Source organism: Lathyrus oleraceus, chromosome 3, assembly GCF_024323335.1.
Source record: "Lathyrus oleraceus cultivar Zhongwan6 chromosome 3, CAAS_Psat_ZW6_1.0, whole genome shotgun sequence".
Taxonomy (NCBI): domain Eukaryota; kingdom Viridiplantae; phylum Streptophyta; class Magnoliopsida; order Fabales; family Fabaceae; genus Lathyrus; species Lathyrus oleraceus.
Genome location: NC_066581.1, coordinates 12402348 through 12474436, shown reverse-complemented (window position 1 = coordinate 12474436; position 72089 = coordinate 12402348). Strand labels below are relative to the sequence as shown.

General features: G+C 36.8%; 1 protein-coding gene, 1 long non-coding RNA gene and 1 other non-coding gene across 3 annotated transcripts; 2 read left to right on the top strand and 1 right to left on the bottom strand.

The window, feature by feature from the left end:
* Positions 1 to 9563: 9563 nt before the first annotated feature.
* Positions 9564 to 9670, bottom strand: LOC127134060 (small nucleolar RNA R71). The gene has a single exon (XR_007807840.1). It is a non-coding gene; the product is annotated as a small nucleolar RNA R71 (small nucleolar RNA).
* A 38605-nt stretch (positions 9671 to 48275) lies between these two features.
* Positions 48276 to 50260, top strand: LOC127132134 (uncharacterized). Its single transcript, XR_007806621.1, has 2 exons — positions 48276 to 48564; positions 50033 to 50260. It is a non-coding gene; the product is annotated as an uncharacterized LOC127132134 (long non-coding RNA).
* A 4974-nt stretch (positions 50261 to 55234) lies between these two features.
* LOC127132133 (hydroquinone glucosyltransferase) lies at positions 55235 to 57094 on the top strand. Its single transcript, XM_051061004.1, has one exon. It carries the CDS (start codon positions 55481 to 55483, stop codon positions 56972 to 56974), a length of 1494 nt encoding a protein of 497 aa, XP_050916961.1. The 5' UTR covers positions 55235 to 55480; the 3' UTR covers positions 56975 to 57094.
* Positions 57095 to 72089: the final 14995 nt, after the last annotated feature.

The following is a 72089-nucleotide window of genomic DNA, read 5'->3' as shown; positions in this document are numbered from 1 at the left end:
AACGTACGACCCATTTGGACCTTCAAATCCTCAGATGCTGCCTAGCGTACGGTACATTCTGGGGTGTAGTCTAGCGTACGACTACTTTCTTCTTCAGATACAGCCTAACGTACGGCTCATTCTGCAACTCCAATACGGTCTAACGTACGACCCATTTGGACCTTCAGCTCAGATACGATCTAACGTACGATCCATTCTGACTTTCAACAACTCCAATACGGTCTAACGTACGACCCATTTGGACCTTCAAATCCTCAGATGCTGCCTAGCGTACGGTACATTCCGGGGTGTAGTCTAGCGTACAACTACTTTCTTCTTCAGATACAGCCTAACGTACGGCTCATTCTGCAACTCCAATACGGTCTAACGTACGACCCATTTGGACCTTCAGCTCAGATACGATCTAACGTACGATCCATTCTGACTTTCAACAACTCCAATACGGTCTAACGTACGACCCATTTGGACCTTCAAATCCTCAGATGCTGCCTAGCGTACGGTACATTCCGGGGTGTAGTCTAGCGTACGACTACTTTCTTCTTCAGATACAGCCTAACGTACGGTTCATTCTGCAACTCCAATACGGTCTAACGTACGACCCATTTGGACTTTCAACTCAGATGCGATCTAGCGTACGATCCATCCTGATTCCACCTTCGTCAGATACAGCCTAGTGTACGGTTCATTCTGCAACTCAGATACGATCTAGCGTACGATCCATTCTGATCTTTCATCCCCAGCAAAGTCATCCGCCTAATGAACAACTCACCCGGGTATTCAGACACGGTCTAACGTACGATCCATTATGATCCCTTATCCCCAGCAGTATATAACGCACTCTGACTCCCCAGCGAAGTCGACAGCATAATGGATGACTCACTATACGGTCTAGCGTATGACCCGGTATGACACCCATGTCTCCAGATATCGTCTAACGTACGACACAATCTGGAGCCCTCATCATCAAGCTACCTGGATGGCATCTTTAAGCCCATCTCCATCAAGACTAATTGACAAGCGCAAATTTTTGGGGCATTCTAGTGTTCAATAATGTTTCACCTCCAGACCACGAACGGCATACTCGCCATCCTAACTCTCTCGGTTCAAGAATATTGAACAGGGGCAGCTGTCATACCCCAAAATTTGCCCGTTGATATTACAAAGCAATTTTCAAAGACCCTCCGACTTGTTTTGCAAGGCACTGACTCTAAAGGGACAAAAGCCCAGCTCACAACAGGCCCAATCCAAAAATGGCCCAAACTAGCCTGCTCGCTAGGCGAGCAATTCCTTCGCCTAGCGAAGCTTGCGATCACCAGAATGGTTGGGCTTCATTCTGAGCCCATTAGGTCATAAACTGCATACTCGCTAGGCGAGCAAATCCTTCGCCTAGCGAACCTTCGCTACAGGTTCGCCTAGCGAAGCTTGCGAATATTATAATTTTCGGGCTTCAGTCTGAGCCCATTAGGTCACAACTACTACTATAAATACCAGCTCCTTTGCCACGAAAATGGACACACAAACGGAGAAACACAGAGGAAGACGAACGGGAACCCTGGCACAGAAACCCTGGAGCTCAACTTAGAGAATTCCGAGCCAAGAAACCCTGAAGGCTGCTCTTCCGCACCCGCTGCACCAAGGTTACCGCCGCCCGACTCCATCCGATACCAAGTTACAAACAGGTTTGCAGGTCACTAATGCTTTATGCTTTTAACCGATAATCCGTACACATGCAAGGCATCATGATTAAGTTTTCGGATATGTAATTTGATTTCATTTAAGTATGCATGAATATCCTGAATACTAGTCCCTGCTGTTCATATAATTTAATGCCATGAAGTCCAGGGTTGCAGAAGCCCTGCTGTTGTCAAACTCAAAAATCTGTCGCCGCTCGCTAGCACATCGCTAAGCGAGCCTGGAGCGAGCCCTCGCTAAGCCTTCGCTAGGCGAAGCAGGGGCGAATGGGGCAGTGTCTGTTTCATTTTTTTGCTTTTCTATCTTATGTTCATCTAACAATGATTTATTATAGTTCTGCATCATTTGGCCTGAGTTCATGACTGTTATGTTTATTTTCTTATGGTGCAATTGTCAAATCATACTTTATCTCAATGCTCTAACCCGTGTGTTGAATGGTGTAAAGGCTTCCATATCCTCAAAGAAACGGCCGGCTAGGTATTCCACTTTACGTGTGGGAGACCTTCATGGAGATGGATTCTAAATTACTTTACTTTAATGTGAAGATTCATATTGATTGCCTAATTAATTTTAATGTATTAATTTTTAATGTATTGATTTTAATGTATTGATTTTAATGCGGAGTCATCCTAATCACCTAATTAACTTTAAAATATGGACTTTAATCGGACCTCTCTTTTGTGACCCCACGATTACGGTATTACGGTCATGTCCCGCGAATGTAGGGATACACTTAGCAAAGACCCTTCGGTTAAATCATCATAAAATAAATCATGGTCCCTCGGACGTTGCCTTCGAAAATACGATTTTGTCCCTCGATGACCCTTCGGTGTAGCCTACGATTAAATGATGATAGTCCCTTCGAATGCTAAGGTATCCTCACAACTGTTGCCTTCAATGACCAATCGATGACCCTACGATGACCCTTTTACATCCAAAGGATAAAACTACTTACTTCTCAATAGTAAGGACAGTTCTACCCTCATAAGGATAGGAAATGCCCGGAAAGACCTCGGATAGGTATAACCCTTAATTGCTCATTCATAACCTAAAAAATATTATTCACACCTCACACATTTCAAACATCCTTTTTGGAAAATCACCACTTAGCATACATCCGTACTAGGATCATTGCCGAGTTATATTTTTCTAAACTATTTTCAAAATTAAACGAGATAATCACTTTGTATACATTCATGCAAGAATCATTACAAAGTTAAATTCTCCTTTTCAAAACATTTCCTACACATTTCTCAAACTCTTTTCCAAACTAGAAAAACATAAATGATTGAGCAATTAAGAGCCCATGGATAACCATGGATACAAAGGGTGCTAACACCTTCCCTTTGTATAATGTACCTCCCGAACCTAAGAATCTAAATTAAGGTCTTTCCTGTTCTTTTCCACCTTTCCTTATTGGATAAAAGAAAAGTCGGTGGCGACTCTTGCTAACCGCGACATTGCGATTAAAAACACACAAAAAAAAGTCAGTTCACCGTATGACACATAACCTTATGTATCAATACATAATTCTGTTTTGTCTACTAACAGCTTCTGTCTTTTACATATAAGAAGTATTTTGACAGCTTAAGAAAAAAGCACGAATTCACAAGTGAAAAATAGTTGTAACACCAATCAAAGGAGTGTGTAGCAGCAATTGTTTGAGCAGTTAGAAACCTGAAAGAGACTTCATCTTCTTCATCTTCTCAATAATTTTTCTTCAAGAACATCAACACATAATCATTCTTGTTCTTTGGATTAAAGGATCAACGAGATAACGTTCAGTGGAACGATCAAGGATCTAGCTGAGGTGTTCAGTGGAACGATCGAGGATCTAGCTGAGTTGAAGGTTGAAGGGGGTTTCGAGGAAAAACCAGACGGTTTTTCCTTCAAGAACTGGAGTGTTCTTGCGGGTTTGTTAGTCACGTTTGCAGAACAGATTCAGCCGCAACGTAGGGTTTGGAAATTGGTTAATTTCGCAAACAGGTCGTGAAACCGGTGAATTGTTTGCAATTTCTTGCAGGAAATTCTTGATCGAGCTCAGATCAAGTGGAGGTTTTATACAAGAAGAAGATCTTGGGATTTAGAATTCTGTCTGTGTATTGAAACCTTGTATCAACGAATTCGGCATCATTGATAATTACAGTTCTCAATTTCATTTGAAATTGAGAGGGAGACGTACCCACACGCGAGGACGACGTGGGGAACTTCCTTACCAAATCTCTGCGTATCGTATTCTTTCCTTATCTCTCTTTACGTTTTCAATAGTTTTGTGATTTCAGTTGGTGTATTGTGGCTGTATTTTTAGTGATACAACAGTGGCAAGAAAACTTCTTTATCTAAACGCCACCACTGTTCATCATTGATCACATACACACCAAATGTTTGACAAAACTGTTAGCTGAGTTTTATTCATTGGAATCAGAATTTAATGATAAGTGCATTTGATTAGATAATATTCTGGTGTTAATAATCTCTATCGTTCTTATTCAAATCCAGCAATAAATTCGCGTGTCCGGTTTTCTAGTAGCGGTTCAGAATAGACGGAAGTCAATTCGGGACTGTAATTTTCCGCTAAGTTTCAATAACTCTGATAAGATTTTTAAATCCGTTTATTTTAAAAAGAGGTGATCTATTCACCCCCCCCCCCCTCTCGATCACTAGCCACACCGTCTAACAATTTTACTTATTTATAATTTATGCTTTATTATTTCTTTCTCGGACGAATTGAGACTGATCTGTGGTTAATATTTAGGCTGGACCGTCATTGATAATGCTTAATTATGAGTAATTCATAGTAGATATCACCTAGGCCTAGGGATACCCTGTGAAAATCGGAATATTCTTGATTAAAATAATGTTTAATTTCATCTGTAATTCACTATGGACATAGGGATTAAATTGAATGATTAAAGATTTTCTCACTAAGGACTTAGGAGTAAACATCCATAAGAACCAATAGTCAATGTTATTTAATTAAGTTGTTGTAAGGTTAAGTTACTGTTGTTGATGAATCCAATCATACACCCTTCCTAGCATGTTCTCTCATAATATCTTTTAAACTATTCAAATTCTTTCTTTACCTTCTATTGCATTTTATTTTCAATTATTAAAACACCAATTCAAAAACCCATAAGTCTTTTGTTTAACTAAATTAAAACACAGACTCTGTATCATCAAACAGTCCTTTAGATCGATACTTGGGATTTCCATTTAGTACTACATTGGCAGATTAATACACTTGTTAATTTACCGATCAGTGGTGCAGAAGAAAAGGTATATGATAGGCGAAAAATAAGTTGTAGTTCAAGAGGAAACTTAAAAGTTCAAAAGTATTAGTTTCGTTCAACAATTATATACTTAAAATCCATGAAAAATGTTGCAATTATAAGAAAAATAAACAAAAAATGAAAGATGTACACAAACTACAAATACATGAACAAAGTGTGTCCCTAAAGATCCTTATACAATGCCAAACATATGTATGTTTATATATAGGACATCAATCTATAAGACTATAGGCTTCTTTGATGCCTATTCAAACTAAAACCATATTAAAAAAAGGAATTTCATGCAGGATGGGTCAAACTAAAACCATTCTCTTTAGGATTAAGAATGAAAAAGCCACTTATCGAAGATAAATGGACAAGGTCTTTGTGAAACATATCAAAAGTTACATTGAGATATACATGAATGACACAATGATCTTAATGCTCTCACAGATGTCACCAACCCCAACCGCTTCATCTACGACCTTAATGCTCCCGAAGCCACAGAGTCTACACACGCAAACCCGCCTCCAGACGAGTTTGAAGAAATGGAGCAAGGTGATCAGGTTCCTGCACAACAATCAGTCTCGCTCAACCCTTCCGATAACGCAGCTGGTCCATCCTCACGACGTCGTCGACGAAGAAGGCCAGCCACCAACGACGACATCATGGATGCTATTGATGGTATGCAAGCGCAGAATCTCGAAGTGATGCAAATGATGCGCCAGATGCAACAACAACAGGAAGCGAGAAACGCCATAACCGACCAGCGGTTCACTGAGTTGCTCAGCAGGTTTGACGACTTAGAAGTACGTCAACGATCACCAGGTCCAAGAACAGGAGGCGGCAGGCAGCATTGACTTTAGTTTCTTTTTTTCTATTTCTTTTGTTTTCTTTGAAACATTGGGGACAATGTTTCATTTAAGTGTGTGTGTGTGGGGGGGGGGGGGGGGGGGGGAAACCTTGTTCTTTCAACCTTCCCTTTTCAAGTATGTTATTTTCCCTTTCATTGTTATTTCCCTTCCTTATAAAATTAAAAAAAAAATTTATTATAATATATATTTATTTTAAGTTAAGTCCCTAGTGTGAAAAATTTCTATTATCCATTCCCCTCAATTTTCTTGAGCCATAACAAAAAATTCAACACACTCAGTAAATATAAAGGTTGCTTATTTTATCAGACTTGAGTAAAATTAAGACAAAAATTATTACCGCCCCAACGCTCTAAACAAACCTCAACATGTTAGATCAGGAAAAGTACCTATTATACCAATCCCTTGAACTTTTAGTTTTATAGTAACCCCAAGTAGTTTATACAAGAAGTCAGCACCATCTTAATAGCAAACTACGTGGAGAGCCGATGAATATAAGTGAATGATTCCCAAAACACAAAATATATATATATATATATATATATATATATATATATATATATATATATATATATATATATATATATATATATATATATTATAATATATATATATATATATATATATATATATATATATATATATATATATATATATATATATATATATATATAATATATATATATATATATATATATATATATATATATATATATATATATTATATATATATATATATATATATATATATATATATATATATATATATATATATATATATATATATATATATATATATATATATATATATATATATATATATATCAGGAAATGCACTAATTAAGTTGGGTGATCCTTACCAGATCATTTAATCTAAAGGTTGCAGATCATACAAAAGCATGATACGAAAGATCCATTATGAGTTGGTTCGGCAGGTATCTGGTGCTGAACTTGGTAGGGCGGACTACGGTCTGATCCCCCGCAATTTGCAATGGACTAAATAACGAAGTTATCCAACTTATGTACCAGAACTTCAAGCTAAAAAGGGGATCAAAATCACTAACCGGTCACTCCACTATGTGCGCGAAACGATAAAGGGCTTAATGTGATTTCGCTAGAATGAAAACGGGTGAAATAAGAGTAAAGGAACTAGGCTAGTTATAATAGCATGACTCGAACTGGTTGGCATAAAGTGAGGTTATCTGAGGTTGTAACGGTAGTTGTTGATGTCAAGATTAAACTCAGGTTACTTCTAAACAAGGTTTACTTGCAACCTAGTAGGAATTGATGTGTGTTTTGAAATTTCATCTGGCTAAATTTTTAAACGATTTCTATATTGTATCTTGCTTGAGGACAAGCAAAGGTCTAAGTATGGGGGAGTTTGATAACATGGAATAATATCACATTTTTGGACTCGATTTAATTAAATTATATTATTATTTGTTTCGATTTATTTCATTTTATTCGATATTACTGAGTATTTTTCCTTCTATTTGTCTCAGGTAACTTATTTGAAGCATAAGTGAAAAAGGAAGAAAAGGGGGTGCAAAAAGATAATGAGAAGCACATTCCACTAAAGCCCAGCCCACAATCACAAGCCAGGAGCGCTGAAGCTGTGACGACCGCCACACAAGGTGTGACGAGCGTCACGCCCTACTACCTTGTGTTACGAGCGTAACACATGGTGTGACGAACGTCACACCCCTCTCCTATATTTTTGGCTTTTAACGCGCAACAGAGGCACGTTGAAGCCTATTCCTCCACTTGACTCTTGGAACGTGAAGACTACTTACGGAAGGCATTTTTGGAAACCGTTACAAAAAGTGGATTAATATAAATAGTTGCTTTTATCCAACCCTGAGGACAATTCCCTTTTCCGCCGTGCAAGCATATTTTACAGCATTACTTTTATTAGCAATTTTTATTTCTTTCTTTTCTAGTCAATCCTTCAAGCACTTAATTAATTTTTCACACAATAGTTTCTACACCGGAAACTATTGTGTATCTTTTACTGGATCTAACCTTACGTTAGATCATAGTATTTTATTCCTTCGCTTTTATTTTCCTGTTCGATTAAAGAGTTCAAGAACAAATCCAACCGGTTTGTGGTGGAGTGTTCAAGATTTCTATTAATTATTCAGGTTCTTTAATTTATAGTTTTAATTTATATATACTCTGCATTGCTGTTTATTTATATTGTTTGCCTGAGATGGTTTCATTTAAGCATGATGATTGTTTAGACCCGTTTAGCATGTCCGGCTAAGTATTTTAGATATCGGTATGTAAAGTAAGCGGAATGAAGGAATCAAAACTAAGTTGGTTTAATTTCATTTAAAAATAAAGTCACTCTTTTTATGGTCTCAATTTACAGGGTTAACCCCAAAGTTTTTGTACGAGAGTAAAAGACATAAAGAAGTTAAAATCAATAGAACGAAAGTTTGAGTTTTTAACTGGACAGTGTAAATTGGACATTAATTCTAAATCAGGGCGAAAGCAATTTTTAGAGTTAATTAAATTCTAATCTTTTTCAAAAAGTATTTTTAAAGGTTAAATGTGAGGACGAGAGTTAAGCATTTAAGTTTAATTATATAATCTAAGTCAATAGAGCGAGAGTTTGAGACAAGGGTGTTTAAATGGTTAGTATTTTCTTAAAAAGAGTTTCTATAAATTCTATTGTTTTCAAAAAGTGATTTTGGACTTAACTAATAAGTGACAGCTACGTTAATATAAAGTCATGGTCTATTCAACAGAGCGAGAGTTTGAGAAAAGGCTTTTAATCAATAGTGTCTACTGAAAAGATTTATTTTAAAACTAAGAAACCAACGAAGATTTGATTCCCTAATTACGACGAACTACATACCGATATCCGCTTAATTGATATTTAATTTAGATCTAATTTTAGTTTTACTTTTCCCCCAAACAATCAAAGTATCATCCGCCTTAGCTTTACGAAGTAACCTTAGAAAACGGTATATCGATTCATAAGTCCCTGTGGGATCGATATCTTTTAAAACTACGCGATAGAACTGTGCACTTGCAGTTAGTACCCCAAATCGACTCATAAAGTCGCGATCAAGTTTTTGGCGCCGTTGCCGGGGACTTTTATTTAGTCGATATCGTAACTCTTCTGTTACGCTGTAGAGACTAAGGCAATTTTTATTTTCCTTTTTTTCTTTCGTTGATTTGTATGCCACACACTCGCTCACAAGGCGAGCCGTTTTACTTACGAATCAACGACGTTGAACTATATCTCCGAGTCTTACGATGAATTCGGGAATATCGTGCTGCAAACAATCTCCCTCCTATCGAAGTGCCCGACCTCAAAAATCATCTTCCTTCGCCGATACCCGAGATGGCAGAACCAGCTCGTGCTCTTCGAGATTACGCCGCTCCATCGCAAGATGAGCCGCATTCGAGTATTGCTCCACCCGCAATCGAAGCAAACAACTTCGAACTTAAACCTTCGCTGCTACAAGCAGTGCAACAGAATCAATTCTCTGGAAATCCTACCGAGGATCCAAACCTTCATTTATCCGTATTTGTCCAATACGCTGATACTATTAAAGCTAATGGTGTCACTTCAGAGGCAATTCGACTTCGTCTCTTTCCTTTCTCGTTAAGAGATAAAGCTAGAAGATGACTTCAGTCTCTTCCTTCCAACTCAGTCACCACATGGAACGAGTTGAAGAAAGTCTTTCTTGCCCGATATTTTCCTCCAAGCAAAACAGCTATGTTAAGAGCCCAGATAAATGGATTTAAATAGAAAGATAACGAGTCTCTTTTCGAAGCATGGGAAAGATACAAAGACATGATGAGACTTTGTTCACACCATGGTTTAGAGGACTGGTTAGTAATTCATACCTTCTATAATGGTCTCTTGTACAACACAAGGTTAACAATAGACGCCGCCGCAGGTGGTGCGCTTATGGATAAACCTTACGCCGATGCTTATCAACTTATCGAAAGCATGGCCCAAAATCATTATCAGTGGGGAAGCGATCGAACAATGGTAGAGAAACCTCAAACGAAAAGTGGCATGTACGAGATAAGTAGCCTTGATCATGTTAATGCAAAAGTGGATGCTCTGGCCCAGAAAATTGAAAGTTTAAATGTATCACCTCCAGCCACCGTGGCTGCCGCAACTCAAAATTGCGAAGTCTGTGGAATCCAAGGTCACACTCCTATAGATTGTCAACTCCTAACAGGAATCCAAGTAGAACAGGTGAATTATGCTCAAGGAAATCCCTACTCGCATACCTATAACTCAAACTGGAAGAACCATCCTAATTTTTCATATAAAAGTAATAATGCTTTATACGCACCAGGACAAGCTCCAAATCAAGCCCCAGCTATACCTCTGGGATATCAAAAGCCGACCCCATCTACACCTAACAATAACGTTCCTAGGAAATCCAACTTGGAAATCATGATGGAGAACTTCATAGTTTCTCAACAGCAAACCAATAAGGACTTCTTAAACTAGAATGTACACACTAGCGAACAAATTAAACAACTAGCAAGTAAAGTAGATGCCCTGGCTACCCATAACAAAATGCTGGAAACACAAATCTCACAAGTAGCTCAACAACAAGCGCCTACTGCTGCCCCAACTAGTACATTTCCTGGACAGCCCCAACCTAACCCGAAAAGCCACGCTCATGCAATCATATTAAGAAGTGGAACGGAAGTAGAAGGACCGTCTGATCCAAGGATGGAAAACCAAAACTCTAAAAAGTCAACTGAGGAAGAAAGTAAACCTAAGGAAAAGGAAGAGAGTAATAAGGAAACCGTAGAGAAGAAAGAACCTTATGTGCCTCCACCACCATATAAACCACCTATCCCTTACCCTTAAAGGCTTATTAAAACCAAAGATGCGGGCCAATTTAAAAAATTTGTTGATCTACTGAAACAATTAAACGTCACAATTCCATTTACAGAAGCTATTACGCAGATGCCCTCATATGCTAAGTTCTTAAAAGAAATTATTTCTAATAAAAGGAAACTTGAAGATAGCGAAACCGTTACACTCACTGCTGAATGTAGCGCCATAATCCAGAATATGCCTCAAAAACTTAAGGATCCTGGCAGTTTCTCTATACCCTGTCACATAGGAAAATTTGTCACAGATAAAGCCTTATGCGATTTAGGAGCCGGTATCAGTGTTATGCCTTTATCCATATGCAAGAAACTGGAAATGGGAGAATTGAGACCAACTAAAATGTTTGTACAACTAGCAGATCTTTCTGTTAGATATCCTGTAGGAATTCTTGAAAACGTTCCCATGCGCATAGGACAATTCTACATTCTAATCGATTTTATAATTATGGACATTAGAGAAGATGAAGTTACACCCATTATATTGGGAAGACCATTCTTAGGAACCGCCGGTGCGATCATAGACGTAAAACGAGGACGACTCACTTTCGAAGTAGGAGAAGAGAAAATTGAGTTCATTCTTTCCAAATTTTTGAAAGCACCTGCAATAGAAAACACATGTTACTTCATGGATATCATCGATGAATGCATAAAAGAAACAGAGCTAGAGAATGACAAATTGTCTGACTATCATGTAGAAGACAAACTTAACCAATGTTTAGCAATAACACCGGACCCTACGCAATGCCTTAAGAAACCAACCCTCGACCTGAAAACACTTCCCAAAAATCTGAGATATGAATTCCTAGACTTAGAACTTGAACGACCAGTGATAGTTAATGCAGACCTAGGAAAACTCGAAACCGAAAAACTCCTACATATCTTAAGAAAATATCCAACCGCACTAGGATACAACATCACCGATCTTAAAGGAATAAGTCCTTCTATTTGTATGCACCGCATCATGCTAGAAGAAGACTGTAAAACCTCTAGGGAACATCAGAGGAGACTAAACCCGATCCTGAGTGAGGTAGTGAAGAAGGAAGTAACAAAGTTATTAGAGGCAGGTATCATATATCCTATATCTGATAGCAAATGGGTTAGTCCTGTACACGTAGTACCAAAGAAAGGAGGTATAACAGTTATTGAAAATGAAAAAGGAGAAACTATAACCAAACGAATCGAATCGGGATGGAGAATGTGCATTGACTATAGGAAACTAAATAAAGCAACCCGAAAAGATCATTTCCCTTTACCATTCATAGACCAGATGTTAGAACGATTAGCAAAACATTCTCATTTCTGCTATCTAGACGGTTACTCAGGCTTCTTTCAAATACCAATTCATCCTGATGACCAAGAAAAGACAACATTCACATGTCCTTTTGGTACCTTCGCTTATCGACGAATGCCGTTTGGCTTGTGCAATGCTCCCGCAACCTTCCAAAGGTGCATGATGGCAATATTCGCCGATTTTCTCGAAAATATCATGGAAGTATTTATGGATGATTTTTCCGTATGCGGACAAAGCTTTGAAGAATGTCTTGAAAACCTAGAAAGAGTTCTAGAGCGATGTGTAAAAGTAAACTTAGTACTTAATTGGGAAAAATGTCACTTTATGGTACAAGAAGGAATTGTCTTAGGACACATCATATCAAATAGAGGAATTGAAGTAGACAAAGCCAAAATAGAAGTAATCGAAAACCTTCAACCTCCGAAAACTGTGAGAGAAGTACGAAGCTTCTTAGGACACGCCGGTTTTTACCGACGATTCATTAAAGATTTCTCTAAAATAACTAAACCTTTGACCGGATTATTAATGAAAGATGCTGAATTCATCTTTGACAATAAATGTTTAGAAGCATTTCAAACGCTTAAACAAGCATTGATCTCCGCACCCATAATGCAGACCCCGGATTGGAATGAACCATTCGAAATAATGTGTGACGCAAGTGACTACGCCGTAGGCGCTGTTTTAGGACAACGAAAGGATAAAAAGCTTCACGTCATATATTACGCAAGTAGAACTCTAGATGAAGCACAAATGAATTACGCCACGACCGAGAAAGAACTTTTAGCAGTAGTATTTGCACTAGATAAATTTCGTTCTTACTTGGTCGAAGCTAAAATAATCGTTTACACTGACCACGCCGCCATTAAGTACCTCTTAACAAAAAAGGACGCTAAACCTAGACTCCTAAGGTGGATCCTGTTGCTACAAGAATTTGATTTGGAAATCAAAGATAAGAAAGGAACTGAAAACGTAGTAGCAGATCACCTCTCTAGACTCGAAAACCTGGAACCTGAAAGAACTTCGATCAACGATGATTTCTCGTACGATAAACTTATAGCTACTTTGGAAGAAAATAAAGCTGATAAACAGGTAGAGCCCACCTTAGCTATATGTGTTACACCATGGTACGCCGATCTCGTCAATTATTTAGCTGCCGGAATAGTTCCACCTAATTTATCTTACCAACAAAAGAAACGATTCTTCCATGACATAAAACATTATTACTGGGATGACCCTTTACTTTTCAAAAGAGGCCCCGATGGTATTTTCCGTCGGTGCATACCTGAAGAAGAGATAGAAGATATAATCCAACACTGTCACTCCGCTCCTTATGGTGGACATGCAAGTACATCCAAGACCTGCTCCAAAATCTTACAAGCCGGTCTTTATTGGCCAAACATATGGAAGGATGTGCATGCGGCTATCAAGAAATGTGATAGATGTCAACGCACAGGAAACATATCTAGACGTGACGAGATGCCACAAAAGGGCATTTTGGAAGTAGAGATTTTCGACGTGTGGGGAATAGATTTCATGGGACCTTTTCCACCTTCTTTCGGTAACAAGTACATACTCGTAGCGGTTGACTACGTATCAAAATGGATTGAAGCTATAGCTTCTCCAACAAACGACACACGAGTAGTAACTAGACTCTTTAAGAATATAATATTTCCGAGATTTGGTGTCCCAAGAATAGTAGTCAGTGATGGTGGATCGCATTTCATATCTAAGATACTCAAAAAACTACTGTTTAAGTATGGTGTAAGACATAGAGTAGCGACACCTTACCATCCTCAAACCAGTGGACAAGTGGAGGTGTCTAACAGAGAAATCAAACAAATATTGAAAAAAAACAGTCGCCACCTCAAGGAAAGACTGGTCATCGAAACTACCGGAAGCTTTATGGGCATATTGAACCGCTTACAAAACTCCCATAGGGACAACCCCATTTAAGATTATTTATGGAAAATCTTGCCATCTCCCGTAGAATTAGAACATAAGGCCTACTGGGCTATCAAAAATCTAAATTTAAACTATAAGTCCGCTGGTGAAAAGCGAATTCTTGACATAAACGAATTAGAGGAACTTCGACAAGACGCCTACGAAAATGCCAGAATCTACAAAGAAAGAACGAAAAAATGGCATGACAAACGTATATCCAGAAAAATCTTCAAACAAGGCGATATAGTCCTTTTGTTCAACTCTAGGCTTAAGTTATTCCCGGGAAAACTACGATCTAGATGGTCAGGCCCTTTCCAAGTAACTAATGTTTTCCCTAGTGGAGCTGTGGAAATTAAAGGCAAATCTATGGAACCATTCATCGTAAGCGGGCAGCGTCTAAAACATTATCACTATGCAGAGAACAATGAAGATTCGCACGTCCTGCACTTAGACGTAATGCCTCCAGAATTTATAGATTATATTTGATAGTTTTTATGTCGAGCTTGCGACATTAAACAAAGCGCTTCGTGGGAGACAACCCACAAATATTTTTATTTTTATTTCTTCTTTAATTATTCTTTTAAAACTTTATTTAGTATTCATTCTTAATTTATTTCAACTTATAAAATTTTTCTTCTTTTCTTCTTTCGGCATTTGGCCAAATCCTGACTAAAACTCTTGTTTTTCTTTTCTCTAGCTAACACTAACATGATGGGACAAATTGATTGTATGGGTATCAAATTCAGAGGGAAAGCTCAGAAACAAAAGTTTGAGGAACTAGCAGAGAGAGAGATGCTACCTAGTTTGTATGCTGATGATTGGGCAATGACTGCCCTTGGACTAAGAGAGAGTGTCCTGTATTTGCTGAGTCAAATAAGGTGGGAAACCACTCCTATCCGAAGACAATTCGTCACTTACCGGAGACTAACGCTAGAATTCCTTAGCTCCCTGATCTATCTACCCAGCCATGGAAAAGGAATAAGCAGAGGTTTCATTCAGTTCAGAATGTTCAACATGGAGTATCAATTTAACATTCAAGATTTTACCAACCTTTTAGGTTTCCCTACCTCTTTTGATACATTCACAGTGAGCCAAGAAGACCTTTTTGAATATAGAGAACTTGAACATTTTTGGGGAAGCTTGACTGAAAATGACGACCCCGAGGAACATGAGTTTCTCTCTGGAAACATACATAACCCGGCCTTTCGTTATTTCCATAAGATCCTGGCCCACACCCTTTTTGGGAAGAAGTCAAATATTACTACAGTATCACGTGATGAACTCTTCATCATGTTTTGTGCTTCCCAGAACCGTCCTGTGAATGGTGCCACTTTTATGTTGGCGAACTTTGACCGCCTTATCCAAGATGAATGAGCACCAATTCAAATAGGCGGATTGATAACCATGATTGGTAATGCTATCGGATTACGTCAACCTATGCTTGACCTAAGCCCTTTCTATGGCATTGTGACTATGAGTATACCCTTCCTCTTCAACATTATGTTTATAGCAAACCTCGGGCCTGAAGAGTTTGAGCTTATAATTAACAACCAAGTTCTTTGCCTATTCACCTTGCCTAGTCCGAGGACTAGTGTTCATAACCACAATAACTGGCTCTACAATCTGAACGGAATACCCTCTCCTGCTAGATCTACTGAATCCATCCAGGACTATGAGATTTGTGACGACCAGATTCCTTATTCTGAGTCCGACCCTCAGACACCATCTGGTTATTATGATATTGACCCTCCTCCCCAACCAATCCCGACCGAAGAGTCGGCAATAACCGATCCTAGACATCATATGCCCGGAGATAATTATAACACCATCATTCAAGCCTTGATGTCAGAACAAGTCGCCCTCAGAGAAGAGTTAGCTAACATGGGACAAGAATTTCTGGGATACATGAGCAGTATGACAAATCAATTCCACGAGTTGCTAGACCGTGTTAACACCTTTGCTCCTCCAGCCAGAGATCATGCAAGTGGCTAGAAGTTGTTTTTCTTAGTTACTTAGTTTTAGTTTAGGCTATTTATTAATTTTGTTTCACATTAATTTTAATATTAGTATTTTGGTCTTCCAATGTTATATTATGATTATTTTATGAAGTTGTTGCATTGTTATTTTATTTTATTTTGATCTATGCAATTTCTATAATTACAAATAATGATATCCACTATATGCTAATAATTACTATGTCTGTTAAAGAAATATACATATTATGGTAGTAGAATAGCATGCAAGGAAATTTAAAAGTATCACAATAGCAAAATAAAATAAACAGAAGCAAAACAAAATAACAAAAAAATAAAATATAATAGTAAAAAAACAAATTATGAAGAACGCAAGCAGTGACCGTTGCAAACTTACTGTGTGACGAGCGTCACACACGCCATCACGGTCGCCACACCAAGTGCCTGTGACGCCCGTAACACCTCTGTCACGAGCGTGACACCTTCAGACTAGGTGAACGTTAGTGACTGTTGGAGACACGACCGTTACACCACCCCACTTTTTACCTTCCCCATTCATTCACCCATTTACTCACATTTACCCACATTTATTTATTTTACACCCACTCCCTTTCCAACTTCCAAATTTTTTCCTATAAATACCCACCATACCTTTCTTCATACACCACAAACCATTCTATAAAATACATTTCATTTTCTTTCCTTTTAGTTCTTTCAACCCACTTATCAGTATGGCGGGAAACCAACAATTCGGAAATATCATTTTCCGATCCGAAGATGATAATTATCAAAGGGAGCAGTTCGAGCGTTTCCAACAGCGAGGTGTCGTATCTACCAGGTATCCTGATTCAAATTGTTTACAAGAATTAGGATTACTTCAAGGTATACAATGGATGCTCCGTCTTCCTGATTTAACCTTTCTATGCACACACAATCAACCTACCTACCCATCTCTCACCTTAAAATTTTTAAGTTCTTATTCATACAACACCCCTACCGGTGAAGACGAGTATTTAACCGGTACCGCAACCTTCCGCATGTTCAACACCGAATACTCACTATCCCAGGATCAGTTGAGTGCCATGCTACAGTTCCCTGTAGGAGACCGCGTCCACCCAAGAATCCCTCCGAACTCCCAGTGGCAAATAAACGCCTTCGACCTCTTTAGGAAAATATCCGGCGTGGAAACCGATAATTGGGATGCACTACTTGCTTCCCATATACATAACCCAACCATCCGGTATTTTATCCGCATCCTGCAAAACACAGTTTTTGGAAGACCGAACAACAGCAAAGTCAACGCAAAGGAATTATTCTTCCTCCACTGCGTCTTTGAAAGGGATACAAAGGTAAACGCTGCTTCTTTCTTATTTCATCATATCCGCACCCTATGTGCTAGAGGCCACCAACCTTTCGTGATTGGAGGATTAATAACCTCCATAGCACTTGGTTTGAATCTAGAAGACCGACTTCAAAATTTACAAGCTCTCCCACCCCTATTTATGGATTTAAGCTATTGTCGGTCCAGCCGCCTAATCAAAAACAGGGTGGGCGGAAGGTACTATCTTATGGTGAATAACCACAAAGTCCCAAGCGTTGTTTTACCCAACATTGCCCTCACAGATGTCACCAACCCCAACCGCTTCATCTACGACCTTAATGCTCCCGAAGCCACAGAGTCTACACACGCAAACCCGCCTCCAGACGAGTTTGAAGAAATGGAGCAAGGTGATCAGGTTCCTGCACAACAATCAGTCCCGCTCAACCCTTCTGATAACGCAGCTGGTCCATCCTCACGACATCGTCGACGAAGAAGGCCAGCCACCAACGACGACATCATGGATGCTATTGATGGTATGCAAGCGCAGAATCTCGAAGTGATGCAAATGATGCGCCAGATGCAACAACAACAGGAAGCGAGAAACGCCATAACCGACCAGCTGTTCACTGAGTTGCTCAGCAGGTTTGACGACTTAGAAGTACGTCAACGATCACCAGGTCCAAGAACAAGAGGCGGCAGGCAGCATTGACTTTAGTCTCTTTTTTTCTTTTTTTTTCTATTTCTTTTGTTTTCTTTGAAACATTGGGGACAATGTTTCATTTAAGTGTGTGTGTGTGGGGGGGGGGGGGGGAACCTTGTTCTTTCAACCTTCCCTTTTCAAGTATGTTATTTTCCCTTTCATTGTTATTTCCCTTCCTTATAAAATAAAAAAAATTATTATAATATATATTTATTTTAAGTTAAATCCCTAGTGTGAAAAATTTCTATTATCCATTCCCCTCAATTTTCTTGAGCCATAACAAAAAATTCAACACACTCAGTAAATATAAAGGTTGCTTATTTTATCATACTTGTGTAAAATTAAGACAAAAATTATTACCGCCCCAACGCTCTAAACAAACCTCAACATGTTAGATCAGGAAAAGTACTTATTATACCAATCCCTTGAACTTTTAGTTTTATAGTAACCCCGAGTAGTTTATACAAGAAGTCAGCACCATCTTAATAGCAAACTACGTGGAGAGCCGATGAATATAAGTGAATGATTCCCAAAACACAATATATATATATATATATATATATATATATATATATATATATATATATAATTCTCAAAAATTAATCAAAGCAACAGTATGTATCGATGCATAACCTTATGTATCAATACATAATTCTATTTTGTCTACTAACAGCTTCTGTCTTTTACATATAAGAAGTATTTTGACAGCTTAAGAAAAAAGCACGAATTCACAAGTGAAAAACAGTTGTAACACCAATCAAAGGAGTGTGTAGCAGCAATTGATTGAGCAGTTAGAAACCTGAAAGAGACTTCATCTTCTTCATCTTCTCAATCACTTTTCTTCAAGAACATCAACACATAATCATTCTTGTTCTTTGGATTAAAGGATCAACGAGATAACGTTCAGTGGAACGATCAAGGATCTAGCTGAGGTGTTCAGTGGAACGATCGAGGATCTAGCTGAGTTGAAGGTTGAAGGGGGTTTCGAGGAAAAACCAGACGGTTTGTCCTTCAAGAACTGGAGTGTTCTTGCGGGTTTGTTAGTCACGTTTGCAGAACAGATTCAGCCGCAGCGTAGGGTTTGGAAATTGGTTAATTTCGCAAACAGGTCGTGGAACCGGTGAATTGTTTGCAATTTCTTGCAGGAAATTCTTGATCGAGCTCAGATCAAGTGGAGGTTTTATACAAGAAGAAGATCTTGGGATTTAGAATTCTGTCTGTGTATTGAAACCTTGTATCAACGAATTCGGCATCATTGATAATTACAGTTCTCAATTTCATTTGAAATTTAGAGGGAGACGTACCCACACGCGAGGACGACGTGGGGAACTTCCTTACCAAATCTCTGTGTATCGTATTCTTTCCTTATCTCTCTTTACGTTTTCAACAGTTTTGTGATTTCAGTTGGTGTATTGTGGCTGTATTTTTAGTGATACAACAGTGGCAAGAAAACTTCTTTATCTAAACGCCACCACTGTTCATCATTGATCACATACACACCAAATGTTTGACAAAACTGTTAGCTGAGTTTTATTCATTGGAATCAGAATTTAATGATAAGTGCATTTGATTAGATAATATTCTGGTGTTAATAATCTCTATCGTTCTTATTCAAATCCAGCAATAAATTTGCGTGTCCGGTTTTCTAGTAGCGGTTCAGATTAGACGGAAGTCAATTCGGGACTGTAATTTTCCGCTAAGTTTCAATAACTCTGATAAGGTTTTTAAATCCGTTTATTTTAAAAAGAGGTGATCTATTCACCCCCCCCCCCCCTCTCGATCACTAGCCACACCGTCTAACAATTTTACTTATTTATAATTTATGCTTTATTATTTCTTTCTCGGACGAATTGAGACTGATCTGTGGTTAATATTTAGTCTGGACCGACATTGATAATGCTTAATTATGAGTAATTCATAGTAGATATCACCTAGGCCTAGGGATACCTTGTGAAAATCGGAATATTCTTGATTAAAATAATGTTTAATTTCATCTGTAATTCACTATGGACATAGGGATTAAATTGAATGATTAAAGATTTTCTCACTAAGGACTTAGGAGTAAACATCCTTAAGAACCAATAGTCAATGTTATTTAATTAAGTTGTTGTAAGGTTAAGTTACTGTTGTTGATGAATCCAATCATACACCCTTCCTAGCATGTTCTCTCATAATATCTTTTAAACTATTCAAATTCTTTCTTTACCTTCTATTGCATTTTATTTTCAATTATTAAAACACCAATTCAAAAACCCATAAGTCTTTTGTTTAACTAAATTAAAACACAGACTCTGTATCGTCAAACAGTCCTTTAGATCGATACTTGGGATTTCCATTTAGTACTACATTGGCAGATTAGTACACTTGTTAATTTACCGATCAGTGGTGCAGAAGAAAAGGTATATGATAGGCGAAAAATAAGTTGTAGTTCAAGAGGAAACTTAAAAGTTCAAAAGTACTAGTTTCGTTCAACAATCATATACTTAAAATCCATGAAAAATGTTGCAATTATAAGAAAAATAAACAACAAATGAAAGATGTACACAAACTACAAATACATGAACAAAGTGTGTCCCTAAAGATCCTTATACAATGCCAAACATATGTATGTTTATATATAGGACATCAATCTATAAGACTATAGGCTTCTTTGATGCCTATTCAAACTAAAACCATATTAAAAAAAGGAATTTCATGCAGGATGGGTCAAACTAAAACCATTCTCTTTAGGATTAAGAATGAAAAAGCCACTTATCGAAGATAAATGGACAAGGTCTTTGTGAAACATATCAAAAATTACATTGAGATATACATGAATGACACAATGATCTTAATGCTCTCACAGATGTCACCAACCCCAACCGCTTCATCTACGACCTTAATGCTCCCGAAGCCACAGAGTCTACACACGCAAACCCGCCTCCAGACGAGTTTGAAGAAATGGAGCAAGGTGATCAGGTTCCTTCACAACAATCAGTCCCGCTCAACCCTTCCGATAACGCAGCTGGTTCATCCTCACGACGTCGTCGACGAAGAAGGCCAGCCACCAACGACGACATCATGGATGCTATTGATGGTATGCAAGCGCAGAATCTCGAAGTGATGCAAATGATGCGCCAGATGCAACAACAACAGGAAGCGAGAAACGCCATAACCGACCAGCGGTTCACTGAGTTGCTCAGCAGGTTTGACGACTTAGAAGTACGTCAACGATCACCATGTCCAAGAACAAGAGGCGGCATGCAGCATTGACTTTAGTTTCTTTTTTTCTTCCTTTTTTTTTCTATTTCTTTTGTTTTCTTTGAAACATTGGGGACAATGTTTCATTTAAGTGTGTGTGTGTGTGGGGGGGGGGGGGGAACCTTTTTCTTTCAACCTTCCCTTTTCAAGTATGTTATTTTCCCTTTCATTGTTATTTCCCTTCCTTATAAAATTAAAAAAAAAAAAATTATTATAATATATATTTATTTTAAGTTAAGTCCCTAGTGTGAAAAATTTCTATTATCCATTCCCCTCAATTTTCTTGAGCCATAACAAAAAATTCAACACACTCAGTAAATATAAAGGTTGCTTATTTTATCAGACTTGAGTAAAATTAAGACAAAAATTATTACCGCCCCAACGCTCTAAACAAACCTCAACATGTTAGATCAGGAAAAGTACCTATTATACCAATCCCTTGAACTTTTAGTTTTATAGTAACCCCGAGTAGTTTATACAAGAAGTCAGCACCATCTTAATAGCAAACTACGTGGAGAGCCGATGAATATAAGTGAATGATTCCCAAAACACAAAATATATATATATATATATATATATATATATATATATATATATATATATATATATATATATATATATATATATCAGGAAATGCACTAATTAAGTTAGGTGATCCTTACCAGATCATTTAATCTAAAGGTTGCAGATCATACAAAAGCATGATACGAAAGATCCATTATGAGTTGGTTCGGCAGGTATCTGGTGCTGAACTTGGTAGGGCGGACTACGGTCTGATCCCCCGCAATTTGCAATGGACTAAATAACGAAGTTATCCAACTTATGTACCAGAACTTCAAGCTAAAAAGGGGATCAGAATCACTAACCGGTCACTCCACTATGTGCGCGAAACGATAAAGGGCTTAATGTGATTTCGCTAGAATGAAAACGGGTGAAATAAGAGTAAAGGAACTAGGCTAGTTATAATAGCATGACTCGAACTGGTTGGCATAAAGTGAGGTTATCTGAGGTTGTAACGGTAGTTGTTGATGTCAAGATTAAACTCAGGTTACTTCTAAACAAGGTTTACTTGCAACCTAGTACGAATTGATGTGTGTTTTGAAATTTCATCTGGCTAAATTTTTAAACGATTTCTATACTGTATCTTGCTTGAGGACAAGCAAAGGTCTAAGTATGGGGGAGTTTGATAACATGGAATAATATCACATTTTTGGACTCGATTTAATTAAATTATATTATTATTTGTTTCGATTTATTTCATTTTATTCGATATTACTGGGTATTTTTCCTTCTATTTGTCTCAGGTAACTTATTTGAAGCATAAGTGAAAAAGGAAGAAAAGGGGGTGCAAAAAGATAATGAGAAGCAAATTCCACTAAAGCCCAGCCCACAATCACAAGCCAGGAGCGCTGAAGCTGTGACGACCGCCACACAAGGTGTGACGAGCGTCATGCCCTGCTACCTTGTGTTACGAGCGTAACACATGGTGTGACGAACGTCACACCCCTCTCCTATATTTTTGGCTTTTAACGCGCAATAGAGGCACGTTGAAGCCTATTCCTCCACTTGACTCTTGGAACGTGAAGACTACTTACGGAAGGCATTTTTGGAAACCGTTACAAAAAATGGATTAATATAAATAGTTGCTTTTATCCAACCCTGAGGACGATTCCCTTTTCCACCGTGCAAGCATATTTTACAGCATTACTTTTATTAGCAATTTTTATTTCTTTCTTTTCCAGTCAATCCTTCAAGCACTTAATTAATTTTTCACACAATAGTTTCTACACCGGAAACTATTGTGTATCTTTTACTGGATCTAACCTTACGTTAGATCATAGTATTTTATTCCTTCGCTTTTATTTTCCTGTCCGATTAAAGAGTTCAAGAACAAATCCAACTGGTTTGTGGTGGAGTGTTCAAGATTGCTATTAATTATTCAGGTTCTTTAATTTATAGTTTTAATTTATATATACTCTACATTGCTGTTTATTTATATTGTTTGCCTGAGATGGTTTCATTTATGCATGATGATTGTTTAGACCCGTTTAGCATGTCCGGCTAAGTATTTTAGATATCGGTATGTAAAGTAAGCGGAATGAAGGAATCAAAACTAAGTTGGTTTAATTTCATTTAAAAATAAAGTCACTCTTTTTATGGTCTCAATTTACAGGGTTAACCCCAAAGTTTTTGTACGAGAGTAAAAGACATAAAGAAGTTAAAATCAATAGAACGAAAGTTTGAGTTTTTAACTGGACAGTGTAAATTGGACATTAATTCTAAATCAGGGCGAAAGCAATTTTAGAGTTAATTAAATTCTAATCTTTTTCAAAAAGTATTTTTAAAGGTTAAATGTGAGGACGAGAGTTAAGCATTTAAGTTTAATTATATAATCTAAGTCAATAGAGCGAGAGTTTGAGACAAGGGTGTTTAAATGGTTAGTATTTTCTTAAAAAGAGTTTCTATAAATTCTATTGTTTTCAAAAAGTGATTTTGGACTTAACTAATAAGTGACAGCTACGTTAATATAAAGTCATGGTCTATTCAACAGAGCGAGAGTTTGAGAAAAGGCTTTTAATCAATAGTGTCTATTGAAAAGATTTATTTTAAAACTAAGAAACCAACGAAGATTTGGTTCCCTAATTACGATGAACTACATACCGATATCCGCTTAATTGATATTTAATTTAGATCTAATTTTAGTTTTACTTTTCCCCCAAACAATCAAAGTATCATCCGCCTTAGCTTTACGAAGTAACCTTAGAAAACGGTATATCGATTCATAAGTCCCTGTGGGATCGATATCTTTTAAAACTACGCGATTGAACTGTGCACTTGCAGTTAGTACCCCAAATCGACTCATAAAGTCGCGATCAGACTCCCTAGTACAAATAACTAGGGGTGTTTGCGGTTCGGTTTGCACAATTTTTACGCTAGTCATTTAAATCGCAAGAGAAAAAACTTGTAGTTTGGTTTGGTTTGGTTGACTTTTAAAAATAAAACTAAATCAAACCAAACTAAATCAATGTGATTTGGATTGGTTCGATTTTTTACAGGATATATATATATATATATATATATATATATATATATATATATATATATATATATATATATATATATATATATATATATATGTATGTATATAACTTTGTGTTTAGTCATCCATACATTACCAAATAACAAATAACAATGTCAATGAGTACAAAATCCATCAAGTGAGGTGAGAGACTCTATTGGTGGTCGACACTATTTGATTGCAAGCGGGCGGTTAGATTAGTCATGTGTATTAAGGAACAAACTAGCATGGTGGTTTTTTAGTTGTGGGGAGTGTGTATATATATATTTAGTTAAGGAAATCAACGGGAACCTTTTAGTTAATTTTGAAATTTAATGTTAGCTTACAGTTATCTATTTTCTTCGACTAATAAAATGTTCAAATGGAAAATAAAAGGGCTTGCAAAAAGGTTCTTTATTAGGGTGCTTGACGAGATTGCGGGTATCGCTGCTATGTACCCTCGGGTACAATGAGGAACTCAAAGCTTCGTAGTTTGGTGTATAAATTTACGGGTTTATGGGTTGGTTTTTTTATTGAATAAGTGTTTATATCATGCTCTAACGGTTAAACACTGACTTGTATGCTCTTGGGGGAGACTTAAATGCTTGCTTGTATTTTTATTAGAACTGACTAAATAATATTCTTTTGAAAAGGTTTTCGATCACGCAGGGGAGATAAAAGTATATTTGATTTGTTGAGTATTTTTTATGAGAATGACGAATGCTCGGTAAGAACGAGACGCCTGCCTCGAGACCGATTATTTGGGGTTTTCATGGAGTGCGAGACTCCAATGTTCCTTTTTTATTCAAGGTATTTGCAAAGTTTGTATGATGGGAAACAAACGCTCGATAAGAACGAGACGTGTGTCTTGGAACCAATTCTTCAAGGGTTTCATGGAATGCTAGACTCCAATGATCATTTTTTTCCAAGTTTATATTAAGTGTTTTAGAAATGAAAGAAAGAATAAATGGTTAGCCCAAAATGAATGCCCCGGGATCGATCATTAGAGAGCTTCATGGAATGTGAGACTCTCATATTCCTATTGTTTCACGTTTGTTAAGAAAAAAGTTTTTCAATGTTACACTTATTCGGGAAAATATTTGAATTTGCATTGATAAAAAATAATCAAGTTTGAAAAGGTCACTTGAAGTTGGACCAAGGTTTTGAAAAGTCGGCTTGGCGTTGGACCAAGGGTTTTTAAACTTTAGAAAATATACATCACCATTATAATTATTCATTTGATTTTCAATTTAAACAAATGAGCAAATAGTAATTAGAATAAATATGAGTCTAAATGAACAAAAATTACAAAGATGAGTGCATGGACATGAGAGACATGATAATTAAATGATAGAGTAAAAATAATTAACTAAACTTGATTTAAATTAATTACTTAGGTTAATAAGAGTCAATTATTTTAATTAATCAATTGAAAAAAATTAATCCAATTATTAATTAAATTAGTTAAGGCTAATTAACCAAATTAATTAATTAAAATAAGTTTTAATTAATTAATAATAATAATAATAAAAGATTAAAATAAAAAAGGAAATAAATAAGTTGCAAACAAAAATAAAGGGAGTGTAAGATTGGGCCCAAGAGTAGTCATTGACAGGCCCAAGGGGCGCTGGTCCAAGGTCCAAGAGGGAGAGGGGAGTCAACAAAAGTTGACTTTATCCTAGGCCCTTGGATTAATCATCAAGTCATCATACAGTCAGAAGATGATAGTGCATGATACATGGCTTAGGGGGTGGGGGGGGGGGGGGGAGGGGGTACGCGCATGATTTCACTGGTCAACACCAGCCAAGGTCAAAGCCAATGAAGGGCTGAGAACGTGCCACCACCGTGAACACGTGTTATTGAAAAGGAAAGGTCAGTGGCTCCTAAAATGAGGGAGTCTTCCACTTGGAGGCCTTAACCTCTTTCCCCATCCCATTTCTGTGTTATGCTCTCTCTCTCTCTCTCTCTCTCTCTCTCTCTCGCCTCTTAATCACTCTCTCTTGGAAACAGAACAAACACACACCACTCTTGAATTTTGAAGATCAAACCCAACTCTTAAACATGAACTTGATGAACACTGGTTGGTGTTCATCACCTCAAAACCCAGGTTTACACAAACTTCCTTAAATTAATAACATATCAACACAACCTAACTTTAAAAACACCCTCTGATTATAAATCCACAAACAAAAACAACAAATCATGACTCAAATCCACGGATCGGACATCTCAGACACAATTCCTAACTAAAAAGTTCAAGCACAAATTGAACTGCAAACATCAAATTATCAAACGAAAACGCATATACATGCATACATCAATAATAAAGAAGCAAAATAAGGGTAAAGCATCATGAAAAAGACCTTGTCGAAGTTTAGAACTCCGTCGAGGATTCCAGCGAATCAACCTTTGAAGTAAGTTTCCTGATTCCTTCTTCTTGCTTTGGATTCCCCTCCTCGTCTACCTCTTCTTCTTCTTCCCTTTTTAATTGTTTATGTGTTGTTCTAGATTGACAATGTGTTGAGGTTAATAGCTCAAATTTACTAAACATCAATGAGAAGTTTAGAGAGTTATTCTGAATGAGCTATACGTAGGGTTTTGAGGGATTTCTGCATAGTGATGTTAGTGGAGTTTTTTCATCCATTTGAGTGAAGTTTAAGGGTGATTAAATAAAGGAGAGATGGTGAAAAATAGGAGGGAATTATGAGGTTGTTAAGAGGATTTTTGGAGGGAGAAAAGAGGGAGTAGATCTTTGTGATAATTAGCAATCCTCGTAAAATTCGTTGATGGAGGGATAAAATCACTTGAGATTGATTTTGTTGTATTTCATTTCACTTTGTGTTTGTTTAAATTTTAATAAATTTTGGATGAAATTTCCCTTGTTTTTTATTGTGAATTTGTGATTTTGGTAAGCCCAATCTCATGAAGTATGTATGTATGTATGATTGTATGGTGTCACACCTCGAAAAAATGAGAACACGACTTAGCGAAGCGCAATCACACGCTCGCATGATGGACTAAACAGAGTCGCCACCGAACTTTATTTGTTCCTAAAAAGGAAAGGGGAAATATCGATAAAACCCAAGAAAGAACGACAATGATTATGGTCGTCGCAACCAATATCAGGGTTCGGGAGTAGATTACGCAAGGGGAAGGTATTAGCACCCCTCGCGTCCATTGTACTCAACGAGAACCATTAGGTTAGTTGTGCGCGTTAGTGTTAGTTTGAAATATTAGGCTTCTCGAGTTATTAGGTAGGAGAGAAAGAATAAAAGAGAAAAGAATGTTTTTGGATTTTGCAACGATGAGGATTAAACCTATGTTTTTTATTAATGGGCCTGACAAGATTTACGAATCCTGCTCCTACGTATCTCCAAGTGCAATAGAGAATTCAAGGCTTACGTAGTTCTGGGTAGAAAATATTTGTTTGTTGGTCGATTTTAGCAAAAGCTATCTTGTATTAATCATCGGGAAACATTATTTTACCCAAAAGAGATGAGGAGCGGACGTATACCACACATCAAATGGATTTATAAATCAACATTCGAAAAAACGTCACTTATCTCAACTTAACAATTGCGGCTGAAGAATTGCTTTGCATCATCTTAAGAAAAGATGTCTTTCGTTTATGAAAAGGGTTTTTCTGATCAATCGCACGACGGCGAAAATAGAGTTTGATTGGTTGAATTTATTTTTGGGCTTGAAAGACGAGTATTTATGACTTGCAAGCTCTTACAACTTGGATCTAATACTCGGGACTACGTCTGGACCTTTCATCCAGGTAATCTATTTCTTTCAATTTTATTGGAAAAAAAGTTTGAATATTTACAAGTGTTTTAGAGGAGAAGACGAATACATATGACTTACAAGCTCTTACAACTTGGGTCTAATATTCGGGATTACGACTGGATATTCCATCCAGGGTAATCTTTTTCTTCAGATTTTATTGAGAAAAAGATTTGAATATTGGAGCATTTTGAGGAGAAGACGAATACATATGGCTTACAAGCTCTTACAACTTGGTCCTAATATTCGGGACTACGACTGGGTATTCTATCCAGGGTAATCTTTTTCTTCAGATTCACTTATGAAAATGATTTGAATATTGAAGTGTTTTGAAGAGAAGATGAATATTTACGGCTTGCAAGCTCTTACAGCTTGGGCCTAATATTCGGGACTACGACTGGATATTCCATCCAGGGTAATCTTTTTCTTCATATTCACTTATGAAAATGATTTGAATATTGGAGTGTTTTGAAGAGAAGATGAATACTTACGACTTGCAAGCTCTTACAGCTTGGACCTAATATTCGGGATTACGACTGGATATTCCATCCAGGGTAATCTTTTTCTTCAGTTTCACTTATGAAAATGATTTGAATATTGGAGTGTTTTGAAGAGAAGACGAATACTTACGGCTTGCAAGCTCTTACAGCTTGAGCCTAATATTCGGGATTACGACTGGATATTCCATCCAGGGTAATCTTTTTCTTCAGATTTAGTTAAAAAAATTATTTGAATTGATTTTAGAAATAGTCGAACATGAACTGTATTTATTTTGAAATGGGTCTTGAATTTGTAGCAAAATTGAATTTTATTTTAAAAATAAAACGCTAGTGAGGTCAAATATAATTATTTAAATGCGAGATAATATGGACATAAATAGAGAAATTACCTAATTGATCGACTAAACACAAATGAAATTGATTAAACATTTAGATTTCATTATCAAAAGACAAACAATTAATTAAGTCTAATAACCAACTAATCATCTAAACAACTAATTTAGATTAATCAAAAGATAAAAAGATTGTAAGTAAAAATAAAATAAAAACAAAAAATAAAACACATAAGGGTGCATGAATGAACATGGGGTGTGATCAACAAAATCTAATTTGGCCTAAAACCCAACTCAAACATACTTAAATCCTACTTAAAAGAAAATAAAAATAAGAAAATAAAATAATGAAAGAAACAAGTGGATAAAATAAATAAATAAATAAATAAATATGATGTAAGAGAGAAATAAGGGAGTCATGGGCGGAATATTTGAAAATAAAGAGGAAGAGTTTTTTTTTCAAAATTCAAAAAAATGTCCAACCATCTTGCGACACGTGGCATTGAGAATAAAAAAGAAATAATAAAACATAACAATCCCTTCTCTCTCTTGCACAAATATGCATTAGCAACATAATGCTCTCTTTTCTTCTCAACTCAACGACTCCAATTTAACTCAAACAAAACAAACATCTTTTTCTTCTATTTCATATTAAATAACACATACAAATAAAGAATGCCACAAACATCAAAGTAAAAAAAAGGTTACCAGAAAGCATGGGTCACGGATGGAAGATACGGAAACTCCATGGAAAGATGGAGCGGTTCGCGTCGAAGCTGTTGTGCAGTGGTGGCGACCGAAATCTCTCTCGCGGTGGGCGGATTCTTCTGGCGGCGGTTTGCTAAGTTGTTGTGAATGAGGTTAGTATTGAACAAGTTGTTTTTTCCCTGGAACAAAAAGCCTTTTTTTAAAAGAAGAGTTATGTTGTTTTGTATGTATGGTTTGGTGAGAAAGACAATGAGGTTTATGAGTTTAGTGGAATATTGTGAGTATTTTGTTAATGAACAAGGTTGTTGTGTGATGATGCACAGTGGTGGTGATGGTGGAAATGAGGTGGGCGGCAAAAATTGAAGTGAGTGTGAAAAATTTAAGGCTTGTGTGAATGAAGGAGAAGAATCTTTTGCGATTTCACTCTTCACTTGCTACTATTCCTTTTATTTTTTACATTGAAAAATTAGTGATAGAGTAAGGTTAGAAGTTGGTGGAATGTAATTTGTGTAAGTTTAGTTCTGTGTTGTTGTAGTGTATAATGGAAGTGGCAAGGTAGTTGTGTTAAGTTAGAGTTACGGTGAAATGGAGAAATGTAACACCCTTCTAAAATACCCCAATTATTTAATTAAAATAACAACATGTAAATCAGAGTAAATATGCAATTCAAGGGTGTCACACACTTTTTCACACCATTCAACAATATAACTGTCATGCTCTTTTATTAATTCAAAACATAAGCACTTTTGCATAAAACGCAGCGGATATAGATCAAATCGATCATTTAAAAACATGCAATTCATACATGCAAGATCGTTCAGCAACCAACAATAAAATAAGACAAACATCCCGTCCCGATGTTACATCTATCAGAGCATGACCCACTAAGGAGACTACACTAGACTCCAAGCACTAGCTTCTATTCAACTCACTGCTCGTTACCTGAAAAATAGATGTAAGGGTGAGTTCCTCAATCGATATAATAAGCATTATAAATTAACATGTAATGCCAAGTAATTTCACACATTCATCACCCTAATCAGATCATACATTCAGCAACTGCAACATCAACTAAAATCATACTCACTCAACCACAAAACACACGTATAATATTGGAATACATCCATTCATATTATACGCCATACACTACAAATGCAATGAGACTCCATGCATGCGGTACCGACTATTTGTGAACATATAGTTCACCTCACCGTCCAAATCCAGGCACGGCTACCAAGCCCACTAGTCCCACTCAATTGAGACCTAGTGACTCACTCACTAATTCCTCACCATGGGAATTAGCTACCACCCCAAATGGACCATGCTATGCACGCTAATCACCTAGCATGCAAACATCAACAACAGTCCATAATGACTAACTCACTAATTCCTCACAATGGGAATTAGCTACCACCATAAGGCCACAATATGCATGCTAATCACCTAGCAATGCTACATCATCAACAACAATTCAAATAGACATATGCTCACACTCTAAGCCATAAAACAGTCTATTCACAAATGCACACATAACTGATACATTCACAGCATCATGCGTACCATCACACCTCATCAGTATTTTATCACATAAGCATATCATATCATGCCAAATAGCAATCACAGTATTAGCACACTCTACTAATACCTATACTACTCAAAACAACGGGGAATGATCCCTAATATATCATACATCAGCTAAATTTCATTACTCAACTGAACAGCTAAAAACTGCACAACAACAGCTCAGGAAAATCACAAGTCTGCCCATACGCGTAATGCCCATGTCCATACGCGTATGGCCCATTTCCTGGCCAAGCCCATACGCGTAACACCATCCCATACGCGTATGCTACGCGTACCAACAGAGACTAAAACACGTTCAAAACCTCATCTTCCTCATCCATACGCGTATTGCCTAGTGCCATACGCGTACCAGGCCATCTCATACGCGTATTGCCTAGTGCCATACGCGTATGACCAGAAACCAGCATTTCCAGATCTGCAATGGCTTTCTCTGCTACGAGATCTATCCAATTCAACCTTCCACAGTCCAATTGTACACATTATTCGTTCATATCCCCTAACACGATTCATATCTTATTCAATCTCACAAATCCTAACACTATTGCATCTAATTCCCACGAATTTCCTTCAATTTAATCCAGATTCGTTCATCCCAAAAGTTCACAATTTTCATCACAATTATTCCAATCAGAGGTAAATCAATGGTTTATCACTACCCATTACATATTATCCCATAATACCCATTAAGCGATGATAAACCCCCCTTACCTGAGTTAATCCGGCGATCCTTCCGCTTCAAGCTCTTCCTCCTCTCCAACCCTTGTTCTCTGGCTCTTTTCCCTTTTCTGTGTCTTTTCCCTTTTCACGTGAAAATAACCTTTTTACCAAAAATGGGATTTTTCTAAATTCCAACTTATATATTTTCCAATAATTATTATTCCAATAAAAATAATGATAATAATCCAATAATTTAAATTATTTAATTAAATTAATAAATATAATATTAACTTAAATTAAATAATCATCTTATTTTATCGGGGTGTTACAACTCTCCCCCACTAAAAGAGTTTTCGTCCTCGAAAACATACCTCAAGCGAATAACTCTGGATAAGACTCCTTCATCTGACTCTCCAGTTCCCAAGTCACATTGCCACCTGCTGGTCCTCCCCAAGCTACCTTTACCAACGCAATCTCTTTACCCCGCAACTGCTTCAACTCTCGATCCTCAATCCTCATAGGTGATGTTTCAACAGTCAGGTTATCTCTCACCTGGACATCATCTACTTGGACCACATGCGACGGATCATGAATGTACCTCCTCAACTGAGACACATGAAAAACCTCATGCAAATTCGCAAGCGACGGCGGTAAAGCGATACGATAGGCTACCTCCCCTATCCTTTCCAAAATCTGATAAGGACCAATAAATCGAGGTGTCAACTTCTTCGACTTCAAAGCTCGACCAACACCAGTTATCGGAGTAACACGAAGAAACACATGATCTCCCTCTTGGAACTCAAGTGACTTCCTTCTCTTGTCGTGATAACTCTTCTGACGACTCTGAGCAATTCTCATCTTTTCCTGAATCATCTTAATCTTTTCCGTAGTTTGTTGAACAATCTCAGGTCCAACCACATCACTCTCCCCGGACTCATACCAACATAAAGGTGTCCGACATCTCCTACCATACAAAGCTTCAAACGGTGCCATACCAATGCTCGAATGAAAACTATTGTTGTAGGTAAACTCAATCAAAGGTAAATAACAATCCCAAGCACCTCCCTTTTCCAAAACACAAGCTCTCAAAAGATCTTCTAGTGACTGAATCGTCCTCTCAGTCTGACCATCAGTCTGAGGATGATATGCAGAACTCAATCTCAGCTTAGTTCCCAAAGCCCTCTGCAAACCTTCCCAGAACTTCGATGTAAATCTAGGATCTCTGTCCAAAACAATACTAGACGGAATACCATGCAAACTTACAATCTTCTCAATATACAACTCAGCTAATCTCTCTAACGGATAATCCATTCTGATCGGAATGAAATGAGCCGATTTCGTCAATCTATCAACAATCACCCAAATAGCTTCAAAATTCTTAGTTGTCCTCGGTAAACCAGAAACAAAATCCATACTGATACTATCCCACTTCCACTCTGGAATAGGCAACGGTTGCATTAGCCCAGACGGCTTCTGATGCTCAATCTTTGACTTCTGACAAGTCAAACAAGAATAAACAAAACTCGCAATTTCTCTTTTCATTCCCGGCCACCAAAATAACTTTTTCAAATCATGATACATCTTCGTAGCTCCAGGATGAATACTCAAGCCACTACGATGTCCTTCCTCCAGGATACTTTTCTTAAGTTCGGTAACATCCGGAATACACACCCGATTACCAAATTTCAAAACGCCATTCTCATCAACTCTGAATTCACCACCTTGACCTTGATTCACTAGAGTCAACTTATCAACCAAAAGCACATCAGATTTCTGACCCTCTCTAATCTCATCCAGAATACCACTCGTTAACTTCAACATTCCCAATTTAACACTATTGTGAGTACTCTCACACACCAAACTCAAGTCTCTAAACTGCTCAATTAAACCCAATTCCTTAACCATTAACATAGACATATGCAATGATTTCCGACTCAATGCATCAGCCACTACGTTTGCTTTACCCGGATGGTAATTCAAACCAAAGTCATAATCCTTCAGAAACTCTAACCATCTCCTCTGTCTCATATTCAGCTCTTTCTGATCAAACAAATACTTTAAACTTTTATGGTCACTAAAAACCTCAAATCTTGACCCGTACAAATAATGCCTCCATAACTTCAGAACAAAAACCACAACTGCCAACTCTAAATCGTGTGTCGGATAGTTCCTCTCATGAACCCTCAATTGTCTCGAAGCATAAGATATAACCTGCTTATTCTGCATCAACACACCACCCAAACCCAACAATGAAGCATCACAGTAAACCTCAAATGATTCCGACGAACTCGGTAATATCAGAATAGGAGCAGTAGTTAACCTTCTCTTTAACTCTTGGAAACCTTCTTCACATTTTGAGTCCCAAACAAACGCTTTCCCCTTTCTAGTCAACATCGTCAACGGTAACGCCAACTTAGAGAATCCCTCAATGAACTTCCGATAATAACCTGCAAGTCCAAGAAAACTCCTTATCTCAGAAACTGACTTCGGAGCTTCCCACTTAGCTACCGCTTCTATCTTAGAAGGATCAACAGCAACACCACCTCTCGAAATCACATGACCAAGAAAACTAACCTCTTCTAACCAAAATTCACACTTAGACAGCTTAGCAAATAACTTCTTTTCTCGCAGAACTCCTAAAACCACTCTCAAATGTTCAGCATGCTCTTCTTCAGATTTCGAATACACCAAAATGTCATCAATAAACACCACAACAAACTTATCTAGGTACGGATGGAAAATCCTATTCATATACTCCATAAATACCCCAGGCGCATTAGTCATACCAAAAGGCATTACAAAATACTCATAATGTCCATACCTTGTTCTGAAAGCAGTCTTCTGAATATCCTCAGTTTTCACACGTATCTGATGATACCCAGATCTCAAATCTATTTTGCTGAACACACTCGCACCAACCAACTGATCCATTAAATCATCAATCCTCGGCAAAGGATACCGATTCTTGATCGTCACTTTATTCAGTTGCCTGTAGTCCACACACAACCTCATAGTACCTTCTTTCTTCTTGACCAATGACACTGGTGCACCCCACGGTGACACACTCGGACGAATAAATTTCTTATCCAACAGATCTTCCAACTGACTCTTCAATTCAGTTAACTCAACAGCAGACATACGGTACGGAGCCATCGATATTGGCCTAGTACCAGGTACTAAATCAATCGAGAACTCAACTTCACGCTCTGGCGGCAATTCATTCACTTCTTCAGGAAACACATCAGGAAAATCACACACCACGGCTAGATCGCAAATCACCAGTTTATCTTTAGCCTCCAAAGTCGCTAACAGCATAAACAACTCTGCCCCATCTGCTACTTTCTCATTCACTTGCTTCGCTGATAGAAACAAACTCTTTCCTTCTTCAGTCTCAGGAAAGATCACGGTCTTATCAAAACAGTTGATATAGACTTGGTTAAAAACCAACCAGTTCATACGCAGGATAACATCAACCTGTACTAGTGGAAGACATACCAGGTCCATTCCAAAGTCTCTACCAAAAATACTCAAAGGACAATTCAAACAAACTGAAGTAGTAGTCACTGAACCCTTCGCAGGAGTATCAATCACCATACTACCAAGCATCTCAGATATCTCTAACTTAAGTTTCACAGCACAATCCAAAGATATAAAGGAATGAGTAGCACTTGTGTCAATAATAGCTACAAGAGGAAAGCCATTAATATAACACGTACCTCGGATCAAACGATCATCTGCAGAGGTCTCGGAACCCGATAAAGCAAAGACCTTGCCTCCCGACCGATTCTCTTTCTTCGGCTTAGGACACTGTGGGCTAATATGACCCAACTCTCCACAGTTGAAACAAGTCACAGTCTTCGACCGGCAATCTGCAGCCAAATGACCACCTTTTCCACACTTGAAACACTTCCTCTCATTACTGATACACTCATGAATACGATGTCCAGCCTGACCACATCTGTAACACTTAGCAGGGGCACTAGAGTCTCCCCCACTAGGCCTCTTCATCCCACTCTGTCTCTGAAAACCTTTGCCAGCTGCATACGGTTTTCCACGATCATTCTGATTCTTGTCTTTCCTATCAACCCTCTGCTGATAACTCTCCGCTCTGGCCTTGGTATCCTGTTCAAAAATCCTGCAACAGTCAACCAAATCAGAAAACACTCTGATCCGCTGATATCCAATAGCCTGCTTGATCTCGGGACGTAACCCGTTCTCAAACTTCACACACTTTGAAAATTCCCCAGTAGCCTCAGCATAGGGAGTGTAATACTTCGACAGCTCTGTGAACTTAGCAGCATACTCCGTAACAGACTTGTTACCCTGCTTCAATTCTAAGAACTCTATCTCTTTCTTTCCTCTGACATCCTCTGGAAAGTACTTCCTCAGGAATCTCTCTCTGAACACAGCCCAAGTGATCTCAGTATTCCCAGCAGATTCCAACTCAGTGCGGGTAGCAACCCACCAATCATCCGCTTCCTCTGACAGCATATGCGTGCCGAACCTGACCTTCTGGTTTTCGGCACACTCAGTCACTCGGAAGATCCTCTCGATCTCCTTCAACCACTTCTAAGCACCATCTGGATCGTATGCTCCCTTGAACATTGGAGGATTGTTCTTCTGGAACTCACTCAGTTGACGAGCAGCTCCCATTCCCACAACATTCGGATTTCCTCCAAGTACTCCAGCCAGCATACCCAGAGCCTCAGCAATCGCAGCATAGTCTCTACCTCTTCCAGCCATCTCTATTCTGAAAACCCAACAAGCTAAAACAATAAGTACTGATAGGGTTACACAACACCTATCTCGTACAGGGAAACGGAATAATTACGACTCGACTCGACCGACTATGCTCTGATACCACTAATGTAACACCCTTCTAAAATACCCCAATTATTTAATTAAAATAACAACATGTAAATCAGAGTAAATATGCAATTCAAGGGTGTCACACACTTTTTCACACCATTCAACAATATAACTGTCATGCTCTTTTATTAATTCAAAACATAAGCACTTTTGCATAAAACGCAGCGGATATAGATCAAATCGATCATTTAAAAACATGCAATTCATACATGCAAGATCGTTCAGCAACCAACAATAAAATAAGACAAACATCCCGTCCCGATGTTACATCTATCAGAGCATGACCCACTAAGGAGACTACACTAGACTCCAAGCACTAGCTTCTATTCAACTCACTGCTCGTTACCTGAAAAATAGATGTAAGGGTGAGTTCCTCAATCGATATAATAAGCATTATAAATTAACATGTAATGCCAAGTAATTTCACACATTCATCACCCTAATCAGATCATACATTCAGCAACTGCAACATCAACTAAAATCATACTCACTCAACCACAAAACACACGTATAATATTGGAATACATCCATTCATATTATACGCCATACACTACAAATGCAATGAGACTCCATGCATGCGGTACCGACTATTTGTGAACATATAGTTCACCTCACCGTCCAAATCCAGGCACGGCTACCAAGCCCACTAGTCCCACTCAATTGAGACCTAGTGACTCACTCACTAATTCCTCACCATGGGAATTAGCTACCACCCCAAATGGACCATGCTATGCACGCTAATCACCTAGCATGCAAACATCAACAACAGTCCATAATGACTAACTCACTAATTCCTCACAATGGGAATTAGCTACCACCATAAGGCCACAATATGCATGCTAATCACCTAGCAATGCTACATCATCAACAACAATTCAAATAGACATATGCTCACACTCTAAGCCATAAAACAGTCTATTCACAAATGCACACATAACTGATACATTCACAGCATCATGCGTACCATCACACCTCATCAGTATTTTATCACATAAGCATATCATATCATGCCAAATAGCAATCACAGTATTAGCACACTCTACTAATACCTATACTACTCAAAACAACGGGGAATGATCCCTAATATATCATACATCAGCTAAATTTCATTACTCAACTGAACAGCTAAAAACTGCACAACAACAGCTCAGGAAAATCACAAGTCTGCCCATACGCGTAATGCCCATGTCCATACGCGTATGGCCCATTTCCTGGCCAAGCCCATACGCGTAACACCATCCCATACGCGTATGCTACGCGTACCAACAGAGACTAAAACACGTTCAAAACCTCATCTTCCTCATCCATACGCGTATTGCCTAGTGCCATACGCGTACCAGGCCATCTCATACGCGTATTGCCTAGTGCCATACGCGTATGACCAGAAACCAGCATTTCCAGATCTGCAATGGCTTTCTCTGCTACGAGATCTATCCAATTCAACCTTCCACAGTCCAATTGTACACATTATTCGTTCATATCCCCTAACACGATTCATATCTTATTCAATCTCACAAATCCTAACACTATTGCATCTAATTCCCACGAATTTCCTTCAATTTAATCCAGATTCGTTCATCCCAAAAGTTCACAATTTTCATCACAATTATTCCAATCAGAGGTAAATCAATGGTTTATCACTACCCATTACATATTATCCCATAATACCCATTAAGCAATGATAAACTCCCCTTACCTGAGTTAATCCGGCGATCCTTCCGCTTCAAGCTCTTCCTCCTCTCCAACCCTTGTTCTCTGGCTCTTTTCCCTTTTCTGTGTCTTTTCCCTTTTCACGTGAAAATAACCTTTTTACCAAAAATGGGATTTTTCTAAATTCCAACTTATATATTTTCCAATAATTATTATTCCAATAAAAATAATGATAATAATCCAATAATTTAAATTATTTAATTAAATTAATAAATATAATATTAACTTAAATTAAATAATCATCTTATTTTATCGGGGTGTTACAAGAAATATGTGTATGGTTTGTGAACAATAGTTTTGGTAGTTTGAGATGTGGTGCTTCTATTGCAACTAAAAGAAAAATGTATGGATCACATCAAGGTTTATGAAGAAAGGTAGGTGGAAATGTTACTGAAACTTTTTTGAAGAAAACCTTTTTACGTTTTCCTTTTTTAATTGGAGAGAGGGAATCCCATTTGTGACTGTGGGGCGCCGCTTGGGTTTTTGTCCTCGGTCTCGGTTCCTATGCAACATTATATATACTACATGTGCTAGGATTTTCTATTTTTTAATATGTACACAATGCCCTTTGATTAACTTATTAATGTAAAAGTCAGTTAAAAATAAATTGAACTAAACAAAATTATATTATTCTAAATAATTAAAATTAACTCGAAACAAAAACATAGAAAAATCTAATAATTTATTTCAAACATTTTGATAATAAGATAAAAATAAACGAACTTAAAATGAATAAAAGTCAGGCGCAAAAGTGCTCAAAAAATTAAAATGAATGCACCAAAATGATCAGTGCGAAATAAACTTATTGAAAAAATACAGCATTTCTTTTAATTTTGAAATAAATTTTGACCGGTTAAACATGCTCGAGCTGATCAAAAAGTGGCCAAAAAATTAGATGAAAAATAAATCGAGTATACCAGATTAAACTATGCGAAACGTAGATTAATAAAGCTGATGTCTGGAAGCTTGATTTTAAAAATTATTTCGACTGATATTCTAGGCTATATGCGGTATGGAATGCATGTTATGATATGTAAAGATGCAACGACTATGACGAATGTGTTAAATTGGTGATTCTGGGTCAAAATTGGGGTGTGGCAGTTGCCCCTATTAAGTATCTTCAACTAGAGAATATGAAGCAGGAAACTCTTCATATCATCGTGGTGGGAGATAGTTAAATAATAAAAAAGACCCTAATTTTGTCCCTGAATGCAGATGATATGAAATGCTATGAATGCATGAATGACTCCTTTCTTTTATGATGATTTTAATCTGCTATAAATATGATGAACTCTAGCAAAAAAATTATGATAGATGATAGACTGACTTGTGGAAAATGATGGAAATATAGGGTAAAGGTGGCCCACAGAAAACAAAAAATGACGGTAGAAATTCGCTGGGGATAACAGTCCTACTGGAGGAAATACAAATGGGGAATATGCAAAGAGATTTTAACAACAGGTTCATATATGACCTGACAACACCGGAATATTCAAGGAATTTTCAACAACAGGTTCAAACAAGACTTGACAACACTTGACTATTCAAAGAGTGCTTAATTAACATGTTCAAACATGACCTGATAGCATTAGGGAATATATAAAGAACGCTTGAACAACAAGTTCAAACACGACCTAATGAGAGCTTGAACATCAAGGAAAGTTTAGCCAACAGGTTCATACATGACTTGACAATATTGGGAAAAAAATCAAAGAATTCCATCAATAGGTTCATACATGACGTGACCATTGGAATATTCAAAGAGTTTCAATAACAAGTTCAAACATGACCTGACAATGCTGAGGGATATCAAAAGGTTCCATCAACAGGTCCAAACAGACCTGGAATACTAGAAAATATACATTGAAATTTTCATCAACAAGCTCACATGACCTGCCAACATTGGAAAATTCAAAGTGTTTCAACAACAGATTCAGACATGACCTGACAATACTAGAAAATAAAGGAAATTTTTTTAATCAATAGATTCATACATGACCTCAACATTAGGATATTCAAAGAAAGTTTCACTCACAGGTTCAGACATGACCTGACAACACTTGGGGAAAAATCAAAGGGAGTTTTATCAACAGGTTCATACATGACCTGACGACACTGGGAAATTCGAAGAAAGTATATCCACAGGTTCACACATGACCTACCAATTCTTGGAGGTTTCACAGAGATTTTAACAACAAGTTCATACATGGCCTGACAACACTAGAAAACCCAAAGAAAACTTCAACAACAGGTTCATACATGACCTGACAATATTGGAAAACATACAAAACAAGTTTGATCAACAGGTTCATACATGACCTGACACTTTAGAATACATATGACAATTTTGGAGATTTCTCACAAGAAATTCATCCAATCAAAGATTTTGGAGATTCCTAACAGAGAATTTATGCAAAACAAAGATAAACGAGAGTCTTCTTATAAGTAGATCATCCATGCAAAAGGATACAATGATTCTTTACAAAGAAATCAAACAAAACCAACATCATTGGAGTTTTCTAACACGAAAAACTTCCAAGCTTCTGGGAATTCTTCAAGATGATGAGTCATACATGACTTTCACGGAACCATCAGGAAAGACAGGGTAATGAACTCTCTGTACGTGCCAACAAAAATTGGACTTTGACCGTAAGCAATGGATTACAACCAACTTTTAACGGATTTTGCAAACAACAATCAAACTTTGACCATAAGCAATGGATTACAACCAACTTTTAACGAATTTTGCCAACAACAATCAAACTTTGACCGTAAGCAATGGATTACAACCAACTTTTAACGAATTTTGCCAACAACACTTGGACATTGATCGTAAACAATGGATTACAACCAACTTCTAACGGATTTTGCCAATAACACTTGGACATTGACCGTAAGCAATGGATTACAACCAACTTTTAACGGATTTTTCCAATAACAATTGGACTTTGACTGTAAGCAATGGATTACAACCAACTTTGAACAGATAGGTGCCAACAACAATTGGACTTGACCGAGGGCATTAGCAAAATAAATACCGGCTATAACAGAGTTTGCCAACAACAACTGGACTTGAAATGATGTTGGCGACAACCAAACTTCAGATTCTAATTACAATTGTATTTACAAACGGAGTGACAATGATGCCAACTACAATTGGGTTTAAAATGAGCTCTTGTATCAACTGAGCCTAGAATAATGCCTAGTAGTAACTGAATTTTAGGAGACACCAATGAGTCTTGAAATAATTCCAGGGAATGACATAGAGGTTCTGGAAGTACGTCAGAACAATAATGACATGTCCGGGAACTCACCAGAGAGTAAAAGAAACGAATTCTAGAAATGCATAAGAATTACAAGTGATATTCTGGAAATACATCAGATAACAGACACATTCGATAATACCTCGTGTAAATAAAACAAATTCCGGAAATACATCACAAAACAAGACAGACACATTCGAGAATACATCAGATAAAATTCTGGAAATACATCAGAATACAAGACAGACATATTCGAGAATGCATCAGATAAAATTTTGGAAACACATCAATAAACAAAGGAGTAATCCGAAAATCCATCAGATAATCCAAAAAGGAATTGAACCTCAGGGGAAAAAATTTGATAGGTGCCAACTGAGTTGGACTTGAAAATGACAGCGAAAATCGGATGATGGTTTAAGGGCACCAAAGACAAACTAGGATTAGAGGTCAAAGGATATAGGATCAACAACAAGACCTGGATCAATGCAAAATGAGCGCGAAGTACATTTTGGCTATGCATGATTTGAATTTGTTTTTATGCATGATATATGAATGATCATGATATGAAAATGTTGACACTTGAGTGGACTGGGAGTTCGTAAAGGCTTTTATGGAGGTCATGTTTCCTCAACACCAAGAACTCAACCAAATATTTTATGATAGATGTTATCAAAGAAGAATTCTATCAAGCTTGACAACCACAACTTAGCCAATGGGATCCTTTTGAAGGATTAATGAATCGTGCTAGCATAATTTTCGGGCACTCGTCTTAAACTCAATAGTTGTTGACGTATGGCGTTTGAGCGATTTGAAAGCATGAAGAAAGAGGTTCTGCCCCTTCGTGGCTCATCTTGCCCCAGTTTGTTAGGTCTTTGAAAATGTTCACCTTGAAAGTGAGTTTGAAACAACTCGATATGAGACGATCTTGAGATGGCTTTCCCCAATGTTTGAATACCGTAGTGATCTGACCCTGATTAACCAAAACCTAGAATGTAGACTTCTGATTGATTGTCCTCGGCTAGTTGGACTCAATGGGCTTCTGAGGTGGCTTGTCCCAGTCTGAGTCTTGAAGCAAATTACTCTTGGCTAACTGAACCTCAGGGTGATTGGCTCGGATTGACTGATACTCAAAGTGATTTTCCCTAACTGGACATCTTTCACTTTATCAAGTTCCTCAACTGTATATTGTTGGAATTTCTTTAATGCTAAGTGCTGACTCGCAAATAAGATTGTTCATTCAAAAATGGTAATTTTAATGCAGTGTTTATGCAAAAATTTGAAATCAAAATTTATTGATATGAACGGGTGAAATGCAATGAACGGGTCATTGATAAGAACACAATGATGATCTAGTCATTCAAAAGGTGGAAGATGATGTGATCGATACAAATGATTAACAAAGATCTTCGTGGAGTCAGGTTAACACAACCTTGTTGTAGTATGCTTTTAGAATAAACCATGCCTCAATTAGGTCTTTTAAGGGTTGTAATTTGGCCTGATTCACATTTTTTTAAAACAAAGGGATATAAGGCTCAAATTTAATTTTAACCCACCCCTTCTTCTTGATGATCTCCAATTCCTACATTCAGTTAATTCGATACACGCGTTCGACTTTCAAGAGGGTTCGAAGGTGTAATGAGGATTCAAGAAGAATTTTCTTGAAATGGAAGTCACCTTATTTTGCTTTATTTTGTTGAGAATTTGAGGACCTCTTTTTTGTTTTTCTTTATCCCTAATTTTGTATGGACCACTTCATTGAAGCTTTCGTTCCATTGGGATGCCCTGATTTTTGGCTAAGTCATTTTTTTGTGGTGTTTGACTTAGCGGGCTTTTTCTGTTTTTTAAAAGGTGTTGACTGCCACATTATTGGTGGATAAATGAAAAACGAGTGAATACAAATGGATTAATTCAAAAGATGCATAAACATTTCATTAATCTTACCAATTCAAAGAAAACAACAATGCTTAAAAGAAACTAACAATCAACGTGCAAGGACATTGCAAAAGAAATGCTGAAACAACCAAATGATTTCCAGCTTTAGGGAATTGACTTCTTTAAACTTGATCCATTAACTTCGGGAGACACCCCTTGAGGTCTTCGCACTTATCTGGGAGATAGGTTGACGTTCACCACCAAGCTTCCTTCTTGAAAGGCTATGTACCTGCTGTCAACCCGTTGTTGTACTTTGGCTTTGAAAGCGTTGCAGTCTTCAGTTGAGTGCCCTTCTGATCCGACATGATATCCACATTTCACATTTGGGTCATACCCGGGTGGGTAAGGTTGTGGAACCGTCTTAAGAGACTTGGGAACCACCAACGAGTTTTGAATCAGAGGCTGTAGAAGTTGGCTATATGTCATGAGGATTGGATGACGAGGATCATTTCTTCTTTCCAAGTTATTCTGAGGCCTATGCTGATTTCGATATCTCGGGCCTTGGGCTTGTTGCTTTGGATGAGAAGCAAACTAGGATTGTTGGTAATGAAGACCAAAAGGTAGTGGTTGTTGTATAGCACTTTGGGCATTGCTAACTGCTCATTTTCAGCCACGTGAAGGTTGGGATCAAGAAGCTTTTTGACATTGGCACGACGATCTTCAAATTATTTTCCTTCAATCTCATCGTTGGACGTAACCCTCTTGGATCCACTACTCACTTCTCCTTTGCTTCTGTTGGCATGGGTCGTGACATTGGAAATCCAAGGTGATATCTCAATGCTCTTACCGGGAAACAATGATATCTCGTTAGCCACATCCCTGACCTCTTCCTTGTGGTACAAAACCTTGAGGGGTTTCAGGGGTCCTTTGCCTTTCTCATTACCAGACCCAGAAATCAAGATATATGTACCTGAGCCTTCCTCCATGAGTGTTGGTGACCTTTTATCAATCAATCTTTGCAGCTTGAGCTTAAAACTCTTGCATTCCTCGATGGAGTTCCCCATTGTTCCAGTATGGTATCCACACTTGACCTTGCTTAGCGCTGAAAGCCTTGGTACAAGAACTAAAGACTAATTAATTCTCGTACCAAGGCTTTCAGCGCTAAGCAAGAATCTAGATCATGTCCCACTGCCCCTTTATGGAATTCTCATGTTGCATTTGGATTGTACCATGGCAGGTATGGTGATGTAGGTGTGAGAGCTCGAGGGGTCACCAAAGCATTCTGGATCAGCTGGGGGTAGAGCTTGCTATATGGCATCGGAATCGGGTTGTTGTGATCTTTGTTCCCCTTGTTCTGATTCTTATTTTTGTTCCGAACCTGACTTCCGTGATTTTGAGGAGGAATATCCAGAAGATGTTGATGATGACATCCTGAGGGAGGGCCATATGCTGGTAGATGAGGAGTTGCCACATAGAATTGCCCTTGACTTGGGGTAACACCAGATAGATGTGGAGCACTAGCTCCCTCCGTTACCGCAATGGGTATGGGATGAACCTCTTTTCTCAATAAAGCTTGCAGAGTTTCCACGACCCATCCCATTTGGCTCTTCAAAAGATTGAGTTCCTCCTTCAATGCTTCTTGACTTTTCCGTAGCTCGTCCATCATCACCTGAGACATGGTTCTTTGTTCTAAACGCGTGTCGGGAATCACTTTGTTGATCATGGACAAAGGATGGATGAGTTTTTTTTTGTATTTTGTATGGAAAATGACATGCATTTTGATGAGATGCAGATGCAATGGAATATGAATGAATGAAATGCAAGACATGTATATTTGTTTTTTTTCAATACACAAGTTCAAAAGTCTGTGGTACTGATGAATCTGATGGCTTTCCAAGAATAGGTTCTCACCGGGTATGATCTAGGGTTTCAAAAAAAGTTCCTAGAGTCATGGATCCATTAGACTGTTTGTTTCCTGTGGCAACTTACTTGTCAGGCATCAACTCCATCTAAAGAATCTACTCTAAGTGAGGTTCTCGCATCGACCCAACGAGAAATTAATTTCGCGGACCCATACTATGCAATCATATTTCCTATTTGGTCACATGATTAAGGTTCTACAAATGGTCCTTAGAGTTATAAATCCTAATGAAAATATTGAAGCTTACGGTAACTTACTTGTCGAGCGATAACATCCTCCCAGGGATCTACTCTAAGTAAGGTTCTCGCACTGACCCAATGAGAAATTCATCTTGTGGAACCGCACTACTCAACCTCGTCCTATCTTATGTTTTTACTCGAGAATTGGGTAAAAAGTCTTTCCCACAAGGTTTACAATCAGAGTATCTAAGTACCAAAGCATAATGGAACCAATACAACAGATATATCAATATGACAATAAAGATAGCAAAAGTAAGAAAGAAAAGCCACACAAGTAAACAAACAAACGCACACAAACGACCTAACTAGGCTTGACTCACTTAGGGAGTTATCCCCAGCAGAGTCTCCATCTGTCGCACCTCGAAAAAATGAGAACACGACTTAGCGAAGCGCAATCACACGCTCGCATGATGGACTAAACAGAGTCGCCGCCGAACTTTATTTATTCCTAAAAAGGAAAGGGGAAATATTGATAAAACCCAAGAAAGAACGACAATGATTATGGTTGTCGCAACCAATATCAGGGTTCGGGAGTCGATTACACAAGGGGAAGGTATTAACACCCCTCACGTCCGTTGTACTCAACGAGAACCATTAGGTTAGTTTTGCGCATTAGTGTTAGTTTGAAATATTAGGCTTCTCGAGTTATTAGGTGGGAAAGAAAGAATAAAAGAGAAAAGAATGTTTTTGGATTTTACAACGATGAGGACTAAACCTAAGTTTTTTATTAATGGGCCTGACAAGATTTGCGAATCCTGCTCCTACGTATCTCCAGGTGCAATAGAGAATTCAAGGCTTACATAGTTCTGGGTAGAAAATGTTTGTTTGTTGGTTGATTTTAGCGAAAGCTATCTTGTACTAATCAACGGGAAACATTATTTTACCCAAAAGAGATGAGGAGCGGACGTATACCACACATCAAATGGATTTACAAATCAACATTCGGAAAAACGTCACTTATCTCAACTCAACAATTATGGCCGAAGCATTGCTTTGCATCATCTTAAGACAATATGTCAATCGTTTATTAAAAGGGTTGTTCTGATCAATCGCACGACGGTGAAAATAGAGTTTGATTGGTTGAATTTATTTTTGGGCTTGAAAGACGAGTATTTATGACTTGCAAAGTCTTACAACTTGGGTCTAATACTCAGGACTACGTCTGGACCTTTCATCCAGGTAATCTATTTCTTTCAATTTTATTGGAAAAATAGTTTGAATATTTACAAGTGTTTTAGAGGAGAAGACGAATACATATGACTTACAAGCTCTTACAACTTGGGTCTAATATTCGGGATTATGACTGGATATTCCATCCAGGGTAATCTTTTTCTTCATATTTTATTGAGAAAAAGATTTGAATATTGGAGAATTTTGAGGAGAAGACGAATACATATGGCTTACAAGCTCTTATAACTTGGGCCTAATATTCGGGACTACGACTGGGTATTCCATCCAGGGTAATCTTTTTCTTCAGATTCACTTATGAAAATGATTTGAATATTAGAGTGTTTTGAAGAGAAGACGAATACTTACAGCTTGCAAGCTCTTACAACTTGGGCCTAATATTCGGGACTACGACTGGATATTCCATCCAGGATAATCTTTTTATTCAGATTCACTTATGAAAATGATTTGAAAATTGGAGTGTTTTGAAGAGAAGACGAATACTTATGACTTGCAAGCTCTTAATACTTGGGCCTAATATTCGGGATTACGACTGGATATTCCATCCAGGGTAATCTTTTTCTTCAGATTCACTTATGAAAATGATTTGAATATTGGAGTGCTTTGAAGAGAAGACGAATACTTACGGTTTGCAAGCTCTTACAGATTGGGCCTAATATTCGGGATTACGACTGGATATTCCATCCATGGTAATCTTTTTCTTCAAATTTAGTTTAAAAAAATTATTTGAATTGATTTGTGAAATAGTCGAAAATGAACTTTATTTATTTTGAAATGGGTCTTTAATTTGTAGCAAAATTGAATTTTATTTTAAAAATAAAACGCTAGTGAGATCAAATATAATTATTTACATGCGAGATAATATGGACATAAATAAAGAAATTACCTAATTGATCGACTAAACACAAATGAAATTGATTAAACATTTAGATTTCATTATCAAAAGGCAAACAATTAATTAAGTCTAATAACCAACTAATCATCTAAACTACTAATTTAGATTAGTCAAAAGATAAAAAGATTGTAAGTAAAAATAAAATAAAAACAAAAAATAAAACACATAAGGGTGCATGAATGAACATGGGGTGTGATCAACAAAATCTAATTTGGCCTAAAACCCAACTCAAACATACTTAAATCCTACTTAAAAGAAAATAAAGATAAGAAAATAAAATAATGAAAGAAACAAGTGGATAAAATAAATAAATAAATAAATAAGTAAATAAATATGACGTAAGAGAGAAATAAGGGAGTCATGGGCGGAATATTTGAAAATAAAGAGGAAGAGTTTTTTTTTCAAAATTCAAAAAAAAAATGTCCAACCATCTTGTGACACGTGGCATTGAGAATAAAAAAGAAATAATGAAACATAACAATCCCTTCTCTCTCTTGCACAAATATGCAGTAGCAGCATAATGCTCTCTTTTCTTCTCAACTCAACGGCTCCAATTTAACTCAAACAAAACAAACATCTTCTTCTTCTATTTCATATTAAATACCACATACAAATAAAGAATGCCACAAACATCAAAGTAAAAAAAAGGTTACCGGAAAGCATGGGTCACGGATGGAAGATACGAAAACTCCATGGAAAGATGGAGCGGTTCGCGTCGAAGCTGTTGTGTAGTGGCGGTGACCGAAATCTCTCTCGCGGTGGGCGGATTCTTCTGGCGGCGGTTTGCTAAGTTGTTGTGAATGAGGTTAGTATTGAACAAGTTGTTTTTTCACTATAACAAAAAACTTTTTTTTAAAAGAAGAGTTATGTTGTTTTATATGTATGGTTTGGTGAGAAAGACAATGAGGTTTATGAGTTTAGTGGAATATTGTGAGTATTTTGTTAATGAACAAGGTTGTTGTGTGATGATACACAGTGGTGGTGATGGTGGAAATGAGGTGGGCGGCAAAAACTGAAGTGAGTGTGAAAAAGTTAAGGCTTGTGTGAATGAAGGAGAAGAATCTTTTACGATTTCACTCTTCACTTGCTATTATTCCTTTTATTTTTTACATTGAAAAATGAGTGATAGAGTGAGGTTAGAAGTTGGTGGAATGTAATTTTTGTAAGTTTAGTTTTGTGTTATTGTAGTGTATAATGGAAGTGGCAAGGTAGTTGTGTTAAGTTAGAGTTATGGTAAAATGGAGAAATATGTGTATGGTTTGTGAACAATAGTTTTGGTAGTTTGAGATGTGGTGCTTCTGTTGCAACCAGAAGAAAAATGTATGGATCACATCAAGGTTTATGAAGAAAGGTAGGTGAAAATGTTACTGAAACTTTTTGAAGAAAACCTTTTTACGGTTTCCTTTTTTAATTGGAGAGAGGGAATCCCATTTGTGATTATGGGGCGCCGCTTGGGTTTTTGTCCTCGGTCTCGGTTCCTATGCAACATTATATATACTACATGTGCTAGGGTTTTCTATTTTTTAATATGTCCACAATGTCCTTTGATTAACTTATTAATGTAAAAGTCAGTTAAAAATAAATTGAATTAAACAAAATTATATTATTCTAAATAATTAAAATTAACTCGAAACAAAAATATAGAAAAATCTAATAATTTATTTCGAACATTTTGATTAAAAGATAAAAATAAACGAACTTAAAATGAATAAAAGTCGGGCGCAAAAGTGCTTGAAAAATTAAAATGAATGTACCAAAATGATCAGTGCGAAATAAACTTATTGGAAAAATACAGCGTTTCTTTTAATTTTGAAATAAATTTTGACCGGTTAAACAGGCTCGAGCTGATCAAAAAGTGGCCGAAAAATTAGCTGAAAAATAAATCAAACATACCAGATTAAACTATGTGAAACGTAGATTAATAAAGTTGATGTCTGGAAGCTTGATTTTAAAAACATTCGTCCACTGATTTGACGGACATCCGTCGATTAGTTCAACCGGTTTGCCTATAGATCCGAAAAATTTATTTCGACTGATATTCTAGGCACTATGCGGTATGGAATTCATGTTATGATATGTAAAGATGCAACGACTATGACGAATGTGTTAAATTGGTGATTCAGGGCCAAAATTGGGGTGTGACATATGGCTTGCTGACTTCTTTTGCTTGAGTTTTTATGTTTGCTACTTCCATGTATATATGCACCATATATGTCTTGTATTGATGATGTACACTTTTTTTTTTGCTAAATGATGCTTCTTTTATTCTGCAGGTTTGACCATGATGAGGTCAATTGTGAATGATGATGATGTATGCATGAGGAAGGGTATGGAAAGCACCTGAAGACTTGTTGCAACAAACAAATTCTATTTCCTCCTTCTTTTTATTTTTTGTAATATTCGTTATGAGATGAATAAGACAAACTCCTCATTATAACATTTTGTATTATTTGGGTTATACCATGTAAATAATAAAATGCAAAGTATACAATTAGCATCAATTAGTAAAATGCAAAGTATACAATTAATGCAAAACAAGCTTAATAACATGTCTTTGGATGCAAAATAGATATACGAGATACATAAAGACTAAATGTGCTCTTTGTATTAAAAGGGTACCTCAACAAGTAATGAAAAGAAAACTAACTTTATTAAATGAAAGAATGCTCTTTATTATCAACTAAAAATGTGAATGCATGACACTAAACTAATAAAATATAAAAACAAATATAAATAACTATTTGAAGAAAGTCAATGGTCAAAGTCAAACTTTAACTTTGACCTTCTTCAAAAGCAAACTAATGAGTGATGCAGATGAAAGTTTATGTTTGATCAAGGTTACAAAATCAAACCCTTGACCTTTGGCTTTATTAGATATATGTAGATGAACTTTTGACTGATGAAAAAAAAATACCAATTGCAATGGTCATGTTAATGTAGATGAAAAGAGAAAATAAAATGCAACTTAGGTAGGACAAAATTGAGGTATAATAGCATGTCAAGGCTACAACCAATCTAACAAGTCTCCAATCTTGCGACAAGTGCATATACTTCATAGTAGTCGAGTCCTGCTCTCTGAAGAAATCCTCAAGCTACCAATCTCGCCTTATGTCTTGCTATCGACCCATCAACATTGTGCTTCAGCTTTAAAACCCACTTCACTTTGATAGCTTTTGTATGCGTCGGCATATCGACAAACTCCCATGTGTTGTTTATTTCGATTGCTTGTAACTCTTTGAACACATAAGACTTCCACTTCATATCCTTTAAAGCCTCACTATAATTAATTGGTTCAGCATCTTGCAGGTAAAGCAAAATAAAATAATTCTCCATCTAGAGCGACTTCATCATCATCAGTCACTTCGTAGTCTTGAAGTATTGTTGGACGAACTCTAGTTCTTTGAGGTCTCTCTCTTGTTCTAACCATACCCTCTTCGACTTTGACTGTGTTGGGAATGTCAACAACTGCTTCGATTGGAATATCTATAATTGCTTCTACTTCGACTTCATCGGTTTCTTCGTCGACGCTATAGATCATCAATGACTTGTTAATTGGGTCACCAGAATTCCAATCCCATACATAATTTTTATCAATAATAATATCTCGACTCATCACGATCTTCTCGTTGACTGGATTGAATAGGCTGTATGCTCCAGTTTTGTGATATCCTACCAGAATCATAGGTTCACACCTATCATCAAGCTTCCTTCTTCTCACATCAGGAACATGCTTGTAACAAATAGAGCCAAACACCTTCAGATGTCTCACTGATGGTCATTTTCCACTCCACACTTCTTTAGGAACCTTGTTCTTCAGCTTCTTAGTAGGGCACCTATTCAAAATATAAACAGCAGTGGAAACAACTTCACCCCATAAGGATTTTGGCAAATTCTTCTACTTCAGCATGTATCTTGCCATTTCGAATATGGTCTTGTTTCTTCTTTCTTCTATTCCATTATGTTGAGGCGTATAAGGAGCGGTTACCTTATGATCAATACCATGTTCTGCACATAATTTTTCAAACATCTTTGATGTATAAGGAGCAGTTACATCTTTGATCAATACCATGTTTTACACAGAATTCTTCACTCTAGTTTTCGACAAGTATTTTGAATCTCTTAAAGATTTCAAATACTCTGTCATTTCTCGTGATCACGTAGATCCAAATATTTCCACTATACTCATCGACAAATGAGACAAACTACCTGTTTCCACCAATGGTATGCTCCTCAAGCGGGCGACATACGTCTGAATATACTACTTCTAGTATGCAAGAGGATCTCATTGTCATAGTCGAAACAAAAGACTTTATGGATTGCTTTCCTACTAAGAAACCTTCACAGAGTTTATCGTGCGTCTTAAGACTTGGTATACCAATCACGATATCTTGAGTAATCAGTTGATTGAGTCATTAAAAGTTCAAATGTCCAAACCTCAAATGCCACAACCAACTATGCTTGTGGCCGATAACAGTTTTTAGACATTGTACTTCAGTCGAACTGATCATGGTCTTGAATGTCCTATTCTTTGACAAAGGAGATTTCAAGACCAAATTATTCTGAGTGTCGAACAGTTCCAAGGCTCCATCTTTCATAATCACTGAGAAACCTTTTTCAGCCAGTTGTCCAACACTTAACATATTGCACGTCATTCCAAGTACATAAAGTACATCTTTGATCATAGCTTTTCCTCCATTACTCCTATGAATAACTATGTCATCAGTACTTTCTACTTGAAACGAGCTATTATCAGCAAGTTTGACCTTGCTCTTCTTCGACGAGTTGAAATCTGCTAACCACACTTTTCGACTAGTCATGTGATTCGAGCAACCCGAATTAAGGAACCATATCTTGGTATCGACATGCTCATCTGCAACTACAGTCATAACCACCATATCTTCATAATCATCCGAATCTTGGCGTGCAAAGGTTTGCTTATTCAGTCTTGCCTTTCTTCTACCAACAATTCTTAGTCAAGTGACCCCATTTTTCACAATTATAGCACTGCACACCTTTTTTCTCTTTGTCTTTCTGATAGGGGTTTTCTTCTCCTATTTTCGAGGATTCAAAAGCCCCATCGTCGACCTTATTCTTTTGAGGGTTTGACCAAGACTTCTTGCTATGAGTCTTGTCTCCCTTGACTTTGAACTTGTCAGAACCACCATGCTTCTTCCAAGCCTGAGTCTGCAGTGCTTGTATCGAATCTTGAACCCCTTTCCTTTCGACAATCCTAATCTCATGCGACTCCAACGAACCAACCAAATCTTCCAATTTCAGGGTTTCAAGATTGTTGGATTCTTGAGTAGCTACGTTAATGTGATCAAAGTGAGACGTCAACGTACGCATTACCTTTTCAACTATCATCTTATCGGTTAGGGTTTCCCCACAGTCCTTCATGAGATAGACGAAATTTTGCACCTTCGACACATAACCTGCAATCTTTTCATCTTCTCCCATCTACAACAATTCACACTGCTGTCGCAAAGTCTGCAATTTGACAACTTTGACTTTGTCACCTCCTTCATAGTACTTGACAAGAATATCTCATACCTCATTCGACGATTAAACATGAGAGATCTTGTCGAAATTCATCGAATCTAACGGTGATTGAATGCAATACGCGACCTTGTAGTCTTTCTTCTTTGATTTCATGAACGACCTTGTAGTCTTTCTTCTTTGACAAGAATTCTCAGCAAGCTCAAGGACGCCATTAGTAACCACTTCTAAGATTTCCTGAAAGTCGAACAAGGACTTCATCTACTTGCTCCAATGGTTCCATTTTTGCCATCAAGAATTGTAAGAGAATTCCGAATGCCACTAGTACCATTCATCTTTGCAGCGAATGATGAACAACCCGCGATCCCCAAAACACGATCACCGACGCGTGACTATTGAAAATACGATCAAGAATCTAACTGGAGTTCTAGATAATGCGTGAAACACTTTAGTAAGGAGAGAAAGAGAGAGAGAATGAAGAATAAAGATTGTTGAAATTGAATTATGAATATACAAACTGAATTACAAATATGTCTATTTATATCAACTAACATATATATTAAATAACAAACTCTAATCCCTAATTAACTTTGAGTTTGTATTAAACAACTAGAATTATATCACAACAAATATCATCAATGAAACTCCGATCGGATTTTGACTCAACCTTTAAACATGAAACTTTTTACTACATTGTTTCAATGTTGGATCTGATTTTAACTACATTGATTAAAAGAAATTATTAGTTGCTTTGATACCATCCACAACACAAGCAAATGTTGAATTTTGATTGCTAATAGCTCACTACCAAGGTAAGCCGCCTATGTTTAATTGATGATTATTTCAAACTCTGCCGGCCGTGATGCCGCCTATGTTCAGAAAGTTCCTTCAACTAACCCCGACATACAAATCCTTTTTTCCATTCCAGTTTTGTTGAAAGGGAAGGCAATAATTAAAACGCGTGGTCTATAACATATAACTGAAATGCACGTAGTAATAAAAGAAAAAGAAATAACATATAACTGAAATGCACGTAGTAAGAAAAGAAAAAGAAATTCATTCGTGTGTTTATGGCATAAGCCTTACGTATGAATTGACATCATTCCTTTATTGCTAGATCCGTCCCCACACAATTACTCATCGTTTTCCTTCTAGATAACATTGTCTATCAATATAAACTCTCCATTACATTATTATACTAATATTCCTATCAATCCATTTCTACTTACTCCCAACAAGTTTAACCTTACTCTCAAACCCATAATGCCCTCCTTTACACTACCCAACACCCAACAATAAAACAAAAATACCCAACTCATCCACTCATTTCAACTTTCTTAATTTATAAAACTAAATAAAAAGATACTCGTTTCTAGATTTTCTAATTTATAATAAATTATTATAAATACATTGATAAATTGATAATGTAATGTATATAAAAAGTAAATTGTTTTTTTATAATAAGAACTAGAGATTATTAAGTAAGAAATATTAATGGGAAAACTAATTAATAAAATTAAAAAACTTTCTTAAATAAATTAGTTACTAACAGTTTCCATAAATTCCAGTAAAAAAAAGTAGTCTTAAGATAAAAGTTTAAATACAAAATATGAATCCATTAGTTTCTAAATTTGGAAAATAAATTTTTAAAAAGTAATATATGATTAGTTTCAATGGGAAACTAATTAGTTTCAGTAACTTAAATAAATTAGTTACTAACCGCTTCCGTAAGGTATATATGGATCAAATTCAAATACAATGTAATAGTGCAATGTATATAAAAAGTAAATTATTTTTATAGTAAGAATCAGAGAGATTATTAAGTGAGAAATATTAATAAAATTAATTATTTTTCTTAAATAAATTAGTTACTCACAGTTTCCGTAAATTATTTAAGGTTTTCAATAAATAAATCTATAAAGAACCTTAAACAATAAATATAATATTTTCCATAGAGTAATGCATTATTAAAAGCAATACCATTAGCAGAATTATAGAAAAGAAAAATGAATAAAACGTCGTTCACTGAAATTCAAGCGCTAGCTAGCTGCCACTGAGCACCAATCAATCATTAATAAACTCTCTGCCTCCTTTACAGACCCCCACCCAACTGACTCTCTCTATATATAAACATTCCCTTCTTCCTCATTCTCTCAACAATAACATAACAACCTTCTTTCATTTCATTCGCATTTGCATTTCCATCTGAATTTCAATTTCATTTCATGGAAGCTCCAAAACAAGAAACGGTTACAGCACCGGCACGGGCACCGGCACCGGCACCATTACCAAAACCACCTATGGTGGTGATGCTACCATCCCCAGGCATGGGACATCTCATCCCGATGATTGAATTCGCCAAACGAATCTCTCTTCATCAAAACCTTGAAATCATCTTCCTCATCCCTACCGAAGGTCCACCTTCAAAAGCACAAATCACAGTTCTTCAATCTCTTCCGAATTCCATTTCACATACTTTCCTTCCACCGGTTTCGTTCACTGATCTTCCACCAAACACCAAGATTGAAACATACATCTCCCTCGCTGTCCTCCGTTCTCTTCCTTCTCTTCGTGAAACCTTTCATTCACTCTCCGTTTCTCATACTATCACCGCCGTTCTCGTCGATCTTTTCGGCACCGACGCTTTCGACGTCGCCGACGAATTCAACGTCCCTAAATATATTTTCTTCCCTTCAACCACCATGTCTCTTTCTCTTTTTCTTTATCTTCCACGGTTAGACCAAGAGGTTCACAGCGAGTATAGAGAACTCACTGAACCTTTAAAAATCCCCGGTTGTATTCCGGTTCACGGTAAAGATTTACTAGACCCGCTTCAGGATCGGAAAAACGACGCTTACAGAAGTGTTCTTCGTAACGCGAAAAGATACATCGAAGCAGATGGGATTATTGAAAACAGTTTTCTTGAGCTCGAACCGGGTCCTATCAAGGAGTTACAAAAAGAAGAACCGGGGAAAGTGAAACCAGTTCTTTACCCGGTTGGACCGTTAGTTAATAGAGAAGTCGCTCAAACCGGTCCAAACGGTTCAGAGTGTTTAAAGTGGTTAGATAATCAGCCACACGGGAGTGTTTTATTTGTGTCTTTTGGAAGTGGTGGGACCCTCTCGAGTAATCAGATAACTGAGTTAGCAATTGGTTTAGAAAAGAGCGAGCAACGGTTTTTATGGGTAGTTAGAAGCCCAAATGATAAAGTTGCAAATGCTTCTTATTTCAGTGCTGAAACAGATTCTGATCCTTTTGATTTTCTACCAAAGGGTTTTCTAGAAAGAACTAAAGGGAGAGGTTTAGTTGTTTCATCATGGGCCCCACAGCCACAGGTTTTGGCTCATGGGTCAACCGGTGGGTTTTTGACTCATTGTGGTTGGAATTCTATTCTTGAGAGTGTTGTGAATGGGGTGCCTTTGGTTGTTTGGCCACTCTACGCTGAACAAAAAATGAATGCTGTTATATTAACCGAGGATGTTAAGGTTGGGTTGAGACCAATTGTTAATGAGAATGGTTTGGTTGAGAGACAAGAAATTGCTAGTGTTGTCAAGTGTTTGATGGAAGGTGAAGAAGGGAAGAAGCTTCGTTATAAAATGAAGGATCTTAAAGAGGCTGCTGCAAAAACTGTGGGTGAAAATGGAACTTCCACAAAAATCATCTCTAAGTTGGCTCTCAAATGGAGCAATGGCAACAACATTTCCACTTTGACAAATTAAATTATTAAGTATTAGTACTAGCTTGTATTGTTCAATATTAGTTGCAATAAGAACATCTTGTTTGTACTATTTTCTTCTTAATTTATGTACATTAATAAAATTGTCAAAATATTAGATGAATATAGATAGCATGCAGACGAAATATTAAATAAATATTAATATAATGAAATAAAATTTTATAAAATATTTATTATAATTAAGTTTTGATAAAATATTTTTTTTTGTCATAATTATATTATGATTTAATTTATAGAATTTTAAAAAAAAAAATTAAGACGAATGTGATATGTGATCTTATGTCAAAATTTATTATAAACAAATATATTAATTATTTAATAGTTAAGTTTATTTTAATACAGTTACCTCTATATAGAATGACAAGGACCGTGGCACTAGGCAAAAAGATGAGGGACCCAATGAACAATAATATTCATGGCGCCATAATGAGGTTGAGGTGATTGACGCTTACCAATGGCGTGCAATAAAAATTGGAACGAATTTGGTTTGACAAATGTCGTATTATATGAAACTCTAATTATTTAAGTTAAAATGATTACGATAACAACTTAATGGGTTTAGGTTAAATCCAAAGTGTGATGTCCATTAGTTAGTGGTGTTTGTGTCCAAGAGCACCGAATGCGTTCGACGAGTATATTCCTGCCTTGCCCCCTTTTTGATTTTTTTTTCCCACTATACCCCATTTTGAAAAAATATTCCCAGAGTACCCCCTTTTTAAGTTTGGCCTCGTCACTCCAAGTGACGAGGGGGTGCTAAAAGCTTTTATGCAATTTGGTCTCGTCAAATGGAATGACGAGGGTGTAGACGAAATATTTTTGGTTTCATTGGCTCGTCACTTCAAGTGACGAGCATGTGCAGAAAGTAATTTTTTTTAATTCTGTAATTATTTAGTTTATTTCTTTAATTTAATAGTTTATTTTAATTCTTTAATTCTTTAATTCTTTAATATTTTAAATAGTTTATTAAATACTAATAATAATTAATATAATTTTTTTTAATTCTTTAATTCTTTAATATTGAATAGTTTTTAATTGAATAGTTTTTGTTAATTATTTATTTCTTTAATTGAATAATAATAATTAATATCCTTTTTTTAATTCTTTAATTCTTTAATATTGAATAGTTTATTAAATAGTTTATTATTTAATTCTTTAATATTTATGTAATTGTGATAATTTTTAATTGATTTAAATAAATTGAAAATAATTATATTTTTTATTGATAATTAAAAAATTGTGATATTATTAATTGTGAAATATTAATAATAAAAATGATTAATTGATATAATGAAAGCAAATACATTTTATTGATATATTGGAAGAAATACATTTTATTGATACAATGGAAGCAATACATTTTATCTATAATGACCGCCTGTGCCACATCTTGTGCCAACTTTTTTTCGTTTTCCCTTGCCCAAGTCTTCTTGTCTTTGTCTTGCAGGAGACGGAGATGAGTCGGAAGACAATTCATCAAGGGCGTTTTCTTGTTGTTGTTGACTTTGACGTTGTTGTGATGTGTTAGGAGGCATATCCATAACGTCGAGTTCTTGAACGCCAAAAGAAGGCATACTCATTAAATGGTCATCGGTGAGCTCAAAGTTGGGTAGTGAATGTGTGGTTTGTGTGTAGGTTTGGGGTGGGTTGTTTTGGATAGGAGGATAATACACATCATCAGGGTTGTATGTGTTAGAAGGTTGGGGTTGAGAATGAGGGTTTGAGTATTCGAAGTTGGGTTGAGGAATTGGAGTGTATTGTATGGGTGGGCGTAGGTTGGGTTGTTGTTGATATTGTTGGTTGTAAAAGTAGTGTGTTGGAGGGATTGGAGTTTGGGGATTATGGTGTTGGGTTGAAGTGGAATAAAAGGTGTGTTGTTGGGTGGTCTGGATGTGTTGGTATGTTGGTTGAGCTGAGGAGGATGGTTGGTTATGTTGTTGGTATGTTGGTTGAGCTGAGGAGGATGGTTGGTTATATTGTTGTGGGGGTGATGTTGTGTGTTGGGTTGTGTGTTGGGTTGCGGAAGCTACACGTTGACGGGGATCATCCAAAAATTGTGTCGGAGCAACGTGCATAAAAGGAATTGATAAAAACCAATTCATGTATTGTCTATCCGGCTTAGACTCACCATTGACAGAGTTTCCTTGTAACACCAAATGCCTTCTTCTTTTCCATTCTTTCAGCTCTTCTTTATTTAAATCTTGCCAATGGGTGTCCCAAGCTTTGACCATAGTCATGTTATGGTGTTCACTTAGACATCTTGGCGGAGACGGTATTTGTTGTTCAAATCCAAATTGGAGTTTGACTCGATCCGTCTGATGCATCTCAACGGTATAGAAACATACGATGTATGTTGTTGCACTCCAGACTCGGCTGTCATTATGATCAGGCACTGGATATTGTATGTACGGCCTCCAAATAAACTGTTAAAAGAAATATAATATTAGAATGTATACAATAAATTTAAATAAGTTTAATATTATAATAAATATTATAATGTATATAATAAATTTAAATAAGTTAAATATTATAAATAATCATTCTTACATCTTTTTCTTCCATGTGTTCTATTGCAACACGGTACCCTTGTAAATGATGTCGAGGATTAGTTCGATAATTCATACCTCGTTTGCACCATCTTGCATATTAAAAAAAATGAAAAAAATACGTTAAAGTGATGTATAAATAATTTGAATAAATTTAAATTGGATTTAAAAGTAAATCGTCACCTTAATGCATAAGGAAATGATGGAACCTCGTTACTAACTGGGGCTATCAAGGGTATGCGTGTGAATGCCCATACAGATAGTAATACCACACATCCTCCTATGCTCTTTACTCCTCTATGGGCCGCCTTGCACATATGTCTATATAATGTAGCCAAACAAGCAGAACCCCAACTGTATGAATTACATTTTTCAAGGTCTCCTACTAAAGGTATCCAAGAAGAATGCAACAAATTATGACTTTTATCTGGCATTAAAAAAGTAGCAATTAAAAGTAAAATATAAATTTTTGCATGTAAAATATTTTCTGCCTCGGACGGGTTAGGGTTATTTTTTAGTTGCGTTAATACTGCTTCTAGCCAAACAATTTTGATAGAAGCCCCATTTTTATCCGAGGCGGTTGGTTGGATTCCCAAATATTCCATGTAAACGTCATTTGTTACGTTTGTTGGCCCATTGACAGCTTTTCCATGGATTCGGAGACCGAATAACATGCTCACATCCTCTAATGTGATGGTACATTCACCGGTTGGTAAATGAAATGTATGTGTCTCCGGTCTCCATCTCTCTAACAACGCCACAATGAGTTTAGAGTCTACTTTTAGACTTGTAATTTTTGCCACATTCGCAAAACCAGCTAGCTCCAAGTACGGTATAATAACCGGACTTGGTTGAATATATGAATGCGAATGAACCCGAAAATTTCCATCTTGCTGAAATTAAAATAAATAACAGTAATGAATATTTGGTCTAATAAAGAACGAAAATAAAAAAGGATACTAAAAAACGATAATAAAAAAGAATATTTCAATGAAACTTACGTATTCGGCAATGTTTGCCGCCGTTCCCCGGTGTGATTCGCCCATCCATAAGAAAGACATCTTCAAATGAAGTGTAGTAATTGAAGAGAGTAATAGAAATTGGTGAAGTGAAAATGTTTGTAATAGAAAATGTAGTATTGGATATTGGTGAGTAAGAAATGTAGAAGTATTGGATATTTATATTGGTTAAATAATAATAAAAATATGTAGTAAGTGTATGATTAGACAATTGAATGGAGAAAATGTAGTAAATGTAGGGATTAGACCCTTGCATGTAAATGTATGGCATGCATGCAAAAAATGGAATCGGATTCCCCTGTGTGATTCCCATGCAGAAGGAAAAAATTTTGAAAAATTCGTGTACCTTGTCCTCGTCACTTTGATTGACGAGTTCTGAGTACTTCTTCATCAACTCGCCAAATGGAATGGCGAGTGCATGCGTGGTCTTCATTGGCTCGCCAAATGGAATGGCGAGTGCATGCGTTAGTCTTCATTGGCTCGGTAAATGGAATGGCGAGGTATCACATGCAATTCAAATCCACGCGTTTCCCCTCTCTCAGCATGTGACTTGGTTTTTGTTTTATTATGTATACCAAATTCTCAACTTACATTCATCAACTTACTACTACCTCATTATTCAAATTGATTTTTCCTATAAATACTACTACTACCTCATTTACATTCATCAACTCAAATTCTCAACTTACAATTACACAAAATCAAAGAAATTTACACATCCATGGCTCAAAGAAACTTAGTTGTTTCTATCCATTCCGAAGGATCACTATTCACATGTTCAAATGAGGGATTCTCATTTTGCAATACGAATGTAACTAGGTTCAAGATCCACATCAACTCCGACTATTTCCATTTAAAAGACCGTATTGAAAAGAAGTTGCAACGTTATGTTGAAGACATCATTTATCGTCAACCATTATTTAATGGAGATGGTAATACCGTCTTTCACATAATGACACCGATTAAGACCGACGAAGATGTCAGGTCGATGTTTCAATGTCATGTAACATTATCTAAATTACCCAGCATTGAGATATATGTTCGTCTAGGTGATATTCCCGAAGAACAACCGATTGGCAATGTTGAGGAACAACCGTCTCACTTCTATCCAACGCAATCTGTACAGTCACACGACTATGGAATGAGTCAAGCCATTGACGAAGAGCCGACTCAAAATAATGAACCTTTCATACCAAATGAAGAGGTGGGCGAGAATAGTGAGGATGATCTTGAGGAGGTTCGATTTGAAGATCTTTTCGGTGGTAGCGATGACGATGGCAATGAGGAAATATTAGACACACCGGCTATTGCACTAAGAGTGCAACCAATTAGTTTGTACAATCCACCTGCGCACATGCAAAATATAAGTTTGGATGATGCCGAACCAAGCTCCGTTTTCGGCAGTTCCATACCAACTCACAACTCTGACGAAATTGAGGAGGGCATAGAGTATGAAGATAAGGAAGACTGTCTTCTGGCGTTGCGACAATGGCATATAAAACGTAGTCTAGATTTCTCTGTGGTTAAATCTGACAGTGTACGTTTTGTCATCAAATGTAGAAATGCAACATGCAATTTCAAATGCAGGGTCTCTTTGCGCAAGGGCAACTCAAGGTGGAGAGTTGGTAAGTCTAGTGGGCCTCATACGTGCACAACAACTTCCATGTCACAAGACCATACAAAACTCAGTTCAGAGATGATTAGCAAGAGCATAATGGAGCTTGTAAATCGGGACGCTTCTCTTAAGGTGAAGGTTATCATTGCTCATGTTGTTGAGAAATACCGGTATATCATATCATACAAAAAGGCATGGATTGCAAAGTGTAAGGCGATTGAGTCGCTCTATGGAAATTGGGAGACATCTTACAACGATCTTCCGCAGTGGATACTGGTAATGAAAACATATCTTCCAGGTACCATTATAGAATTACAAACCCTACCTGTGATTTCAAATGATGGTTCATACTTGGGTGACCAAAGGATATTTCATCGTCTGTTTTGGGCGTTTAGACCATGTATACGTGGCTTCGCGTATTGTAAACCAATTGTGCAGGTTGATGGAACTTGGTTGTATGGCAAGTACAGAGGGACTCTGCTGATGGCTGTGGCACAGGATGGGAACGGAAACATATTTCCGATAGCGTTCGCATTGGTTGAAAGTGAAACAAAGGAAGCCTGGAGTTTCTTTCTTAAGAATTTGAGAATGCATGTTACCCCCCAAGCAAACCTATGCCTAATATCAGACAGGCATGAATCAATAAAGAGTGCATACAACAACCCAGAAAATGGATGGCAGTTTCCTCCTTCATCACACGTCTATTGCATCAGACATATCGCGCAAAACTTCATGCGGGAGATTAAAGACAAGGATCTGCGGAAAATGGTTGTTAACATGGGTTATGCATTAACAGAGGCAACGTTTAACTACTACCGGGGGGAAATCCGAAGAACAAACAACAACGCTTTATCATGGATAGACAACATCCCTCGCGAGAAGTGGGCAAGGGCATTTGACGGAGGGCAACGCTGGGGTCACATGACAACTAACCTAGCAGAAGCAATGAACGCCGTGTTGAAAGAAACCCGGAACCTTCCAATCACTGCGTTGGTCAAATCTACGTACTATCGTTTAGGATCACTATTTGGTAGAAGAGGCCATCAGTGGACAAAAATGTTAGCCTCTGGGCAGGTTTTCACTGATAACTGCAACAAGGGGATGACTGAGGAAGTCATCAAAGCTAACACGCATAACGTCATGCAGTTCGACCGAGAGAGATTTTATTTCATGGTCCAAGAGAAGATTAATCATAACGACGGTCGACCAACCGGAACGTTCAGCGTTGATCTAAGGAAACAACAATGTGACTGTGGGAAATTTCAGGCATTTCACTTACCTTGCTCTCATGTAATCGCGGCATGTTCGAGCATACGCCAGGACTATTCCATTCACATTCCAGACGTCTTCAAAATTCGTAACGTCTTCAAGGTCTATCAGGAGAGTTTCCTTGGACTTCCCCATGAGGAGAATTGGCCACAATATGAAGGATATACTCTTTGCCACGACGACTCTATGAGAAGGAGGAAGAAAGGGCGCCCAAACAGCACCAGGATTAGAACCGAGATGGACGACGTTGAGAAGGAGAAGAGAAGGTGTGGAATTTGTCGCGAAATAGGACACATGCGTAGGAAATGTCCTAATGTTGCAGGATCATCCCAACGACCTTCCAGATGATTATCTTGTTGTTTTAAATATTCGTTCAGATGACTATGTTTATTTATTTATTTAAACCATTTTGTATTTCTAATGTCTTTTGGGAACAAACATTTATGAAATACATATTTGATAATCAAAGGCTTCTGGTTACAAAGTACGACCACATTAACTAAACAACAACAACAATCAACACAACTGGTAATTAAAAAACTAATCAACAACAACAATCAACACAACTGGTAATTAAAAAACTAATCAACAACAACAATCAACACAACTGGTAATTAAAAAACTAATCAACAACAACAACCAACACAAGTGGACCTTCAACTCCTCTACTAACTTCACCACTATGTGCCGAAAACATACATTGGACATCTTCATCATTTTCTATACGATCCAGGTAATACATGTACGTACCATCGGGGCTTGCATCAGTCAACGTTATGTATGGACAACGATACTCTACTTTCCTCACCTTCATACGACGCCCGCCCAACTGTCGGAAGCCAGTGTGGATGGCAGAAATCAGTGTTCTGAAATTCCATTGCGGATCAAGGCAAACACTCATTTTTTCACCGTGTCCATAAAATACAAGACCACAAACAGACATTATGAACTAAAGAAAGGATTTGGTGGTGTGAGTTTCATTTCTACCAGTTCTACTACTTATACAAAAATTAATAAGTGAATACTCGGCAAATCATTGGCCGAGACAGTGAAAACAAAAAAACTTTTTAGCGGGAAAAATATCATTCCCAAAAAAAGATTTACATTATGGAGGGAAAAATAACAATTTTATTATTAATATATAAAACACCAACTATTTCTATTATTAATATTCTAAAAATTATTCATTTTTATTAATAACATTTCAAAAATAACAATATCACAAATTATTATTATAATAATAATTATTATTATTTACTATTTAATATTTATTATAAATTATTTATTATTTATTTTAAATATTTTTTTATAAATAAATTATTATTATTTTTAATTAAATCATTTATATTAATTAAATATAGAATTAATATTTAAAAAACAATTATATTAATTATAATTACAATTTAATATAGTATATAAAACAAAAACAAAAAAAAAAAATTTTCCTTTACCAGCTCGTCACTTCAAGTGACGAGCCCATGTGGCAAAAATATTTTATGCACCCCCTCGTCAAACCAAATGACGAGCACATGACGCAAAATAACTTTCAGCACCCCCTCGTCACTTGAAGTGACGAGGCCCAAGAGAAAAAGGGGGCAATCTGGGAATTTTTTTCCAAATCAGGGCATTTCAGGAATTTTTTTTGGAATATGGGGTATTTGGAGCAAAAACTCGCGTTCGACGCCATACCACAAACTTGTATTTGTCCTATGTGTATTTAAATCTTGGCTATCTACAAATCATACAAATTAATCAAGTTGGTACCAAGTTCAAGATTCTAAATATGTGGGCGATACTTATATTTGTTACAAAACAATTACGGCCATTTTCATCGTACGGTTAAAATTTGGAATCATAAGATTAGTGAATAATTGAAAAATTAAGTGTGCAGAGGAATTGAGAGTGAGAGAGAGAATTGAGGGTGGGAATATTTTTCATTAACAATCATAATAATATCTCCAAGATATTTAAATGTGATATAAGTGAATTGGGACACAAGTTACAACATCAAATAACTAAAAAATATTAAATTTATGGACTTGTAATTGTAACCGGTTACATCGGCTAAAAACCATGAATATCATAACAGGGGTAATCGATTACTGTTGTCATACCCTCAAATTTGCCCTACCCCACATCATTTTCTTAAACCTTAAAACCTAAGCTTACATCATATACATCATCTCATATGCATTTATACTTAATGGTCACAAATCTCCACAAGTCCAAGGCATGAGATTCATCTGCAAGGCCCCAAGATCATCTGGTCATGTTGAGGTGTGCTCAAGCCACCTTAACCATAATCTCATCCTCAAGTATCCCACAAAGTTTGGAGGATCATTCAAGACATCTCACTCACTCCCCAAGTTCAATTTGGGTGGTGAGTCCCCTTTGAAAAAGCTCAAGATTCATCTAGTCACCCAAGGACCAACCCTAGCTCTTGACCTATCTTTTGGCTTGTACAAGTCATGATTCACCATGGATATTGGTCATGCCATCAAGGACCCCTTAAATCCAAAGTTTGTTCATGTCCAATGTGACCTTTAAACATCTCATTTGGACCCCTAAGACTCAAACCCTAATTCATCTGACCATGGTTCTTGATGAAACTTGTGGCTCAAGAAACCCTAATTTTAGGGCTTCTTGACCATTAAGCTTGATCGTTTTTGACCATCCAATCACCCTACCATTCATTCAACATCATTTCATGTCCATTACAATCCAAATCAACCATTTAAACATCCATTCAATCCATGTTGCAAGTAGTTGGTTCACACTTGATTTTTCAACTTTCCATGACTTGATCCACCCACCAATTTGACCTAAAACCATTCCACAAAGACCCAAACTTTATTTTCCATCATGATATGCTCATTTTAGGTCAAAACATCCACCATTGTGTCTTGAAAAGCAAGAAATCACAAAAACCCTAAAACTAGGTCATGTTGGTTGGTCACATTTTGGCAAGAATGACCTATGGGAAGTTCCAAAGACCATAAGTTCTTCATTTTTCAATATTTTTATGTTACACTTTGATCCAAATGTCCTAAATAGCTTCCTCTCCAACTTTGTTTCAAGGTCCAAGACCTAATTCATTGAGTAAGTGGTTCAATTTTGCTATTGGCCAAGCTGGTCCAACATGCCTACCATGCCCAAAAATCATGTCATGACCCCTACTTTGGCATGTTGCCATTTCCAAAACACAAGTCCTTTTGACATGTTTCTGTTTGCATTCAATCAAGTTCATGGCAAAGAACAAATGACCCAAAATTGAAGCAAAGTGCACAAGCCAATTTTGTTTGGCCTTGGTTCAAACATGGAGGTTCATCCTGATGTGCAATGGCAGACGACATCAGTCAGAATGTGCAAATCAACATGTCCAGCTCCCAAACTCATTTATCTTGGTCCCAATTGTACACAAACACAACACAAATGGTATTGAGGCATGAATCAAGGTCAGCATGCATGACAAATCCCCTCGAAGCCAATAACCCGGCCCCATGTGCAAGAAATCACTTTTTGCCCAAAATGGCAAAAAGCCGATTCTGCAGCAGGGTGTTTCAAGGCCTTTGGTTGTTCCAGATCCATGCTAGGGACCAAGACCAACTTTCCTGCAGTCCAAACAAGCCCAAAAGCTAGCTGTTGCATTGTTCCCTAAGTCAACACCAACCACCATCTCACTCACATGTGATTTCTATCCAAACGTTCAAGTTTTCCCCCTAAAACCATCCAGACACCTTTCCTATAAAAAGGTGAAAGTGCCTCAATGCCAAATCACGCTGAAAAAGGCCCCTATCACAGTCTGAACATTTGAGCCAAATCACCATTAACAGACCACCAGGTTTTTGATTTTAAAGCTTTTTAACCACAAACCTTTGCCCATAAACACTCTACACACTTCACTTGAACTTTCTAAACACTCAACCAACCCTCCCTGAGCTTCAACTGACCTAAGCTCAGTCTTCGGAAAACTCATCTTAGCAAACTCTGATCAGGTAGAAATACTCACCCCCATATATGAAATAAGTTACCACTTGACTCGAAATTTATTTCTGATCATTAACCCAACATTAGAGCTTTGATTATTCCACTTTCATTATTTAATTTTTAATTTAGGTTTATGTTGTTCATCTGGTTCGTGATCCAGAACTCCTTACTCAGAGTCAATCAATGGCTCTTGAGTGAGGAGAAAACTTTGTTTAGGATCATACAACATGGCTTGACCCTTGATTCTGGTTAAAACACCTGATTTTGAGTTTTAATTTTGAGGGATTGAAGGTTGAAGATGACTGTTGGCGCGTTATTTTGAATTCAAACGTTTGTGTTGTCATTCTATGGTTGGCGGTTTCACGCGTGAATCCCTTTTATTTATCATTTTTATTTTTTATTTACTGGAAGAGCGTTATTTACAATTGGGTCATTGGTCCAGTGAGTGAGGGGATGGATTCCCCCATGACCCCAAGGTTAGGGGTTCGAACTTGAGGAATGCACCCTGACCATATTTTATCATTCTATGTCATTTTTGTTTATTTTATTTTTCCATTTTATTTTCTCTTTTGATTTATTATCTAGCCCCTTTATTTTTATTATTTTAAAAAAATGTTGAAAAATAACCCCTTTATTTTTGCCTCTAGAATTTAATAGTGGCCTTATTTATTTCATTTGAGCAGTTATTTAAGGACTTATGAGATCTTGAAGTGAAGGACTAATGAAAATCACTCAAGTCATGATGTGCTTGGTTTAAGGTTGGTAAAAACCTTATATACTTCAAACCTACCATTAGATGACCATGCGTTCATCCATGATACTTTGAAGTATGGATAGGTTGTCCCTATTTCAAGCAACTTGATCATTTGACTTGTGGTTGAAGTCCAATCTTGTTAACCTGATTTCATCTGATACATGTGCACTTTGTTTGTTTAAACTAACCCACTAACCCTTATGTACTTCATTTATCATTTTTGACCTATTCATACTAACTCTCTAACTTGTTATTGTCGCATCTTGTTTATACTAACCATATAACTCGTAAATATTTCATCTGGGACAATATAACTTGTTAACTAAAACAATTAAAATCAATATATCAATTTTGGGTTGTATAGTCTTCTATTTGTCAATTTATTGATAGATGGACTTGAGGTTTAACAACTTTCATTGTTGCAAATCTAGGGTAAGTTGATCCATTGATCATCTTCCTTACTTTTCATCAATGATGAGTTATCCCTCGATGCGCCATATTTTGAATCTATTGACCTAGAGATAGATAATCCTCAAAACTTGTCCATAATCCTAACTTTGACTTGTTTTAACTTTGATCACTACTAACCTTTTGTTAGTATTATCATTGTTATTATCATTCTTTATTTATTATGCCACATACATATTCATCATCAATACCATTATACAAATTCATCATACATACTTTACTATTGTTCTTTATTATTGTTATCATTCAAAAACAACCAAAACATGATAAAATTAAAAGACCAAAGACACTTAATCACTTGGACTTAGAGGATCCCATTTAGGACCTTTGCTTGGAGGCCTTCCTTGAAGAGAATAACATATAAGATCCCTTGAATTATTGGCCTCCAATGACTCCAAATGCTTTCAAAAACCACTTCTGATACTACAAAATCGTACACTCTATGCCAAAATTTGTAAACCTTGAGAAAGTGCAGAAAACCCCCTTTTATAGCCTTCAGAATGGAGCAGAACGCGTCAGAAAAGCCCAGAAAAGGAGTCATCGCGCGTGTGATGACTTGCATCGCGTGTGCGATGCAACCTTTATGTCCCTATCGCGCGCGATGTTACACGTGACTATTCCAGTGGCTGCACACTTTTGTTCCCTTTTTCACCTGATATTTTACTAAGTCTAATTTCTCCGCACTTATCTATTTTTTCCTCATTCTTTGGTATTTCTTCTTCATTTTTTCTCCTTTTCGACTTGTTTTGATTTGTTTCTTCGACTGATTTTATGCAATGACGATTAGTCATCATGCGGCTATCACACAAATACTCGGGGAGAAGAGGAGAAAATTACTTCCGCCCTAATCCTTTTTCGTCCATAAAATAATTTATTTGATTAGGTTATTTAAAAGTGTTTTGATGCGGTTGAGGAATGTTCAAACGGTAGGCTAAGTGCGGCCATCACATGAAAGTTTGGAAAAAAAAGAAGAAAATCCTTTTTCAATCGAATTATTTATTACAAAAAAGAGTTTGAAAACGAACAACTTGACGTTGGATCAAGTGTTTCAACTTTATTGTGAAAAGAGTTTGAATTAGGCGGAAGAGATACTCGACGTTGGATCGAGCATGTTTTTGTTCTTTTTTTTTGAAAATGATGCATCTTACATTATCTTGATTAACAAATAACTAAAGTAATAAGAAAAAAAATGAAAGCGATAAAGTTATTAACACGTCATAGGAATGGGGGTGTATTTTTATCAAACGGGGACGATGCGGTGATAAAAGTGAAGAAATATAAATAATAACAATAACCAGTCAAGCTACACACAAAAATCTAAAGTTAAACAAGAGGATAAATAATCTCAATTTAAAAGTAAACCATAGTTTTATTTAAAAAATAATTAATCAGATTAATTAATGAAATTAATTAAGTAACATTAACTAATTAAATTACTTAATTATGATTAATAGAGCTAATTATCTTTAATGACCAAAAACTTAAAAAAGATAGCCTATAAGGCGCTTGCTTCAGCATACAGAGGGATGGAAAGAAGTAAAAGGGGTGTTGGCCCAAAATCAAATTCAAGTGAGTGACTCAAAAGAAAGTGTAGGATCATTTAAAAGTGGTTTGGCCAATTAATCCATATGTTAGATGATGAGGTCCACCATGTCCAGGGTATGCGAGCTACACTGGATCTATAAATTGACTCCCTGAGTCAATATATATAAGGGATCAAGGAAAGCCCACATGTCACAGATCAAAGTCCAATGGAAAGGATATAAAAGAATATATGTTTTACTAAACCTTTATTTCCCCCCTCATAACTCTCTCTCTTCAATCCTCATCCCCTATCTTCTCTCATATTCTACAAACGCCACCACCAGAAATCTAACCCCAACCGACTGGAGAAGCGGTGGAATGAAAATGTCACATGAATGGAATGAAAATGACATGCTTTAACAAAATTGCACAAAATTAATGTAGGTAGAAAACTCAATAATGAACCATGGATAAGCATATGTATGAACTAATGGATGAGACCTAAGTGTCTTCATCAAAGTTGAATTTGTAACTTCAAGTGAAAACTCATAAGCCTTAAATCCAAAGATCACATGATAAAAATGTAAAAATGAAAAAATGAGACCGGACATATTTGGACATTTAATGCATGATCTGACCATACAAATGATCAGATGAAAAGTCAAGTTGTTGACTTTTCTCTGTTATTGAATTATGCATACTAAAGATACCTAATGACCAAATAAAATGGTCATTATGTAGTGATGCCAATGAGATGCATATGAATAGATGAAAAACTTTGGGCGAGCAAAAATTTGGGTATGACAGGCGTCAAGTTGTGATACGAAAAATAGAGAGATTGGTGTTGGGAATGGTGATTACTACAAGGAAAATGAGACCCTACTTTCAAAGTCACTGATGATTGACTATCATCATGTAATTTTATTAAGCATTCTCATGAGTTTTGAGTTATTATCAGTAGAATATGTCTTTGTTTTAATGAAATTTGAGGAATATTAGAGAAGTGGAAGAAATCTAGAAAAAGGAAGAAATTTGAAGAAATTTGTGAAGTAAATCTAAGTGTAACCCTTGAAAAATTCACATCCAAGATTATACCACGATCTCACCTAAAAGAATAAATTGTGTCATGATGGAATATATTTGTGGCACGATCCAACATTGAAGCAGAAATTCACGGCAAAAAAGAAATGTATCGTGGCACGATTATTGCTACTTTCTGACGTGTTTAAAAGGAAAAAGGGACGATGTCACAATGGTTGGAAGTTTTGAGAAGATTTTCTAATGAAGAGACATTGCATGGCATCTTAAGGAAAAATGTTTTCGCCACCGAAGATCAGATTCCATCCGAAGTTTCATGTAATATTTTGTAAACTTATTGATATAAATTTCTCTAATATGAGTAACTGAGTTACTTTTGATTTGGTCTTATGAGATGAACTTTTATTGATTTGTTGAGACATATGATTGATATTTGTATTATTTGCATGAATTGATATTTTATTATTTTATCTAATTAGTCTTGTGTTACATGTTTTTTATGCATTGACAAACTTGTGAATTTTGGTTATGTAAATGTGATTTGAATCAGAGGCTTTCATGACTTGAATCATAGAGTTAGTTTTTCTTGGTTCTCAAGTCTTGATTCAAATCACTTGGTATCTTGACTCGTCTCATACTCTTTGCTTATGACTCAAATCAAATAACATTTTTCTCTCATTTTTGTACTAGATCTTCAATACATACATAAACCATTTTTCTCAAAACATGTTCTTAATGTTGAAAAACATACTCATCCATTTTTGATTTAGAATTCACAAAACACTTGTTATCTCAACTTTCAAAGGAGTTTTAAATCTTCTTTTAAGTTTTGCAAACAAAGTCTTTCATCTTCAACCTCTTTCATCGTTAATTTTTGTTTG

Bases quoted from the DNA above. Each gene is read 5' to 3' on its own strand.
- LOC127132133 (XM_051061004.1), top strand. From the start codon at position 55,481: ATGGAAGCTCCAAAACAAGAAACGGTTACAGCACCGGCACGGGCACCG.